This window comes from Vipera ursinii, assembly GCF_947247035.1.
Source record: "Vipera ursinii genome assembly, chromosome: Z".
In the NCBI taxonomy this organism is placed as follows: domain Eukaryota; kingdom Metazoa; phylum Chordata; class Lepidosauria; order Squamata; family Viperidae; genus Vipera; species Vipera ursinii.
In genome coordinates, this window is record NC_139517.1 from 37,361,486 (window position 1) to 37,419,230 (window position 57,745).

General features: G+C 37.6%; 4 protein-coding genes across 4 annotated transcripts; all 4 read left to right on the forward strand.

Moving 5' to 3' along the window:
- Positions 1-5,412: 5,412 nt before the first annotated feature.
- Positions 5,413-13,849, forward strand: LOC310648446 (keratin, type I cytoskeletal 19-like; the record flags this gene model as incomplete). Its single annotated transcript, XM_083376283.1, has 8 exons — positions 5,413-5,994; positions 7,774-7,856; positions 8,263-8,419; positions 9,396-9,560; positions 10,631-10,756; positions 10,909-11,132; positions 11,851-12,080; positions 13,824-13,849. The coding sequence occupies 8 exons, from the start codon at positions 5,413-5,415 to the stop codon at positions 13,847-13,849; spliced, it is 1,593 nt and encodes a 530-aa protein (XP_083232409.1).
- A 5,453-nt stretch (positions 13,850-19,302) lies between these two features.
- On the forward strand, positions 19,303-27,666 carry LOC310648448 (keratin, type I cytoskeletal 19-like; the record flags this gene model as incomplete). The annotated part of the gene is made up of 8 exons (XM_083376285.1): positions 19,303-19,884; positions 21,610-21,692; positions 22,099-22,255; positions 23,225-23,389; positions 24,447-24,572; positions 24,725-24,948; positions 25,667-25,896; positions 27,641-27,666. 8 exons carry the CDS (start codon positions 19,303-19,305, stop codon positions 27,664-27,666), a joined length of 1,593 nt encoding a protein of 530 aa, XP_083232411.1.
- A 5,472-nt stretch (positions 27,667-33,138) lies between these two features.
- Positions 33,139-41,559, forward strand: LOC310648447 (keratin, type I cytoskeletal 19-like; the record flags this gene model as incomplete). The annotated part of the gene is made up of 8 exons (XM_083376284.1): positions 33,139-33,720; positions 35,494-35,576; positions 35,995-36,151; positions 37,133-37,297; positions 38,343-38,468; positions 38,621-38,844; positions 39,563-39,792; positions 41,534-41,559. The coding sequence occupies 8 exons, from the start codon at positions 33,139-33,141 to the stop codon at positions 41,557-41,559; spliced, it is 1,593 nt and encodes a 530-aa protein (XP_083232410.1).
- Positions 41,560-47,005: 5,446 nt separating this feature from the next.
- LOC310650139 (keratin, type I cytoskeletal 19-like) lies at positions 47,006-55,516 on the forward strand (the record flags this gene model as incomplete). Its single annotated transcript, XM_083378975.1, is given in 10 exon segments — positions 47,006-47,587; positions 49,363-49,445; positions 49,852-50,008; positions 50,995-51,159; positions 52,223-52,348; positions 52,501-52,724; positions 53,442-53,548; positions 53,551-53,590; positions 53,592-53,668; positions 55,407-55,516. Coding segments are annotated over 10 exon segments (1,671 nt in total).
- Positions 55,517-57,745: the final 2,229 nt, after the last annotated feature.

Genomic DNA, 57,745 nt, shown 5'->3' on the forward strand with positions numbered 1-57,745 from the left:
TGAATAGCCTTCCAAAAGTTAAATGTCTATGGAGACATCCAGGTCATGGTTGTCTCAAACATATATTTTTTCCAAAAAGCAGCTGAACTATTTTTTTTTCTTGAGTAAGAAGACTTTTCACTTCTCATTCAAGAAGCTTCATCAGTTCTGACTCAATGGTGGGGTCTGGAGGTGGAAAGTTTAGTACCGACAGGATGGAGGGGGGAGTGGAAGGATCAGAGTTCTTTTCACTCATCTGATTGTTAGCAAGAGCCATTGAGACCATCTTATCTGTGCCCCCAGGGTCACCTGAATCAGAGTGGAAATGAATGTGGAATCTTTTGGGAAATGCTGAAAGGACTGTGTTGTAGACAGGAGATAGGTGTTTCTTATCCCTCCCCCTCTGTTGAGGGAGGGCTATTCAGTTTTAACACAGGTTAAAGGTTTCCTTCAAACAAGGAAAACTTAAACATACTGAATGGGAATAGTAATCTCAACTCATAATAGATGTTGGAATTTCCATAATAGGCAGTTGAATCTGATTTCCTGGAACATATGGATTTTCATTGTGTGGTACTGCATGCATGTTTGCTAAGAAATTAAAACTTGGTTCAACTGTCTAGGAAATACTGGAACAGTCAAACTGTCCCTCAGTAGCTTCTACAGGCAAACATCCTATCTTCAAGTAGGAGCTTTCAACATAATACTTAACAGAAAGGATATTAAACTTTGAAACCCTTTCAAATTTCTAAGTCACCATGTAAGGTTAAAAAATGGGAGAGCCAGCTGTAATGAACTCTTGTAATTCTAAGCTCATTAGGCATTCAATAGTGGTACATATCCTTGTCTCCTGCTAAATTTGTAAAGAGACAACAAGGTCAATAAAGGGATAACTACTCCTGGATCAAAGTCCTGTAAATATTAGCTTTGTGCAAAATGGAACTTGTTCCCATGTCTTCTTCTGGGAACATACTGTAATTCCCTAGGGATAAATTTTTTTCATGTGGGCTTTAATCCTACCCACTCCCAGGATAGTGGAGAAAAAGTTGGAATGGATGTATTAATGGTTACTGACAACGAACAGAATTGGATTAGAGTTGGATTTAAAACATGACTGTAAAAGCAGACACATCTGTTCATGTCAACATCTTCTGAAACATCTCCTCTTTCTAATCATTTATGAAGCATGTACAGCCATGTTGCACACAGTGCAATGGAAGGTTGAAAGGGTTGCCTCATTATGAAATGACAAAGCATCAAAAATCACAATAAATCATTGCAAAGTAATGGTCCTTCAAAATGCATCTCCATAAATAAGCAAATGGTCATAAATCCATGTCTTCATTCTTTTAAACAGGTATCCTCAACTTATGACCACAGCTGAGCACAACACTTCTGTTGCTAAGTGAAATATTTATTGAGGAATTTAATTTGCCCCATTTTGCAACTTTTCTTGCCACAGTTGCTCAGTGAATCACTGCAGTTGTTAAGTTAGTGACATGATTGTTAAAGTGAAGCTGGCTTCCCCATTGAGTTTGCTTGTCAGAAGGTCATAGAAGACTATCGTGTGACCCCAGGACAGTGCAACCGTCATAAATATGAGTCAGTTCCCAAGCACCTGAATTTTGATCATGCGACCATAGGGAATGCTGCAACAGTCCTAAGGGTAAAAAATGGTCATAAGTCACTTTTTCAGGACCATTGTAATTTGCAAGTCACTAAATGAACTCTTGTAGGTCTGTATGCAGTTGGCTAAAGCAAACAAAAAAAGGAGAAACCAAAAGAGAAAGGATTTAGAAAACAGTCCCATCTTTGCTAACCTTGTTTAAAGAGTGAGTAAAGGGGAAAATAGAGCTGAAGTAAGCAGTCCCTGGAATATGTGTAGATTATATTAGCAAAACCACATCTGCATAGTTTAGACAGTTTAGGGAAGTCTTATTAAATGAGATGTTTGCTTAGTATGAGATGCTTAGTAAGGAAAGGTGATCGATGAGGAAACTCTGGGTGTGATCATTGTGAGTTGTACACAAGATGAAAATACTTCTTTTATCAGTTGTTTAAATCTTAGCCGTCGCAGCACAGCCCAGGGAACAAAAGAGGGTTGGGACAGATGCTCTGTTTTTTTTTCCCTCCTCTTCCTAAATTAGTTAACAGGCAATAGATTGATGCTGCTGAACCTGATTTAGCTGCTATAATTACAGCAAGCTGCATCTTACCCAGAAATTCTAATTGCAACATTTCAGGAAGGAACAAATCTGGGAAAAAAAAATATCTGACATTAGCCTTTTGATTTTAGAGGTTGGACTGGACCAAACCACATGAATATGTAACAAATAAGAAGGAATGGTTGTGTACATTTCAGTTTTCTTGCTTCTACAAATTTTCCTACTGCGTATTGGATTCATGTTCTTTTCTCCTCAGTTTGCGATGTAAAATAAAACCATGCACGAGCACACAAACACACCCACACCCACACCCCATTTAAATAAAAATCTACTGATTTACTACAACTGTCTAATCCTAACTCCATGCATTTAACTACTGTCATATTATTTTTAAGCATTCAGAGAGTGTCTACTCATGGTCATTCACCACCAAAGTCTTTAAATCATAGTACATTCAAATACATCTTTTAAAATATGTACAAACATTCAGATGTATGCAATAACTTTCAATTATGTCAGCTTATTGGAGTACAATGTAATTGCTTTTTATACTGCTATATAGTAAGCACACTAAGGGAAGATCTGAAAAACTGCTAGGTGCTCTATATCTGGTAGTCATCCAGATTTTTTTGCAACCCAAATGTGTTAATTATGGTAATATGCATGTCCACTTGGACAAGATCCTCTACAGAATGGAGAGATGAATTATGAAAAAGATCTTGGTCTGAACTGGTACATCATAATTAAAGATTAAATAAAACAGAAGTATCTGCTAAACTTGTTGATTTGGACAGCAACATTATCTGCATGAAAACAATAATGAGATAAAGCAAAATATGATAAGCTATGGAATAAAATGGGTAAAAAGATGATCAGTGAATTAAAGATGGCAACCACTGGTGCACCACAGACTTCCCACCCCCTTCCCCACCTCTATGTTCAACACCCGTCAGGCAGGTTATAAAAATGGTTCAGTAATACCAGGTAAATATTTAAAAATTCAGCTAAATACTGAATTAATGAATGATACAAGCGGAAATTTAAATAGAACGTGGTGCCAGCTGTGCACAGGTTCTCAAGGCTGTGTTAAATGGAAAAGAACCACCCAAAGGAACAATATAAATAAAAAATATTACAAAGATATCTAAGGAAGGAATTTAATTAGGCTGGAAATCCATTTATGTTTAGCCTCTTAGTATTCAATGTCTTCTATTGAAAGACATTCTTGACAAGAAATTAGAGTTAAATGTTGTTACCACTACATCACAAAGTATAAACAGTGGGGAAAAAATATCCAGAATCTCGTCCAGAAAAATAAAAATCAGGCTAAAAATCTGAATTTCACTTTTTTATGGCATACTATTGCTCCTCCCATGTGTGAATTTGTCCCTTCTTGCAAATTTTAAAAATAATTCTCTTTATTGATCAAAAATTACTCTACCTTATATTCTACTAGCAGGGCTAGATGAATCAAAAGTTGGAATTAAGATTGCCGGAAGAAACATCAACAACATAAGATATGCAGAAAGTGAAGAAGAACTAAAGAGCCTCTTGTTGCGGGTGAAGAAGGAGACTGCAAAACTTGGGTTGAAACTAAACATTAAGAAAACCAAGATCATGGCATCTGGCCCTCTCAATTCCTGGCAAATAGATGGGGAAGAAATGGAGGTAGTGACAGATTTTATTTTCCTGGGCTCCAAGATCACTGCAGATGGGGACTGTAGCCAAGAAATTAAAAGACGCTTGCTCCTTGGGAGGAAAGCCATGGCAAATCTAGACAGCACACTAAAAAGCAGAGACATCACCCTGTCAACAAAAGTGCGTATAGTCAAGGCTATGGTCTTCCCAGTTGCAATGTATGGCAGTGAAAGCTGGACCATAAGAAAGGCTGAGCGCCAAAGGATTGAAGCCTTTGAACTATGGTGCTGGAGAAGACTCCTGCGAGTTCCTTGGACTGCAAGGCAATCAAACCGGTCAGTCCTAGAGGAGATCAACCTTGACTGCTCTTTAGAAGGCCAGATCCTGAAGCTAGAACTCAAATACTTTGGCCACCTAATGAGAAGGAAGGACTTACTGGAGAAGAGCCTAATGCTGGGAAAGATTGAGGGCAATAGAAGAAGGGGACGACAGAGAATGAGGTGGCTGGATGGAGTCACTGAAGCAGTAGGTGTGAGCTTAAATGGACTCCAGAAGATGGTAAAGGACAGGAAGGCCTGGAGGAACATTGTCCATAGGGTCGCAATGGGTCGGACACGACTTCACAACTAACAACAACAACATATTCTACTATGAAAAGAATCTATGCAATTTATTTAATTTTGTGTATTTTAACTACCATCAAAACAAAACATAAAAACCACAGAGCTATTTATATTAATTAAAAATGTATTAAAGTGTTAATATCATCCTCCCCAGAATATTGTTTGTATTAATTTACAATATCCAAGAACTGTGGTTGCTAAGAGTCAATGGGCAATTAAGAGTTGGTGTCAACTTCTCTCTTGGTCCTTCTCTTTCTAATGATTAATTTCCATTTTAGTGATAAATTATGAAATTATAATAATCTTGACTCAATACTTGGATTTTAAAAGGAACTTTTTGACATTTGTTTTGTAAATTAGGTTGCAAAAGAATTTTGCTAGAGAGAATATAAAGAATATCAGTTCCATAAAATTACAGCGATGATATTGAGCAGTGAGAACTAACAAACCATATTTGTTCCTTATTGGCATATCCTAGAATGTAAAGTGAGGGACAAAATTAGTTACACAACCTTGCCCCATTGATTTCAATGAATCTTCATTAAGCATAAGTAATCTGTTCAAGGATGACCAGTAAAAGACAAATTCACCCTTGTCCTTTTATGTACAGACTTATGAAGGCATTTTCCTTCACTGCCAAAGATGATGATGTGCTGGCAGACAAAAGTTGAGACATACAGGAGAAATTAGCAAAATATAAGGCTGAATATGCAGCTATATCTTTATCATCATTTAAAATTTCTGTGGGAGTGACAAAGCCAGCTACGTATTAGATTCCCTTTGATAACTTTAAAAAAAACCGCTCCCATTGGGAGATAATTTTTGGCATAAACAAAGGGATTGGCAAACACCACGGGAGGGACCAGGAGCAGCCTTTGTGGCAACTCCCTCCACAGGAAATATAAATAAGGACAGCTGAGATGAAGGGTTGCAGTTGGAATCCGAGTACCAGGCTGTGCAGCTAAAGTGGGGCTTTTCTAAGATTTGGATTCTAAATCTAAATCACTATGAGCTGTGGCACTAAGAGTGGTGGAAGCATTGGTGGAGGTGGCAGGATCAGTAGTGGAGGCAGCATCAAGATTACATCCTCAGGGTCCTCAAGGGGACTTTCTGGAAAAAGTTATGGAGGATCCCGGAGTGGATATGGAGGAGGTGGCTTCAGCAGTGGTAGCTGTGGGAGAATTAGTAGAGGGAGAATAAGCTATGGAGGTAGCTGCTATGGTGGTGGCAGCTATGGTGGTGGCAGCTATGGTGGTGGAAGTTATGGTGGCTATGGCGGAAGTGGATATGGTGGTGTTTGCTATGGCGGTGGCAGCTATGGTGGTGGCAGTTATGGCAGTGGCAGCTACCCATTCAGCAGTGGTAGTTTTGGTGGTGGTGATGGAGGACTGTTCTCCAGCAACGAAAAGGCAACCATGCAGAATCTTAATGATCGCCTGGCTAATTATCTGGACCAGGTGAAAAGACTGGAAGATGAAAATTGTCAGCTTGAGATCTGGATCAAAGAATGGTATCAGAAGCATGGTGATATTGGACCAGACAAGGACTATAGTCACTATTACCAAGAAATTGACCAAGCCTACAATGAGGTATGTATACAATCTGTGTTCATAAGATAGATTGCAGCTTTAGTGCCATCTATGTAAAAGATGAAGTGGGAAGGCCCATAAAAATGAAAGAGAATTTGGAAGGAGAAGTGTCAAAAAGAGAGATCACAATCAGTTTTGTAGGAGATGAGATGAGATAGAAATAATCATTTTGTAAATAAGCATAGAGTTTAATCCTATATCAATTGTTTCTTGCACACTAATGTTAAATTAAATTTAATTCTTCATAATCTATAGCTTTTCTAAGTAAATGAGAAATCAAAATCAATAATATTCCTGCTCCTTCCTACATTATAGAAGGAGAAAAAGAGCTAAGTAGGAAAAAGAAAACATCAGTATAAGAATTTGTTATTTTGTGGTGGTGATGGTTATGGCAGCAACCTTTTAAATTATTTATTAGGACTGTGCAGTGGTTCACTGACCTTTGAAATATGAGTTGAGAACTCCTGGAACCAAAGGTGTTTCCAGATGAGAAAGGTTGCCATAGCAGACATTCTTGACAGAGGAGACCTGCACAGCCATGCATGCTTCAAATTACGTTTGCCCTTAGAACCTGGATCACTTCACCAATATTTTTTTATCCCCCAGATAAACTTAGGCTAAATTGGTGACAAAGAAATTTACTGCATTGTGATATTTTAAACAGATGCTATAGAAACTTAGGCTTTAATGCTTCATTCTCTTGTTAGACTGTGATTAATAATGATATGATGACAAAGCATAGTTATTTATTTAAGAGTTATTAATTGTAAATATTCTTAATTCTTTCAATGCATTATTTTATAATTCAGCCTGTATTTAATACAGATCAGTCATATAATGTAAAAAAAAATAACAGGTTGGGGTCAGCAGGGTTTCTAAGAGGTATATTTTAGCAGGGATTTTAGTTTCTTCTTACAGATTTACTGAGAACATCATATATTATGAGACTGAATTATTTAGAAATATCTGTTTAGAGATGAAACTAAAAGGAAGAAATATATTAAAGATCAACAGAAAGGTATTAAGCAAAAGTGGGACCCTAGCAGGCAAGAAAATTTGTAGTGATAATTAGCTATGAAGTACACATATTTGTATTTACTTTAAAATGGGAAATGTTACCTTTACTTTCACTCTCTATGTTTTAGGATTTCTTGATATCCTTTCTAGAAAGATATAAAGAAAATTAGGAGATAGAATATTGGTAGACATCAGTTTGGGAAGTGGATCCAAATCCTTATTTGCCTTAATGAAAGGGGGTGGGCAGCCCAGTGATTCCACGTACCCAGGTGATTCCATGTAGTGCACAGAACTCTCCATCTAGGCATCCGCTCAAGTATGGATGTTCTTTAGTTCAAACCTGGAACACCGAATGGCTATAGGTGTGGTTGGTCAATCAGTGATCCTTTTTTTTCAAGTAAAATGGCTTTCAGTGGGAACTGTCACAAACTCAGCAGCCAGAAAAACTGAATAATGTTGGTGCATAGATGCAGGAGGCCATGTCTTCAAATATAAGCAAAACACAGCAGATACCCATAAAAATCAGGTCTGAAAAATAGAACTAATATCAAACCAAAATATAGTAGGAGAAGAAAGACAGAAGAAGAAGAAAAAAGTGCTACTTTTTCAGATGTCACATTTCTTAAATTGTAATCTTACAGGCAAATCAAAACCAAGTATTTCAACATTAGTTGTATCAAGCAGTCAAAACAATCATGGCAATTTACTTATTACTGTATCATAAACATATCTATTATTTATTTATTTATTTATTTATTTCAGCTTATTGCTGAAACAGATGATTATAACAAAATGCTCCTGAATATTGATAACACCAGGATGACTGCTGAAGATTTTAAGTTGAAGTGAGTATGATTCATTTCTCACCTGCTTCCTTCTAATTTTGTTGAATTCAATGATTTTACCTGAGGAAAGGATACACCACTTTCTTGATTACAAGCTCCTAGTAGCTAGTAATAGTACAATTCAAAGGTGGGAGATTTCACACAATCACATAGTGTGAAATGTGCCTTTTCAGAATTTTTCCAACTTGAAGTACTTTCATCTGGGAGGACACTCTGTTTCGTCCCCTTTCTTCCCTGTTTTTCCATGCATTTACATAAACAGCCAGCTTTCACTAATCTCTGGGCATCTTCACTCTTCATGGTACTTTGAGGGATTGTCGACCATTTTCCTAGAGGATTTGTTTTTGGGACACTTTTTGCAAATGTGGTAATCATGACACTTCCTGTAAACTCTGTTGTGGATTAGATATACTACTGAAGCTAGTCTTCGTCAGAATGTGGAAGCTGACATTAATGGATTGCGCCCGCTCTTGGATCAACTCACTCTTGCCAAGTCAGATCTGGAAATGGAAGTTGAATCCCTCAGAGAAGAGCTGGTATATCTGAGGAAGAATCATGAGGAGGTAAGTGTGTCAGTGAACAGAACTCTAACATTCAGAGCTCTTGACCCTTACTTTTCAGACAATACCCCCCCAAGTTTGTTTGGGAACAAAATTCAAAGCATGAATTTCACTGCTGTTCCTTGAGGTATCTTGGCCCAGAGCCCCAGATAATACTTCTGTAGTAAATAGTCAATGACACAATTCCTAACCACACAGTGCCCAGGAAACAAATGTCTTTCAAGTGGCACCTTGCCATCCATTTTATGAAAATGCAGCAATCTATCTTCTCAACAAATCTCATATTTACACATTTTATAGGCCTACTTCCTCTTTTATTTTTTCATAGGGAAAGAGGGATAAACATATGGGATATAAATAATTGTGATATAAATAAATATTATATACAAACACACACACACACACACAGAGAGAGAGAGAGAGAGAGAGAGAGAGAGACAGACAGACAGACAGACAGACAGACAGACAGACAGACTCTGGTCTTTTGGTTGAGTAGGCAAATTCAGAATTTGGGGAGTAGATTGTGGCTTGAACGTTCACAAAATTGTTGCCATAGTGAGTCTGGGTAACCCAGAAGGACCCACACATGAGAAAATAAAAATATTGGCTACAGCTACCCATAATTATCTTTGCTGGGAATAACCAACCAGTAGTTGGTTTTCTAAGAATACTTTTACATAGTATCCAAAGGCATGTTCAGTCCTTTTGCTTTTCATGTCAAAATTGTAACTTCAAAGAGAGGGAAGGGTTAGATCGAAGAAGTCATGGAACTATAAGAAGTTATATAGATCTGGATTACAAAATAAATGTATGCCAGGCATTGAGCTTTCATAAAAACATTTCATGAGGAGGAAATGTAAAATATTCTTCTACTCTGTTTTGGGTTTTTTTTACATTACAAATCAAGTTATCCTGCCCATAAAATACTTTTTTAAATTTCAGTTTCTTATGATTCATTTCTTCTTCCCCATTGCTACAGACACTGAGAGGACTCCGAGGCCAGAGAGGACATGGTGATGTCAGTGTTGAAGTGAATGCTGCCCCTGGACAAGACTTGAAACAACGTTTAGATCAGCTCCGGTGTGAATATGAAAACATCATTGAACAAAACCGAAAAGAGGTTGAAGCCTGGTATGAAAGCAAGGCAAGTGAAATATATTTGAGCAGTCTGTTCATCTTCCAGTGATCAGAAAATGTAAACACTTTTAATCACCAGCAACATATATAAATATTTTGTGAGGTTTGATGACAAGAGTCTAAGACAGGGGTCTTCAAACTCGGCCCTTTTATGACTCATGGACTTCAGCTCCCAGAATTCCTCAGCCAGGTACGCTGGCTGAGGAATTCTGGGAGCTGAAGTCCATGAGTCATAAAAGGGCCGAGTTTGAAGACCCCTGGTCTAAGAGAAGCCCAAGTTGCAGGTTGCAAGAAGTAACCAAATATCAATTTGTACATCCCCGAGACATCCTAGAAGCAATCTGAATAAAGTTTGGTAAATGGGAGCTGAAAAGCAGGAAATACAGGAGTCAGAGTTCCACAAAAAATGTCTGAAATTGCGGGTGGTGAGGAAGAATTGATTAGCATAATTCTTAACATAAGAACAGCTTCTAAGGAGCAGATCAGCAGTTCATTGACAGTAATAGCGCAATTCTGGGAAAGCCATAAATAAGGAGAAAACAACAACAATAACCTCTTTTCCATCCCTTCCCCCCTACAAAACATGCATTGTTTATAGCAACCAATGCCATTGTGCCATTTTGAAAGGTTGTGCAGTTAGAGAAGGGCTTTAGAGAAAGATAAATGGACTAGCTTGTTAGGATGAATCAGGTATTTTCAGTAGAAGAATCAGTATCCCAACGTGATCTACTCCACTGCCACTCCTCCCAATTTTCCCAAGCCACCTACATCATCAACAACAACAACAACAACAACAACAACAACAACAACAACAATAATAATAATAATAATAATAATAATAATAATAATAATAATAATAATAATAATAATAATGTTGGAAGGGACCTTGGAAGTCATCTAGTCCAACCCCCCCAGCAGGAAACCCTATACAATTTCAGACAAGTGGCTGTCCAGTCTCTTCTTAAAAACTTCCAGTGTTGGAGTATTCACAGCTTCTGGAGGCAGTTGTGCCTCCATGTATATGCAGTTCCATTACTTTCTTTCTTTTTCTTCTTTTTGTTCCTTTGTATATTTTAGATGGAAGAGGTTCGCCAACAAGTGAGTACAAGTGATCAGGAGATAACTTCAAGCAACCATCAACTTTCAGAGCTGAGACGAGAGTACCAAACCCTTGAGATTGAGCTCCAGTCTCAAATTAGCATGGTATGTGACAGCATGTGGAAATGATTATAGTCAGCATGTTATACAAGTGATTGTCTAATAGCCAAATATTTCTATTCTCCTCTTCCTTCTGCTGAAAGAACCTCAGCATTTTCTTGAAGATCATGTCCTATGTGTTGCCTCCCTATTTTCAGGTTCAGTCTCTGCAAACCAATCTGGAGGATACAGAACGTCGGTACAACATGCAGCTGCAACAAATTCAGGCTATGATTGAGCCCGTAGAAGGAGAATTGGGTAGCATCCGATGTGAAATTGAAAGTCAGAATCAAGAATATCAGCTGCTCCTTGGCATCAAAACTCGTCTGGAACAGGAAATCTGTCAATACCGCCGATTGCTTGAGGAAGGACAGCAAGAAATGTATGTTGACTAGGAGATGTAGAAAATGTGAATTGATTTCTTTCCAAATAGGAGTTAAGAGCCTGGGCTCTTGAACAAAGCATGTTGATAATCATTTATCATTAAATCACAAGCATCTCCTGAAAGATTCTAGCCCTTTTAGGATGTCATATTATACTTGACAGGTGGGCATTCTGCATAACCTTAACACAAACCTTACTGACATTGCTTCAGTGACATTTTTTATCAGAAGTTACCATTGTCTCTAGAGCATAGTAATACTGCACATTATCAATTCACATGAAAGCCAGGAAGGGTAGATTTGATTTATTCTCAAACTCCAGTCTTATTGGTTTCCCTGTGAACTGAAATTCAGCAGTATTTAATCTTTGAAGATGGGAACTCTACCTGTATAATGCCTAAAGAAGGCCCAAGTATTAAGAAGAGAAAGGGAGACGAATAGGTATGATGAACAATGCTATAATATTGCCTTGAATTGACTTAGACCACTAGTTTATGTAGACAAATATTGACAAAACTGGCTAGGAGCTGCTCTCTTAGAATTCAGGTAGAATTCTTTCCCAGATCAAATCATAGTATATTTTTGAGCACAAAGGAAGCTTGGAAGTTGATGCTAAGTCATAATAGTTACTTTATTTGAGGGATGGGGATTCTTCCCCTGGGTAAGAGTTTCTGTTAGTGGTTGATGGATGGATGGATTATATTTCTCTTCTTCCAGTGGCTCAGGAGGATATGGAGGAGGATATGGAGGTGGTAGAAGAGGTGGTGGAAGCATCAGCGGAGGAGGCGTTTGTGTAGGAGGAGGTGTCAGTGGAGGAAGCATCAGCGGAGGTAGCCTCAGTGGAGGAGGCATCTGTGGAGGCATCGGTGGAGGACATATTGGAGGAGGAAGTTCTTCACGTCCTCAGTCCTATCCTACATCTTCACATTCCCAAGCATGCAAAACAGGTGAGAATTATCATCACCAACATGTTTTTTCCTGTTCTTGTTCTGCTTGCGAAAAAGAATAATATTAATCAGTAAAGATGACTTCAAATGTGGCATATTTCTTTTGATAATGATGGAAATCCTTTTAATGGGAAAAATACACAGAATCTGGTTAACTATGGAAAAATCAGAAATCAGATCTGGAAAACTACCATGCCACATCTGACCATTATCTGTGCAGCTGTTTGGCACCCTAAGGAATTATGTTTCATTTGGGTTTGCCTCTGCGTCTACTATCCTAAACAGAGAGTTCAGTTCCATCTATTTGTTCAGCTAAGGTTGTCCACAAAGTTTGGAACTAGTGGTGGAGGCTATATTTTGCAGAGTTCAGAGTTTCTCAGGTTAGTGGTAAGAACCAGAGCTAAGTTTGAGGCAGGAGTCTATAACAGGCAGAGGACATCATTGTTGGCCTGGCAGAAGAGCAAAAGATAGGGAATATAAAATTTGTACAAATGGCAACCAAACTGGGGGCTTCATATAGGTTGCTGATGGGGGGGGGAAATGAGGCAGGATTTAGCATATCTTTTTATCCTTCTATGTCAAAATCTAAATCCTAAGCACACCTGATTCCAGGCACCAGCTTAGATTCTCAGGACACCATGTAAGAAATCCTTCCATTTTCTTTGTCTCATCTAAACTGGATTATTTAAATGGGGGCTAGCCCAACATAACAGTTACATGTTACCATCCCAGTTTTCTTCTGTAACTTTTGAAATTTTGTAAGGTACTTTATTTCACCTGCAAACATTTTTACAAAGGGTTATCAAGTTTTTTCAACATTTACTTTTAAAGTTTTTTTTTTAACACTCTCCTCCAAAACACACTTTTTGATCCTGGAGTTTTGCTCCTTTTTGGAGAATTACCTTTGATGGATTACTCAAAAGCACAGAAGTCCCATATCAACAGTTCCAATAGTGAGGTGCACCTAAACAAGAGATGGAGCTTTGATCACATGGTTATAGTTGTCATCTCCTCAGGTGCAAAAGGCCATGTCCATATGTGAATGCCCAATTATACTGGTTTATTGCTAAACAGTCTATGTACAGGAACTTCTCAACTAATGGTTAACACCTTCTTGGAGTTAGATAGGGTCAATGGAATTCAAGGTAGGTTGGATTTGGTCCACTTGTGGCTACATAAAGATTCTAGGCTGATCCCTCTTTTAACTCTACCCCAGGTTCTGTCATTCCTTCTCCTACACATCTTAATTTTCTGTCAACCTGTGTGGATGCCCAGGACAGTCTGGGCAAAGATAGATTACCTTTGAGATGAAGCAAAGAACCTGGAATAGTATCATCAGAAAGACGATGATAAATTGAAACAAAATATTGTTTTGTTGATTTAGATTAGTTCTAAAAAAAATTCAGAACACCATAATACACCCTGTCTCCAGAAAGTTACAAGAGGCATTAATTTAAATAAGTTTATAGCATTTGCTAATGTTCAGTATCTGAAATGTTTTTCTTTTTCATAAGTTTTTTTAAATATCTAAAATAATATGCAAACTATAATACTAAAGGGTTTGTTGCTTGTTTATTTCATTCTGTCAAGATAAAGAGAGTCTCTGCAAGGAACATATTTTGTCCTGGTCTTTAGAAAATACATTTGACCACCAAAAACACACGAGTTTTGCCTCTTGGTTCTTATTGCACATATTTGCCACTTACTCCATAGATTCATTTTCCCCTTTGTCTTTTTCTATAGGACTCGGAAGAAAATCTTGCGATTGATACTTCCAAATTCCTCCAAGAATTTCTACGATCAAATAAGATCACATCTGCACAAAATCTCTGCATAAATCCTCACAATAGATAGGTCTCTGCTCTTCCATTTCTATGTCAATGACCATCACAAAAGATTTCCATGTTCTCCTTAATCCTTGTTTCATCCACTCTTTAAAGCACTTTCTTGGAGGACATGCTTTATCTTTCTTCAGTTCATTTCTGTCCTTTGGCTTTTGATACTGATGAAAATTGTCCAATAAAGCTCTGCTGCTGCTTGTTGCAATCAAAAAAATCTGTGTCTCTTGTTATTTTTGCCATGCAAGTATTTAATTAGTGTAACTAATCTATAGATGTGGTCCAGACTTTGCAAATGGCTTGCTAGTCCAATCACAGAGGGAATTAATACTCTTTTTAAAACAACCCAACACACCTTTCAATTAACAATACCAAGCTCTGCTAGAGGCAGTTTTTAGAATTAAGCAACCATTACAAAATGCAAGCTTGTGATACATTGGCAAATTGTGCATCAACTAAGTATGTGTGGTTGGATGCCAGGTGAGTGTTTATGTGTAATTAAGGATTACATATTTTTTTACAATTTCCATTTATATTTGAAGGAACAGATTTTCTTCATTTTGTTAAGTTTATATACTACTCATTATCAAGTGACTCTGAGCTTTTATTATTTTTTACAAAGGAAAAAGTGTTGCTGATTTTCTACCTACAGTAAAAATTATTTTACAAAAATCTGGATTTGTGCCTCCATTTAGGGATAATATAATTCTCAATAAATATATACTTTGGCAACATAAAATGGACCATTAGTCTTGTCCACTGTGATCCTGACTGCTAGTGTCTAAAATACCATCTACATTGCTTACTTCTATATCTGTCCCTTACACATCCATTTCTTTGAGAAGAAATAAATCAAGTCTTACAATCTCATCTCTTGATTGTTGCTGTTGATAGTTTTATTGGTGGCATATTATGTGGAGAGGAAGAGCAACACGATTATGCTTAATAGTAATTAAAATAACCTAGAGGGAGGGAGATAAAAGATCCAGGCACTATTAATATAAAAAAGTGTAATTATTTAATATTATTAAATCCAGTCACGGAGAAGCATATTTTCCCTTCTTGTTTTTAGAATATAAAATGCTTACAAAAAAGGTAAAGATTCATTTTTTAGAACTTCATGGGCAGCCATGTAAGGGTTTTGGCAACAGTTTGCCATTCCTTGCTTTTGGAATGCTGTCTGACACTTGTCTGAGATTTCCTGCACATCTCCCATCCAAATACGATCCACAGGGGGAGGGCGTTCTCTGTGGGTGCGCCTGCCCTATGGAATCAACTGCCAACGGAACTCCGGACTGCCCCCGACCTTCGTTCATTTCGCCAGGACCTAAAAACCTGGCTCTTTGAGCTATCTGGTCTGGACTGAGGGGTTTAATGTTTTTAAATTGTGATTTAATTTTTGTGGCTAGACTTAATTTAATTTAATTTAATTTTATATTGGATTGTTTTTAAATTTTGCCTTGTAAACCGCCCTGAGTCCTTTGGGAATACGGCGGTATATAAACTGAATAAATAAATAAATAAATAAATAAATAAATAAATAAATACATACATACATACATACATACATACAGACATACATACATACTCACTGGGCCTGATCCCACTTAGCCTAGTTTGACATGACATAACTTGTGGGGGGAAGAGAAACAGAACAAAATATAATTGTTGTTGTTGATGATGATGATGATGGTGATGATGCAGACATTGTCCTCATTTTAGGGCCTTCATTTCATTCATGATTTGAGCTATTACTGTAGTCTTTCAGCAACCTGGGAAACTTCCAGAACTACACATAGTGACTGTTCAAAGTTATGACCAACCCTATTCCACTTTAAAATGGTCACAACATACAACCATAATAGCTTTTTTGACTGCTCTCCTGGGGCTGCTGCTGCTTTACATATAGTCATATACACTTCTCTGGCATGGCTGGCTTGAAAATGCCTTCCCATTTCTTAGTTACATTGTCAAGTAAGGAGAAGTCATTTTCTTCTCTTTCTTGAGAATCCAAAAATAAGGTGCAACAGCCACTATTTTTATTTTTTAAAAAATCAGACAATAATAATCTCCCCATTCTTTCTTTTTGAAGGTTTTCTTTATTGCTTTTACCTAAATCAATTTAGGCCACCTGCAGCAATGATCTTAATAATGTTTGCAAAAATAAAATGTTACATGCAGATTGTCCTCAATTTAGGATTTGTTGCTTAGCAACCATTTGAAGTTATGATAGGCCTATCTTAGGGCTACTTATGACCCAGATTCAAAGTTATGATAGTTACCACTCCTTCTGAGGTCATGCCAGTGAAACTTCGGGTGCTCGGAAATACAGCCACTTTTGTGACAATTTGCCGAAAACTGGCACTTATTGTACTTAGTTTTCAACAAACCCGAGCCCGTAGTGAACTGATTCACTTTGAACAACTATGGGATTCGCTTAACAACCATGCAGTTGCTTAATGACCATGATTTGTTTAGCAACCATCACAAAACAGATCATAAAAACATGTCCTCACATAACCAACCCATGTTATGACCATCATGACTTATGACCATGATGGCCAGATTCATTATAATAATAAGCCAAGGACCACCTGTATACCTGCTTCTCTCTGGCATTTTATTTCAGTGCAGATAGATGATGCAGATCTGATGGCAGTACCACTCAGGGCCCAGCTAAAAAGAGGAGGAGTATATAGAATAATAAAAAAATAGCTTGATGAAAATAATCAGAGAAGAGTCTCTTTATGTCCAGAATATCCATCCGTTCAAATGCAGCTCAGAATACTTCCTAATTCACTGAACTGTAAGAAGGAGGAGGAGCTATATGACAATCAAACTTGCAAGTTTATGTTCTTACCGCACATCTCAATAAAAGTAGCTTTAGCCTTCTTGTGTTGATTTCTTGGTTTTTCTTGAGATAAAGCAAAATATGATAAGCTATGGAATAAAATGGGTAAAAAGATGATCAGTGAATTAAAGATGGCAACCACTGGTGCACCACAGACTTCCCACCCCCTTCCTCACCTCTATGTTCAACACCAGTCAGGCAGGTTATAAAAATGGTTCAGTAATACCAGGTAAATATTTAAAAATTCAGCTAAATACTGAATTAATGAATGATACAAGCGGAAATTTAAATAGAACGTGGTGCCAGCTGTGCACAGGTTCTCAAGGCTGTGTTAAATGGAAAAGAACCACCCAAAGGAACAATATAAATAAAAAATATTACAAAGATATCTAAGGAAGGAATTTAATTAGGCTGGAAATCCATTTATTTTTAGCCTCTTAGTATTCAATGTCTTCTATTGAAAGACATTCTTGACAAGAAATTAGAGTTAAATGTTGTTGCCACTACATCACAAAGTATAAACAGTGGGGAAAAATATCCAGAATCTCGTGCAGAAAAATAAAAATCAGGCTAAAAATCTGAATTTCACTTTTTTATGGCATACTATTGCTCCTCCCATGCGTGAATTTGGCCCTTCTTGCAAATTTTAAAAATAATTCTCTTTATTGATCAAAAATTACTCTACCTTATATTCTACTAGCAGGGCTAGATGAATCAAAAGTTAGAATTAAGATTGCCGGAAGAAACATCAACAACCTAAGATATGCAGATGATACCACTCTAATGGCAGAAAGTGAAGAAGAACTAAAGAGCCTCTTGTTGCGGGTGAAGAAGGAGACTGCAAAACTTGGGTTGAAACTAAACATTAAGAAAACTAAGATCATGGCATCTGGCCCTCTCAATTCCTGGCAAATAGATGGGGAAGAAATGGAGGTAGTGACAGATTTTATTTTCCTGGGCTCCAAGATCACTGCAGATGGGGACTGTAGCCAAGAAATTAAAAGACGCTTGCTCCTTGGGAGGAAAGCCATGGCAAATTTAGACAGCACACTAAAAAGCAGAGACATCACCCTGTCAACAAAAGTGCGTATAGTCAAGGCTATGGTCTTCCCGGTTGCAATGTATGGCAGTGAAAGTTGGACCATAAGAAAGGCTGAGCGCCAAAGAATTGAAGCCTTTGAGCTATGGTGCTGGAGAAGACTCCTGCGAGTTCCTTGGACTGCAAGGCAATCAAACCGGTCAGTCCTAGAGGAGATCAACCTTGACTGCTCTTTAGAAGGCCAGATCCTGAAGCTAAAACTCAAATACTTTGGCCACCTAATGAGAAGGAAGGACTCACTGGAGAAGAGCCTAATGCTGGGAAAGATTGAGGGCAATAGAAGAAGGGGACGACAGAGAATGAGGTGGCTGGATGGAGTCACTGAAGCAGTAGGCGTGAGCTTAAATGGACTCCAGAAGATGGTAAAGGACAGGAAGGCCTGGAGGAACATTGTCCATAGGGTCGCAATGGGTCGGACACGACTTCGCAACTAACAACAACAACATATTCTACTATGAAAAGAATCTATGCAATTTATTTAATTTTGTGTATTTTAACTACCATCAAAACAAAACATAAAAACCACAGAGCTATTTATATTAATTAAAAATGTATTAAAGTGTTAATATCATCCTCCCCAGAATATTGTTTGTATTAATTTACAATATCCAAGAACTGTGGTTGCTAAGAGTCAATGGGCAATTAAGAGTTGGTGTCAACTTCTCTCTTGGTCCTTCTCTTTCTAATGATTAATTTCCATTTTAGTGATAAATTATGAAATTATAATAATCTTGACTCAATACTTGGATTTTAAAAGGAACTTTTTGACATTTGTTTTGTAAATTAGGTTGCAAAAGAATTTTGCTAGAGAGAATATAAAGAATATCAGTTCCATAAAATTACAGCGATGATATTGAGCAGTGAGAACTAACAAACCATATTTGTTCCTTATTGGCATATCCTAGAATGTAAAGTGAAGAACAAAATTAGTTACACAACCTTGCCCCATTGATTTCAATGAATCTTCATTAAGCATAAGTAATCTGTTCAAGGATGACCAGTAAAAGACAAATTCACCCTTGTCCTTTTATGTACAGACTTATGAAGGCATTTTCCTTCACTGCCAAAGATGATGATGTGCTGGCAGACAAAAGTTGAGACATACAGGAGAAATTAGCAAAATATAAGGCTGAATATGCAGCTATATCTTTATCATCATTTAAAATTTCTGTGGGAGTGACAAAGCCAGCTACGTATTAGATTCCCTTTGATAACTTTAAAAAAAACCGCTCCCATTGGGAGATAATTTTTGGCATAAACAAAGGGATTGGCAAACACCACGGGAGGGACCAGGAGCAGCCTTTGTGGCAACTCCCTCCACAGGAAATATAAATAAGGACAGCTGAGATGAAGGGTTGCAGTTGGAATCCGAGTACCAGGCTGTGCAGCTAAAGTGGGGCTTTTCTAAGATTTGGATTCTAAATCTAAATCACTATGAGCTGTGGCACTAAGAGTGGTGGAAGCATTGGTGGAGGTGGTAGGATCAGTAGTGGAGGCAGCATCAAGATTACATCCTCAGGGTCCTCAAGGGGACTTTCCGGAAAAAGTTATGGAGGATCCCGGAGTGGATATGGAGGAGGTGGCTTCAGCAGTGGTAGCTGTGGGAGAATTAGTAGAGGGAGAATAAGCTATGGAGGTAGCTGCTATGGTGGTGGCAGCTATGGTGGTGGTAGCTATGGTGGTGGAAGTTATGGTGGCTATGGCGGAAGTGGATATGGTGGTGTTTGCTATGGCGGTGGCAGCTATGGTGGTGGCAGTTATGGCAGTGGCAGCTACCCATTCAGCAGTGGTAGTTTTGGTGGTGGTGATGGAGGACTGTTCTCCAGCAACGAAAAGGCAACCATGCAGAATCTTAATGATCGCCTGGCTAATTATCTGGACCAGGTGAAAAGACTGGAAGATGAAAATTGTCAGCTTGAGATCTGGATCAAAGAATGGTATCAGAAGCATGGTGATATTGGACCAGACAAGGACTATAGTCACTATTACCAAGAAATTGACCAAGCCTACAATGAGGTATGTATACAATCTGTGTTCATAAGATAGATTGCAGCTTTAGTGCCATCTATGTAAAAGATGAAGTGGGAAGGCCCATAAAAATGAAAGAGAATTTGGAAGGAGAAGTGTCAAAAAGAGAGATCACAATCAGTTTTGTAGGAGATGAGATGAGATAGAAATAATCATTTTGTAAATAAGCATAGAGTTTAATCCTATATCAATTGTTTCTTGCACACTAATGTTAAATTAAATTTAATTCTTCATAATCTATAGCTTTTCTAAGTAAATGAGAAATCAAAATCAATAATATTCCTGCTCCTTCCTACATTATAGAAGGAGAAAAAGAGCTAAGTAGGAAAAAGAAAACATCAGTATAAGAATTTGTTATTTTGTGGTGGTGATGGTTATGGCAGCAACCTTTTAAATCATTTATTAGGACTGTGCAGTGGTTCACTGACCTTTGAAATATGAGTTGAGAACTCCTGGAACCAAAGGTGTTTCCAGATGAGAAAGGTTGCCATAGCAGACATTCTTGACAGAGGAGACCTGCACAGCCATGCATGCTTCAAATTACGTTTGCCCTTAGAACCTGGATCACTTCACCAATATTTACTGCATTGTGATATTTTAAACAGATGCTATAGAAACTGAGGCTTTAATGCTTCATTCTCTTGTTAGACTGTGATTAATAATGATATGATGACAAAGCATAGTTATTTATTTAAGAGTTATTAATTGTAAATATTCTTAATTCTTTCAATGCATTATTTTATAATTCAGCCTGTATTTAATATAGATCAGTCATATAATGTAAAAAAAAACAGGTTGGGGTCAGCAGGGTTTCTAAGAGGTATATTTTAGCAGGGATTTTAGTTTCTTCTTACAGATTTACTGAGAACATCATATATTATGAGACTGAATTATTTAGAAATATCTGTTTAGAGATGAAACTAAAAGGAAGAAATATATTAAAGATCAACAGAAAGGTATTAAGCAAAAGTGGGACCCTAGCAGGCAAGAAAATTTGTAGTGATAATTAGCTATGAAGTACACATATTTGTATTTACTTTAAAATGGGAAATGTTACCTTTACTTTCACTCTCTATGTTTTAGGATTTCTTGATATCCTTTCTAGAAAGATATAAAGAAAATTAGGAGATAGAATATTGGTAGACATCAGTTTGGGAAGTGGATCCAAATCCTTATTTGCCTTAATGAAAGGGGGTGGGCAGCCCAGTGATTCCACGTACCCAGGTGATTCCATGTAGTGCACAGAACTCTCCATCTAGGCATCCGCTCAAGTATGGATGTTCTTTAGTTCAAACCTGGAACACCGAATGGCTATAGGTGTGGTTGGTCAATCAGTGATCCTTTTTTTTCAAGTAAAATGGCTTTCAGTGGGAACTGTCACAAACTCAGCAGCCAGAAAAACTGAATAATGTTGGTGCATAGATGCAGGAGGTCATGTCTTCAAATATAAGCAAAACACAGCAGATACCCATAAAAATCAGGTCTGAAAAATAGAACTAATATCAAACCAAAAAATAGTAGGAGAAGAAAGACAGAAGAAGAAGAAAAAAGTGCTACTTTTTCAGATGTCACATTTCTTAAATTGTAATCTTACAGGCAAATCAAAACCAAGTATTTCAACATTAGTTGTATCAAGCAGTCAAAACAATCATGGCAATTTACTTATTACTGTATCATAAACATATCTATTATTTATTTATTTATTTATTTCAGCTTATTGCTGAAACAGATGATTATAACAAAATGCTCCTGAATATTGATAACACCAGGATGACTGCTGAAGATTTTAAGTTGAAGTGAGTATGATTCATTTCTCACCTGCTTCCTTCTAATTTTGTTGAATTCAATGATTTTACCTGAGGAAAGGATACACCACTTTCTTGATTACAAGCTCCTAGTAGCTAGTAATAGTACAATTCAAAGGTGGGAGATTTCACACAATCACATAGTGTGAAATGTGCCTTTTCAGAATTTTTCCAACTTGAAGTACTTTCATCTGGGAGGACACTCTGTTTCGTCCCCTTTCTTCCCTGTTTTTCCATGCATTTACATAAACAGCCAGCTTTCACTAATCTCTGGGCATCTTCACTCTTCATGGTACTTTGAGGGATTGTCGACCATTTTCCTAGAGGATTTGTTTTTGGGACACTTTTTGCAAATGTGGTAATCATGACACTTCCTGTAAACTCTGTTGTGGATTAGATATACTACTGAAGCTAGTCTTCGTCAGAATGTGGAAGCTGACATTAATGGATTGCGCCCGCTCTTGGATCAACTCACTCTTGCCAAGTCAGATCTGGAAATGGAAGTTGAATCCCTCAGAGAAGAGCTGGTATATCTGAGGAAGAATCATGAGGAGGTAAGTGTGTCAGCGAACAGAACTCTAACATTCAGAGCTCTTGACCCTTACTTTTCAGACAACACCCCCCCAAGTTTGTTTGGGAACAAAATTCAAAGCATGAATTTCACTGCTGTTCCTTGAGGTATCTTGGCCCAGAGCTCCAGATAATACTTCTGTAGTAAATAGTCAGTGACACAATTCCTAACCACACAGTGCCCAGGAAACAAATGTCTTTCAAGTGGCACCTTGCCATCCATTTTATGAAAATGCAGCAATCTATCTTCTCAACAAATCTCATATTTACACATTTTATAGGCCTACTTCCTCTTTTATTTTTTCATAGGGAAAGAGGGATAAACATATGGGATATAAATAATTGTGATATAAATAAATATTATATACAAACACACACACACAGAGAGAGAGAGAGAGAGAGAGAGAGAGACAGACAGACAGACAGACAGACAGACAGACAGACAGACTCTGGTCTTTTGGTTGAGTAGGCAAATTCAGAATTTGGGGAGTAGATTGTGGCTTGAACGTTCACAAAATTGTTGCCATAGTGAGTCTGGGTAACCCAGAAGGACCCACACATGAGAAAATAAAAATATTGGCTACAGCTACCCATAATTATCTTTGCTGGGAATAACCAACCAGTAGTTGGTTTTCTAAGAATACTTTTACATAGTATCCAAAGGCATGTTCAGTCCTTTTGCTTTTCATGTCAAAATTGTAACTTCAAAGAGAGGGAAGGGTTAGATCGAAGAAGTCATGGAACTATAAGAAGTTATATAGATCTGGATTACAAAATAAATGTATGCCAGGCATTGAGCTTTCATAAAAACATTTCATGAGGAGGAAATGTAAAATATTCTTCTACTCTGTTTTGGGTTTTTTTTTACATTACAAATCAAGTTATCCTGCCCATAAAATACTTTTTTAAATTTCAGTTTCTTATGATTCATTTCTTCTTCCCCATTGCTACAGACACTGAGAGGACTCCGAGGCCAGAGAGGACATGGTGATGTCAGTGTTGAAGTGAATGCTGCCCCTGGACAAGACTTGAAACAACGTTTAGATCAGCTCCGGTGTGAATATGAAAACATCATTGAACAAAACCGAAAAGAGGTTGAAGCCTGGTATGAAAGCAAGGCAAGTGAAATATATTTGAGCAGTCTGTTCATCTTCCAGTGATCAGAAAATGTAAACACTTTTAATCACCAGCAACATATATAAATATTTTGTGAGGTTTGATGACAAGAGTCTAAGACAGGGGTCTTCAAACTCGTCCCTTTTATGACTCATGGACTTCAGCTCCCAGAATTCCTCAGCCAGGTACGCTGGCTGAGGAATTCTGGGAGCTGAAGTCCATGAGTCATAAAAGGGCCGAGTTTGAAGACCCCTGGTCTAAGAGAAGCCCAAGTTGCAGGTTGCAAGAAGTAACCAAATATCAATTTGTACATCCCCGAGACATCCTAGAAGCAATCTGAATAAAGTTTGGTAAATGGGAGCTGAAAAGCAGGAAATACAGGAGTCAGAGTTCCACAAAAAATGTCTGAAATTGCGGGTGGTGAGGAAGAATTGATTAGCATAATTCTTAACATAAGAACAGCTTCTAAGGAGCAGATCAGCAGTTCATTGACAGTAATAGCGCAATTCTGGGAAAGCCATAAATAAGGAGAAAACAACAACAATAACCTCTTTTCCATCCCTTCCCCCCTACAAAACATGCATTGTTTATAGCAACCAATGCCATTGTGCCATTTTGAAAGGTTGTGCAGTTAGAGAAGGGCTTTAGAGAAAGATAAATGGACTAGCCTGTTAGGATGAATCAGGTATTTTCAGTAGAAGAATCAGTATCCCAACGTGATCTACTCCACTGCCACTCCTCCCAATTTTCCCAAGCCACCTACATCATTAACAACAACAACAACAACAACAACAACAACAACAACAACAATAATAATAATAATAATAATAATAATAATAATAATAATAATAATAATGTTGGAAAGGACTTTGGAAGTCATCTAGTCCAACCCCCCAGCAGGAAACCCTATACAATTTCAGACAAGTGGCTGTCCAGTCTCTTCTTAAAAACTTCCAGTGTTGGAGTATTCACAGCTTCTGGAGGCAGTTGTGCCTCCATGTATATGCAGTTCCATTACTTTCTTTCTTTTTCTTCTTTTTGTTCCTTTGTATATTTTAGATGGAAGAGGTTCGCCAACAAGTGAGTACAAGTGATCAGGAGATAACTTCAAGCAACCATCAACTTTCAGAGCTGAGACGAGAGTACCAAACCCTTGAGATTGAGCTCCAGTCTCAAATTAGCATGGTATGTGACAGCATGTGGAAATGATTATAGTCAGCATGTTATACAAGTGATTGTCTAATAGCTAAATATTTCTATTCTCCTCTTCCTTCTGCTGAAAGAACCTCAGCATTTTCTTGAAGATCATGTCCTATGTGTTGCCTCCCTATTTTCAGGTTCAGTCTCTGCAAACCAATCTGGAGGATACAGAACGTCGGTACAACATGCAGCTGCAACAAATTCAGGCTATGATTGAGCCCGTAGAAGGAGAATTGGGTAGCATCCGATGTGAAATTGAAAGTCAGAATCAAGAATATCAGCTGCTCCTTGGCATCAAAACTCGTCTGGAACAGGAAATCTGTCAATACCGCCGATTGCTTGAGGAAGGACAGCAAGAAATGTATGTTGACTAGGAGATGTAGAAAATGTGAATTGATTTCTTTCCAAATAGGAGTTAAGAGCCTGGGCTCTTGAACAAAGCATGTTGATAATCATTTATCATTAAATCACAAGCATCTCCTGAAAGATTCTAGCCCTTTTAGGATGTCATATTATACTTGACAGGTGGGCATTCTGCATAACCTTAACACAAACCTTACTGACATTGCTTCAGTGACATTTTTTATCAGAAGTTACCATTGTCTCTAGAGCATAGTAATACTGCACATTATCAATTCACATGAAAGCCAGGAAGGGTAGATTTGATTTATTCTCAAACTCCAGTCTTATTGGTTTCCCTGTGAACTGAAATTCAGCAGTATTTAATCTTTGAAGATGGGAACTCTACCTGTATAATGCCTAAAGAAGGCCCAAGTATTAAGAAGAGAAAGGGAGACGAATAGGTATGATGAACAATGCTATAATATTGCCTTGAATTGACTTAGACCACTAGTTCATGTAGACAAATATTGACAAAACTAGCTAGGAGCTGCTCTCTTAGAATTCAGGTAGAATTCTTTCCCAGATCAAATCATAGTATATTTTTGAGCACAAAGGAAGCTTGGAAGTTGATGCTAAGTCATAATAGTTACTTTATTTGAGGGATGGGGATTCTTCCCCTGGGTAAGAGTTTCTGTTAGTGGTTGATGGATGGATGGATTATATTTCTCTTCTTCCAGTGGCTCAGGAGGATATGGAGGAGGATATGGAGGTGGTAGAAGAGGTGGTGGAAGCATCAGCGGAGGAGGCGTTTGTGTAGGAGGAGGTGTCAGTGGAGGAAGCATCAGCGGAGGTAGCCTCAGTGGAGGAGGCATCTGTGGAGGCATCGGTGGAGGACATATTGGAGGAGGAAGTTCTTCACGTCCTCAGTCCTATCCTACATCTTCACATTCCCAAGCATGCAAAACAGGTGAGAATTATCATCACCAACATGTTTTTTCCTGTTCTTGTTCTGCTTGCGAAAAAGAATAATATTAATCAGTAAAGATGACTTCAAATGTGGCATATTTCTTTTGATAATGATGGAAATCCTTTTAATGGGAAAAATACACAGAATCTGGTTAACTATGGAAAAATCAGAAATCAGATCTGGAAAACTACCATGCCACATCTGACCATTATCTGTGCAGCTGTTTGGCACCCTAAGGAATTATGTTTCATTTGGGTTTGCCTCTGCGTCTACTATCCTAAACAGAGAGTTCAGTTCCATCTATTTGTTCAGCTAAGGTTGTCCACAAAGTTTGGAACTAGTGGTGGAGGCTATATTTTGCAGAGTTCAGAGTTTCTCAGGTTAGTGGTAAGAACCAGAGCTAAGTTTGAGGCAGGAGTCTATAACAGGCAGAGGACATCATTGTTGGCCTGGCAGAAGAGCAAAAGATAGGGAATATAAAATTTGTACAAATGGCAACCAAACTGGGGGCTTCATATAGGTTGCTGATGGGGGGGGGGAAATGAGGCAGGATTTAGCATATCTTTTTATCCTTCTATGTCAAAATCTAAATCCTAAGCACACCTGATTCCAGGCACCAGCTTAGATTCTCAGGACACCATGTAAGAAATCCTTCCATTTTCTTTGTCTCATCTAAACTGGATTATTTAAATGGGGGCTAGCCCAACATAACAGTTACATGTTACCATCCCAGTTTTCTTCTGTAACTTTTGAAATTTTGTAAGGTACTTTATTTCACCTGCAAACATTTTCACAAAGGGTTATCAAGTTTTTTCAACATTTACTTTTAAAGTTTTTTTTTTAACACTCTCCTCCAAAACACACTTTTTGATCCTGGAGTTTTGCTCCTTTTTGGAGAATTACCTTTGATGGATTACTCAAAAGCACAGAAGTCCCATATCAACAGTTCCAATAGTGAGGTGCACCTAAACAAGAGATGGAGCTTTGATCACATGGTTATAGTTGTCATCTCCTCAGGTGCAAAAGGCCATGTCCATATGTGAATGCCCAATTATACTGGTTTATTGCTAAACAGTCTATGTACAGGAACTTCTCAACTAATGGTTAACACCTTCTTGGAGTTAGATAGGGTCAATGGAATTCAAGGTAGGTTGGATTTGGTCCACTTGTGGCTACATAAAGATTCTAGGCTGATCCCTCTTTTAACTCTACCCCAGGTTCTGTCATTCCTTCTCCTACACATCTTAATTTTCTGTCAACCTGTGTGGATGCCCAGGACAGTCTGGGCAAAGATAGATTACCTTTGAGATGAAGCAAAGAACCTGGAATAGTATCATCAGAAAGACGATGATAAATTGAAACAAAATATTGTTTTGTTGATTTAGATTAGTTCTAAAAAAAATTCAGAACACCATAATACACCCTGTCTCCAGAAAGGTACAAGAGGCATTAATTTAAATAAATTTATAGCATTTGCTAATGTTCAGTATCTGAAATGTTTTTCTTTTTCATAAGTTTTTTTAAATATCTAAAATAATATGCAAACTATAATACTAAAGGGTTTGTTGCTTGTTTATTTCATTCTGTCAAGATAAAGAGAGTCTCTGCAAGGAACATATTTTGTCCTGGTCTTTAGAAAATACATTTGACCACCAAAAACACACGAGTTTTGCCTCTTGGTTCTTATTGCACATATTTGCCACTTACTCCATAGATTCATTTTCCCCTTTGTCTTTTTCTATAGGACTCGGAAGAAAATCTTGCGATTGATACTTCCAAATTCCTCCAAGAATTTCTACGATCAAATAAGATCACATCTGCACAAATTCTCTGCATAAATCCTCACAATAGATAGGTCTCTGCTCTTCCATTTCTATGTCAATGACCATCACAAAAGATTTCCATGTTCTCCTTAATCCTTGTTTCATCCACTCTTTAAAGCACTTTCTTGGAGGACATGCTTTATCTTTCTTCAGTTCATTTCTGTCCTTTGGCTTTTGATACTGATGAAAATTGTCCAATAAAGCTCTGCTGCTGCTTGTTGCAATCAAAAAAATCTGTGTCTCTTGTTATTTTTGCCATGCAAGTATTTAATTAGTGTAACTAATCTATAGATGTGGTCCAGACTTTGCAAATGGCTTGCTAGTCCAATCACAGAGGGAATTAATACTCTTTTTAAAACAACCCAACACACCTTTCAATTAACAATACCAAGCTCTGCTAGAGGCAGTTTTTAGAATTAAGCAACCATTACAAAATGCAAGCTTGTGATACATTGGCAAATTGTGCATCAACTAAGTATGTGTGGTTGGATGCCAGGTGAGTGTTTATGTGTAATTAAGGATTACATATTTTTTTACAATTTCCATTTATATTTGAAGGAACAGATTTTCTTCATTTTGTTAAGTTTATATACTACTCATTATCAAGTGACTCTGAGCTTTTATTATTTTTTACAAAGGAAAAAGTGTTGCTGATTTTCTACCTACAGTAAAAATTATTTTACAAAAATCTGGATTTGTGCCTCCATTTAGGGATAATATAATTCTCAATAAATATATACTTTGGCAACATAAAATGGACCATTAGTCTTGTCCACTGTGATCCTGACTGCTAGTGTCTAAAATAGCATCTACATTGCTTACTTCTATATCTGTCCCTTACACATCCATTTCTTTGAGAAGAAATAAATCAAGTCTTACAATCTCATCTCTTGATTGTTGCTGTTGATAGTTTTATTGGTGGCATATTATGTGGAGAGGAAGAGCAACACGATTATGCTTAATAGTAATTAAAATAACCTAGAGGGAGGGAGATAAAAGATCCAGGCACTATTAATATAAAAAAGTGTAATTATTTAATATTATTAAATCCAGTCACGGAGAAGCATATTTTCCCTTCTTGTTTTTAGAATATAAAATGCTTACAAAAAAGGTAAAGATTCATTTTTTAGAACTTCATGGGCAGCCATGTAAGGGTTTTGGCAACAGTTTGCCATTCCTTGCTTTTGGAATGCTGTCTGACACTTGTCTGAGATTTCCTGCACATCTCCCATCCAAATACGATCCACAGGGGGAGGGCGTTCTCTGTGGGTGCGCCTGCCCTATGGAATCAACTGCCAACGGAACTCCGGACTGCCCCCGACCTTCGTTCATTTCGCCAGGACCTAAAAACCTGGCTCTTTGAGCTATCTGGTCTGGACTGAGGGGTTTAATGTTTTTAAATTGTGATTTAATTTTTGTGGCTAGACTTAATTTAATTTAATTTAATTTTATATTGGATTGTTTTTAAATTTTGCCTTGTAAACCGCCCTGAGTCCTTTGGGAATACGGCGGTATATAAACCAAATAAATAAATAAATAAATAAATAAATAAATAAATAAATAAATAAATAAATAAATACATACATACATACATACATACATACATACATACATACATACTCACTGGGCCTGATCCCACTTAGCCTAGTTTGACATGACATAACTTGTGGGGGGAAGAGAAACAGAACAAAATATAATTGTTGTTGTTGATGATGATGATGATGGTGATGATGCAGACATTGTCCTCATTTTAGGGCCTTCATTTCATTCATGATTTGAGCTATTACTGTAGTCTTTCAGCAACCTGGGAAACTTCCAGAACTACACATAGTGACTGTTCAAAGTTATGACCAACCCTATTCCACTTTAAAATGGTCACAACATACAACCATAATAGCTTTTTTGACTGCTCTCCTGGGGCTGCTGCTGCTTTACATATAGTCATATACACTTCTCTGGCATGGCTGGCTTGAAAATGCCTTCCCATTTCTTAGTTACATTGTCAAGTAAGGAGAAGTCATTTTCTTCTCTTTCTTGAGAATCCAAAAATAAGGTGCAACAGCCACTATTTTTATTTTTTAAAAAATCAGACAATAATAATCTCCCCATTCTTTCTTTTTGAAGGTTTTCTTTATTGCTTTTACCTAAATCAATTTAGGCCACCTGCAGCAATGATCTTAATAATGTTTGCAAAAATAAAATGTTACATGCAGATTGTCCTCAATTTAGGATTTGTTGCTTAGCAACCATTTGAAGTTATCATAGGCCTATCTTAGGGCTACTTATGACCCAGATTGAAAGTTATGATAGTTACCACTCCTTCTGAGGTCATGCCAGTGAAACTTCGGGTGCTCGGAAATACGGCCACTTTTGTGACAATTTGCCGAAAACTGGCACTTATTGTACTTAGTTTTCAACAAACCCGAGCCCGTAGTGAACTGATTCACTTTGAACAACTATGGGATTCGCTTAACAACCATGCAGTTGCTTAATGACCATGATTTGTTTAGCAACCATCACAAAACAGATCATAAAAACATGTCCTCACATAACCAACCCATGTTATGACCATCATGACTTATGACCATGATGGCCAGATTCATTATAATAATAAGCCAAGGACCACCTGTATACCTGCTTCTCTCTGGCATTTTATTTCAGTGCAGATAGATGATGCAGATCTGATGGCAGTACCACTCAGGGCCCAGCTAAAAAGAGGAGGAGAATATAGAATAATAAAAAAATAGCTTGATGAAAATAATCAGAGAAGAGTCTCTTTATGTCCAGAATATCCATCCGTTCAAATGCAGCTCAGAATACTTCCTAATTCACTGAACTGTAAGAAGGAAGAGGAGCTATATGACAATCAAACTTGCAAGTTTATGTTCTTACCGCACATCTCAATAAAAGTAGCTTTAGCCTTCTTGTGTTGATTTCTTGGTTTTTCTTGAGATAAAGCAAAATATGATAAGCTATGGAATAAAATGGGTAAAAAGATGATCAGTGAATTAAAGATGGCAACCACTGGTGCACCACAGACTTCCCACCCCCTTCCTCACCTCTATGTTCAACACCAGTCAGGCAGGTTATAAAAATGGTTCAGTAATACCAGGTAAATATTTAAAAATTCAGCTAAATACTGAATTAATGAATGATACAAGCGGAAATTTAAATAGAACGTGGTGCCAGCTGTGCACAGGTTCTCAAGGCTGTGTTAAATGGAAAAGAACCACCCAAAGGAACAATATAAATAAAAAATATTACAAAGATATCTAAGGAAGGAATTTAATTAGGCTGGAAATCCATTTATGTTTAGCCTCTTAGTATTCAATGTCTTCTATTGAAAGACATTCTTGACAAGAAATTAGAGTTAAATGTTGTTGCCACTACATCACAAAGTATAAACAGTGGGGAAAAATATCCAGAATCTCGTGCAGAAAAATAAAAATCAGGCTAAAAATCTGAATTTCACTTTTTTATGGCATACTATTGCTCCTCCCATGCGTGAATTTGGCCCTTCTTGCAAATTTTAAAAATAATTCTCTTTATTGATCAAAAATTACTCTACCTTATATTCTACTAGCAGGGCTAGATGAATCAAAAGTTAGAATTAAGATTGCCGGAAGAAACATCAACAACCTAAGATATGCAGATGATACCACTCTAATGGCAGAAAGTGAAGAAGAACTAAAGAGCCTCTTGTTGCGGGTGAAGAAGGAGACTGCAAAACTTGGGTTGAAACTAAACATTAAGAAAACCAAGATCATGGCATCTGGCCCTCTCAATTCCTGGCAAATAGATGGGGAAGAAATGGAGGTAGTGACAGATTTTATTTTCCTGGGCTCCAAGATCACTGCAGATGGGGACTGTAGCCAAGAAATTAAAAGACGCTTGCTCCTTGGGAGGAAAGCCATGGCAAATTTAGACAGCACACTAAAAAGCAGAGACATCACCCTGTCAACAAAAGTGCGTATAGTCAAGGCTATGGTCTTCCCAGTTGCAATGTATGGCAGTGAAAGTTGGACCATAAGAAAGGCTGAGCGCCAAAGAATTGAAGCCTTTGAGCTATGGTGCTGGAGAAGACTCCTGCGAGTTCCTTGGACTGCAAGGCAATCAAACCGGTCAGTCCTAGAGGAGATCAACCTTGACTGCTCTTTAGAAGGCCAGATCCTGAAGCTAAAACTCAAATACTTTGGCCACCTAATGAGAAGGAAGGACTCACTGGAGAAGAGCCTAATGCTGGGAAAGATTGAGGGCAATAGAAGAAGGGGACGACAGAGAATGAGGTGGCTGGATGGAGTCACTGAAGCAGTAGGCGTGAGCTTAAATGGACTCCAGAAGATGGTAAAGGACAGGAAGGCCTGGAGGAACATTGTCCATAGGGTCGCAATGGGTCGGACACGACTTCGCAACTAACAACAACAACAACATATTCTACTATGAAAAGAATCTATGCAATTTATTTAATTTTGTGTATTTTAACTACCATCAAAACAAAACATAAAAACCACAGAGCTATTTATATTAATTAAAAATGTATTAAAGTGTTAATATCATCCTCCCCAGAATATTGTTTGTATTAATTTACAATATCCAAGAACTGTGGTTGCTAAGAGTCAATGGGCAATTAAGAGTTGGTGTCAACTTCTCTCTTGGTCCTTCTCTTTCTAATGATTAATTTCCATTTTAGTGATAAATTATGAAATTATAATAATCTTGACTCAATACTTGGATTTTAAAAGGAACTTTTTGACATTTGTTTTGTAAATTAGGTTGCAAAAGAATTTTGCTAGAGAGAATATAAAGAATATCAGTTCCATAAAATTACAGCGATGATATTGAGCAGTGAGAACTAACAAACCATATTTGTTCCTTATTGGCATATCCTAGAATGTAAAGTGAAGAACAAAATTAGTTACACAACCTTGCCCCATTGATTTCAATGAATCTTCATTAAGCATAAGTAATCTGTTCAAGGATGACCAGTAAAAGACAAATTCACCCTTGTCCTTTTATGTACAGACTTATGAAGGCATTTTCCTTCACTGCCAAAGATGATGATGTGCTGGCAGACAAAAGTTGAGACATACAGGAGAAATTAGCAAAATATAAGGCTGAATATGCAGCTATATCTTTATCATCATTTAAAATTTCTGTGGGAGTGACAAAGCCAGCTACGTATTAGATTCCCTTTGATAACTTTAAAAAAAACCGCTCCCATTGGGAGATAATTTTTGGCATAAACAAAGGGATTGGCAAACACCACGGGAGGGACCAGGAGCAGCCTTTGTGGCAACTCCCTCCACAGGAAATATAAATAAGGACAGCTGAGATGAAGGGTTGCAGTTGGAATCCGAGTACCAGGCTGTGCAGCTAAAGTGGGGCTTTTCTAAGATTTGGATTCTAAATCTAAATCACTATGAGCTGTGGCACTAAGAGTGGTGGAAGCATTGGTGGAGGTGGTAGGATCAGTAGTGGAGGCAGCATCAAGATTACATCCTCAGGGTCCTCAAGGGGACTTTCTGGAAAAAGTTATGGAGGATCCCGGAGTGGATATGGAGGAGGTGGCTTCAGCAGTGGTAGCTGTGGGAGAATTAGTAGAGGGAGAATAAGCTATGGAGGTAGCTGCTATGGTGGTGGCAGCTATGGTGGTGGCAGCTATGGTGGTGGAAGTTATGGTGGCTATGGCGGAAGTGGATATGGTGGTGTTTGCTATGGCGGTGGCAGCTATGGTGGTGGCAGTTATGGCAGTGGCAGCTACCCATTCAGCAGTGGTAGTTTTGGTGGTGGTGATGGAGGACTGTTCTCCAGCAACGAAAAGGCAACCATGCAGAATCTTAATGATCGCCTGGCTAATTATCTGGACCAGGTGAAAAGACTGGAAGATGAAAATTGTCAGCTTGAGATCTGGATCAAAGAATGGTATCAGAAGCATGGTGATATTGGACCAGACAAGGACTATAGTCACTATTACCAAGAAATTGACCAAGCCTACAATGAGGTATGTATACAATCTGTGTTCATAAGATAGATTGCAGCTTTAGTGCCATCTATGTAAAAGATGAAGTGGGAAGGCCCATAAAAATGAAAGAGAATTTGGAAGGAGAAGTGTCAAAAAGAGAGATCACAATCAGTTTTGTAGGAGATGAGATGAGATAGAAATAATCATTTTGTAAATAAGCATAGAGTTTAATCCTATATCAATTGTTTCTTGCACACTAATGTTAAATTAAATTTAATTCTTCATAATCTATAGCTTTTCTAAGTAAATGAGAAATCAAAATCAATAATATTCCTGCTCCTTCCTACATTATAGAAGGAGAAAAAGAGCTAAGTAGGAAAAAGAAAACATCAGTATAAGAATTTGTTATTTTGTGGTGGTGATGGTTATGGCAGCAACCTTTTAAATCATTTATTAGGACTGTGCAGTGGTTCACTGACCTTTGAAATATGAGTTGAGAACTCCTGGAACCAAAGGTGTTTCCAGATGAGAAAGGTTGCCATAGCAGACATTCTTGACAGAGGAGACCTGCACAGCCATGCATGCTTCAAATTACGTTTGCCCTTAGAACCTGGATCACTTCACCAATATTTTTTTATCCCCCAGATAAACTTAGGCTAAATTGGTGACAAAGAAATTTACTGCATTGTGATATTTTAAACAGATGCTATAGAAACTGAGGCTTTAATGCTTCATTCTCTTGTTAGACTGTGATTAATAATGATATGATGACAAAGCATAGTTATTTATTTAAGAGTTATTAATTGTAAATATTCTTAATTCTTTCAATGCATTATTTTATAATTCAGCCTGTATTTAATATAGATCAGTCATATAATGTAAAAAAAAAACAGGTTGGGGTCAGCAGGGTTTCTAAGAGGTATATTTTAGCAGGGATTTTAGTTTCTTCTTACAGATTTACTGAGAACATCATATATTATGAGACTGAATTATTTAGAAATATCTGTTTAGAGATGAAACTAAAAGGAAGAAATATATTAAAGATCAACAGAAAGGTATTAAGCAAAAGTGGGACCCTAGCAGGCAAGAAAATTTGTAGTGATAATTAGCTATGAAGTACACATATTTGTATTTACTTTAAAATGGGAAATGTTACCTTTACTTTCACTCTCTATGTTTTAGGATTTCTTGATATCCTTTCTAGAAAGATATAAAGAAAATTAGGAGATAGAATATTGGTAGACATCAGTTTGGGAAGTGGATCCAAATCCTTATTTGCCTTAATGAAAGGGGGTGGGCAGCCCAGTGATTCCACGTACCCAGGTGATTCCATGTAGTGCACAGAACTCTCCATCTAGGCATCCGCTCAAGTATGGATGTTCTTTAGTTCAAACCTGGAACACCGAATGGCTATAGGTGTGGTTGGTCAATCAGTGATCCTTTTTTTTCAAGTAAAATGGCTTTCAGTGGGAACTGTCACAAACTCAGCAGCCAGAAAAACTGAATAATGTTGGTGCATAGATGCAGGAGGCCATGTCTTCAAATATAAGCAAAACACAGCAGATACCCATAAAAATCAGGTCTGAAAAATAGAACTAATATCAAACCAAAAAATAGTAGGAGAAGAAAGACAGAAGAAGAAGAAAAAAGTGCTACTTTTTCAGATGTCACATTTCTTAAATTGTAATCTTACAGGCAAATCAAAACCAAGTATTTCAACATTAGTTGTATCAAGCAGTCAAAACAATCATGGCAATTTACTTATTACTGTATCATAAACATATCTATTATTTATTTATTTATTTATTTCAGCTTATTGCTGAAACAGATGATTATAACAAAATGCTCCTGAATATTGATAACACCAGGATGACTGCTGAAGATTTTAAGTTGAAGTGAGTATGATTCATTTCTCACCTGCTTCCTTCTAATTTTGTTGAATTCAATGATTTTACCTGAGGAAAGGATACACCACTTTCTTGATTACAAACTCCTAGTAGCTAGTAATAGTACAATTCAAAGGTGGGAGATTTCACACAATCACATAGTGTGAAATGTGCCTTTTCAGAATTTTTCCAACTTGAAGTACTTTCATCTGGGAGGACACTCTGTTTCGTCCCCTTTCTTCCCTGTTTTTCCATGCATTCCCCCCCCCCCTTACATAAACAGCCAGCTTTCACTAATCTCTGGGCATCTTCACTCTTCATGGTACTTTGAGGGATTGTCAACCATTTTCCTAGAGGATTTGTTTTTGGGACACTTTTTGCAAATGTGGTAATCATGACACTTCCTGTAAACTCTGTTGTGGATTAGATATACTACTGAAGCTAGTCTTCGTCAGAATGTGGAAGCTGACATTAATGGATTGCGCCCGCTCTTGGATCAACTCACTCTTGCCAAGTCAGATCTGGAAATGGAAGTTGAATCCCTCAGAGAAGAGCTGGTATATCTGAGGAAGAATCATGAGGAGGTAAGTGTGTCAGCGAACAGAACTCTAACATTCAGAGCTCTTGACCCTTACTTTTCAGACAACACCCCCCCAAGTTTGTTTGGGAACAAAATTCAAAGCATGAATTTCACTGCTGTTCCTTGAGGTATCTTGGCCCAGAGCTCCAGATAATACTTCTGTAGTAAATAGTCAGTGACACAATTCCTAACCACACAGTGCCCAGGAAACAAATGTCTTTCAAGTGGCACCTTGCCATCCATTTTATGAAAATGCAGCAATCTATCTTCTCAACAAATCTCATATTTACACATTTTATAGGCCTACTTCCTCTTTTATTTTTTCATAGGGAAAGAGGGATAAACATATGGGATATAAATAATTGTGATATAAATAAATATTATATACAAACACACACACACACACACACACACAGAGAGAGAGAGAGAGAGAGAGAGACAGACAGACAGACAGACAGACAGACAGACAGACAGACAGACTCTGGTCTTTTGGTTGAGTAGGCAAATTCAGAATTTGGGGAGTAGATTGTGGCTTGAACGTTCACAAAATTGTTGCCATAGTGAGTCTGGGTAACCCAGAAGGACCCACACATGAGAAAATAAAAATATTGGCTACAGCTACCCATAATTATCTTTGCTGGGAATAACCAACCAGTAGTTGGTTTTCTAAGAATACTTTTACATAGTATCCAAAGGCATGTTCAGTCCTTTTGCTTTTCATGTCAAAATTGTAACTTCAAAGAGAGGGAAGGGTTAGATCGAAGAAGTCATGGAACTATAAGAAGTTATATAGATCTGGATTACAGAATAAATGTATGCCAGGTATTGAGCTTTCATAAAAACATTTCATGAGGAGGAAATGTAAAATATTCTTCTACTCTGTTTTGGGGTTTTTTTTACATTACAAATCAAGTTATCCTGCCCATAAAATCCTTTTTTAAATTTCAGTTTCTTACGATTCATTTCTTCTTCCCCATTGCTACAGACACTGAGAGGACTCCGAGGCCAGAGAGGACATGGTGATGTCAGTGTTGAAGTGAATGCTGCCCCTGGACAAGACTTGAAACAACGTTTAGATCAGCTCCGGTGTGAATATGAAAACATCATTGAACAAAACCGAAAAGAGGTTGAAGCCTGGTATGAAAGCAAGGCAAGTGAAATATATTTGAGCAGTCTGTTCATCTTCCAGTGATCAGAAAATGTAAACACTTTTAATAACCAGCAACATATATGAATATTTTGTGAGGTTTGATGACAAGAGTCTAAGACAGGGGTCTTCAAACTCGGCCCTTTTATGACTCATGGACTTCAGCTCCCAGAATTCCTCAGCCAGGTACGCTGGCTGAGGAATTCTGGGAGCTGAAGTCCATGAGTCATAAAAGGGCCGAGTTTGAAGACCCCTGGTCTAAGAGAAGCCCAAGTTGCAGGTTGCAAGAAGTAACCAAATATCAATTTGTACATCCCCGAGACATCCTAGAAGCAATCTGAATAAAGTTTGGTAAATGGGAGCTGAAAAGCAGGAAATACAGGAGTCAGAGTTCCACAAAAAATGTCTGAAATTGCGGGTGGTGAGGAAGAATTGATTAGCATAATTCTTAACATAAGAACAGCTTCTAAGGAGCAGATCAGCAGTTCATTGACAGTAATAGCGCAATTCTGGGAAAGCCATAAATAAGGAGAAAACAACAACAATAACCTCTTTTCCATCCCTTCCCCCCTACAAAACATGCATTGTTTATAGCAACCAATGCCATTGTGCCATTTTGAAAGGTTGTGCAGTTAGAGAAGGGCTTTAGAGAAAGATAAATGGACTAGCCTGTTAGGATGAATCAGGTATTTTCAGTAGAAGAATCAGTATCCCAACGTGATCTACTCCACTGCCACTCCTCCCAATTTTCCCAAGCCACCTACATCATTAACAACAACAACAACAACAACAACAACAACAATAATAATAATAATAATAATAATAATAATAATAATAATAATAATGTTGGAAAGGACTTTGGAAGTCATCTAGTCCAACCCCCCAGCAGGAAACCCTATACAATTTCAGACAAGTGGCTGTCCAGTCTCTTCTTAAAAACTTCCAGTGTTGGAGTATTCACAGCTTCTGGAGGCAGTTGTGCCTCCATGTATATGCAGTTCCATTACTTTCTTTCTTTTTCTTCTTTTTGTTCCTTTGTATATTTTAGATGGAAGAGGTTCGCCAACAAGTGAGTACAAGTGATCAGGAGATAACTTCAAGCAACCATCAACTTTCAGAGCTGAGACGAGAGTACCAAACCCTTGAGATTGAGCTCCAGTCTCAAATTAGCATGGTATGTGACAGCATGTGGAAATGATTATAGTCAGCATGTTATACAAGTGATTGTCTAATAGCTAAATATTTCTATTCTCCTCTTCCTTCTGCTGAAAGAACCTCAGCATTTTCTTGAAGATCATGTCCTATGTGTTGCCTCCCTATTTTCAGGTTCAGTCTCTGCAAACCAATCTGGAGGATACAGAACGTCGGTACAACATGCAGCTGCAACAAATTCAGGCTATGATTGAGCCCGTAGAAGGAGAATTGGGTAGCATCCGATGTGAAATTGAAAGTCAGAATCAAGAATATCAGCTGCTCCTTGGCATCAAAACTCGTCTGGAACAGGAAATCTGTCAATACCGCCGATTGCTTGAGGAAGGACAGCAAGAAATGTATGTTGACTAGGAGATGTAGAAAATGTGAATTGATTTCTTTCCAAATAGGAGTTAAGAGCCTGGGCTCTTGAACAAAGCATGTTGATAATCATTTATCATTAAATCACAAGCATCTCCTGAAAGATTCTAGCCCTTTTAGGATGTCATATTATACTTGACAGGTGGGCATTCTGCATAACCTTAACACAAACCTTACTGACATTGCTTCAGTGACATTTTTTATCAGAAGTTACCATTGTCTCTAGAGCATAGTAATACTGCACATTATCAATTCACATGAAAGCCAGGAAGGGTAGATTTGATTTATTCTCAAACTCCAGTCTTATTGGTTTCCCTGTGAACTGAAATTCAGCAGTATTTAATCTTTGAAGATGGGAACTCTACCTGTATAATGCCTAAAGAAGGCCCAAGTATTAAGAAGAGAAAGGGAGACGAATAGGTATGATGAACAATGCTATAATATTGCCTTGAATTGACTTAGACCACTAGTTCATGTAGACAAATATTGACAAAACTGGCTAGGAGCTGCTCTCTTAGAATTCAGGTAGAATTCTTTCCCAGATCAAATCATAGTATATTTTTGAGCACAAAGGAAGCTTGGAAGTTGATGCTAAGTCATAATAGTTACTTTATTTGAGGGATGGGGATTCTTCCCCTGGGTAAGAGTTTCTGTTAGTGGTTGATGGATGGATGGATTATATTTCTCTTCTTCCAGTGGCTCAGGAGGATATGGAGGAGGATATGGAGGTGGTAGAAGAGGTGGTGGAAGCATCAGCGGAGGAGGCGTTTGTGTAGGAGGAGGTGTCAGTGGAGGAAGCATCAGCGGAGGTAGCCTCAGTGGAGGAGGCATCTGTGGAGGCATCGGTGGAGGACATATTGGAGGAGGAAGTTCTTCACGTCCTCAGTCCTATCCTACATCTTCACATTCCCAAGCATGCAAAACAGGTGAGAATTATCATCACCAACATGTTTTTTCCTGTTCTTGTTCTGCTTGCGAAAAAGAATAATATTAATCAGTAAAGATGACTTCAAATGTGGCATATTTCTTTTGATAATGATGGAAATCCTTTTAATGGGAAAAATACACAGAATCTGGTTAACTATGGAAAAATCAGAAATCAGATCTGGAAAACTACCATGCCACATCTGACCATTATCTGTGCAGCTGTTTGGCACCCTAAGGAATTATGTTTCATTTGGGTTTGCCTCTGCGTCTACTATCCTAAACAGAGAGTTCAGTTCCATCTATTTGTTCAGCTAAGGTTGTCCACAAAGTTTGGAACTAGTGGTGGAGGCTATATTTTGCAGAGTTCAGAGTTTCTCAGGTTAGTGGTAAGAACCAGAGCTAAGTTTGAGGCAGGAGTCTATAACAGGCAGAGGACATCATTGTTGGCCTGGCAGAAGAGCAAAAGATAGGGAATATAAAATTTGTACAAATGGCAACCAAACTGGGGGCTTCATATAGGTTGCTGATGGGGGGGGAAATGAGGCAGGATTTAGCATATCTTTTTATCCTTCTATGTCAAAATCTAAATCCTAAGCACACCTGATTCCAGGCACCAGCTTAGATTCTCAGGACACCATGTAAGAAATCCTTCCATTTTCTTTGTCTCATCTAAACTGGATTATTTAAATGGGGGCTAGCCCAACATAACAGTTACATGTTACCATCCCAGTTTTCTTCTGTAACTTTTGAAATTTTGTAAGGTACTTTATTTCACCTGCAAACATTTTTACAAAGGGTTATCAAGTTTTTTCAACATTTACTTTTAAAGTTTTTTTTTTTAACACTCTCCTCCAAACACACTTTTTGATCCTGGAGTTTTGCTCCTTTTTGGAGAATTACCTTTGATGGATTACTCAAAAGCACAGAAGTCCCATATCAACAGTTCCAATAGTGAGGTGCACCTAAACAAGAGATGGAGCTTTGATCACATGGTTATAGTTGTCATCTCCTCAGGTGCAAAAGGCCATGTCCATATGTGAATGCCCAATTATACTGGTTTATTGCTAAACAGTCTATGTACAGGAACTTCTCAACTAATGGTTAACACCTTCTTGGAGTTAGATAGGGTCAATGGAATTCAAGGTAGGTTGGATTTGGTCCACTTGTGGCTACATAAAGATTCTAGGCTGATCCCTCTTTTAACTCTACCCCAGGTTCTGTCATTCCTTCTCCTACACATCTTAATTTTCTGTCAACCTGTGCGGATGCCCAGGACAGTCTGGGCAAAGATAGATTACCTTTGAGATGAAGCAAAGAACCTGGAATAGTATCATCAGAAAGACGATGATAAATTGAAACAAAATATTGTTTTGTTGATTTAGATTAGTTCTAAAAAAAATTCAGAACACCATAATACACCCTGTCTCCAGAAAGTTACAAGAGGCATTAATTTAAATAAATTTATAGCATTTGCTAATGTTCAGTATCTGAAATGTTTTTCTTTTTCATAAGTTTTTTAAATATCTAAAATAATATGCAAACTATAATACTAAAGGGTTTGTTGCTTGTTTATTTCATTCTGTCAAGATAAAGAGAGTCTCTGCAAGGAACATATTTTGTCCTGGTCTTTAGAAAATACATTTGACCACCAAAAACACACGAGTTTTGCCTCTTGGTTCTTATTGCACATATTTGCCACTTACTCCATAGATTCATTTTCCCCTTTGTCTTTTTCTATAGGACTCGGAAGAAAATCTTGCGATTGATACTTCCAAATTCCTCCAAGAATTTCTACGATCAAATAAGATCACATCTGCACAAAATCTCTGCATAAATCCTCACAATAGATAGGTCTCTGCTCTTCCATTTCTATGTCAATGACCATCACAAAAGATTTCCATGTTCTCCTTAATCCTTGTTTCATCCACTCTTTAAAGCACTTTCTTGGAGGACATGCTTTATCTTTCTTCAGTTCATTTCTGTCCTTTGGCTTTTGATACTGATGAAAATTGTCCAATAAAGCTCTGCTGCTGCTTGTTGCAATCAAAAAAATCTGTGTCTCTTGTTATTTTTGCCATGCAAGTATTTAATTAGTGTAACTAATCTATAGATGTGGTCCAGACTTTGCAAATGGCTTGCTAGTCCAATCACAGAGGGAATTAATACTCTTTTTAAAACAACCCAACACACCTTTCAATTAACAATACCAAGCTCTGCTAGAGGCAGTTTTTAGAATTAAGCAACCATTACAAAATGCAAGCTTGTGATACATTGGCAAATTGTGCATCAACTAAGTATGTGTGGTTGGATGCCAGGTGAGTGTTTATGTGTAATTAAGGATTACATATTTTTTTACAATTTCCATTTATATTTGAAGGAACAGATTTTCTTCATTTTGTTAAGTTTATATACTACTCATTATCAAGTGACTCTGAGCTTTTATTATTTTTTACAAAGGAAAAAGTGTTGCTGATTTTCTACCTACAGTAAAAATTATTTTACAAAAATCTGGATTTGTGCCTCCATTTAGGGATAATATAATTCTCAATAAATATATACTTTGGCAACATAAAATGGACCATTAGTCTTGTCCACTGTGATCCTGACTGCTAGTGTCTAAAATACCATCTACATTGCTTACTTCTATATCTGTCCCTTACACATCCATTTCTTTGAGAAGAAATAAATCAAGTCTTACAATCTCATCTCTTGATTGTTGCTGTTGATAGTTTTATTGGTGGCATATTATGTGGAGAGGAAGAGCAACACGATTATGCTTAATAGTAATTAAAATAACCTAGAGGGAGGGAGATAAAAGATCCAGGCACTATTAATATAAAAAAGTGTAATTATTTAATATTATTAAATCCAGTCACGGAGAAGCATATTTTCCCTTCTTGTTTTTAGAATATAAAATGCTTACAAAAAAGGTAAAGATTCATTTTTTAGAACTTCATGGGCAGCCATGTAAGGGTTTTGGCAACAGTTTGCCATTCCTTGCTTTTGGAATGCTGTCTGACACTTGTCTGAGATTTCCTGCACATCTCCCATCCAAATACGATCCACAGGGGGAGGGCGTTCTCTGTGGGTGCGCCTGCCCTATGGAATCAACTGCCAACGGAACTCCGGACTGCCCCCGACCTTCGTTCATTTCGCCAGGACCTAAAAACCTGGCTCTTTGAGCTATCTGGTCTGGACTGAGGGGTTTAATGTTTTTAAATTGTGATTTAATTTTTGTGGCTAGACTTAATTTAATTTAATTTAATTTTATATTGGATTGTTTTTAAATTTTGCCTTGTAAACCGCCCTGAGTCCTTTGGGAATACGGCGGTATATAAACCAAATAAATAAATAAATAAATAAATAAATAAATAAATACATACATACATACATACATACATACATACATACATACATACTCACTGGGCCTGATCCCACTTAGCCTAGTTTGACATGACATAACTTGTGGGGGGAAGAGAAACAGAACAAAATATAATTGTTGTTGTTGATGATGATGATGGTGATGATGCAGACATTGTCCTCATTTTAGGGCCTTCATTTCATTCATGATTTGAGCTATTACTGTAGTCTTTCAGCAACCTGGGAAACTTCCAGAACTACACATAGTGACTGTTCAAAGTTATGACCAACCCTATTCCACTTTAAAATGGTCACAACATACAACCATAATAGCTTTTTTGACTGCTCTCCTGGGGCTGCTGCTGCTTTACATATAGTCATATACACTTCTCTGGCATGGCTGGCTTGAAAATGCCTTCCCATTTCTTAGTTACATTGTCAAGTAAGGAGAAGTCATTTTCTTCTCTTTCTTGAGAATCCAAAAATAAGGTGCAACAGCCACTATTTTTATTTTTTAAAAAATCAGACAATAATAATCTCCCCATTCTTTCTTTTTGAAGGTTTTCTTTATTGCTTTTACCTAAATCAATTTAGGCCACCTGCAGCAATGATCTTAATAATGTTTGCAAAAATAAAATGTTACATGCAGATTGTCCTCAATTTAGGATTTGTTGCTTAGCAACCATTTGAAGTTATGATAGGCCTATCTTAGGGCTACTTATGACCCAGATTCAAAGTTATGATAGTTACCACTCCTTCTGAGGTCATGCCAGTGAAATTTCGGGTGCTCGGAAATACGGCCACTTTTGTGACAATTTGCCGAAAACTGGCACTTATTGTACTTAGTTTTCAACAAACCCGAGCCCGTAGTGAACTGATTCACTTTGAACAACTATGGGATTCGCTTAACAACCATGCAGTTGCTTAATGACCATGATTTGTTTAGCAACCATCACAAAACAGATCATATAAACATGTCCTCACATAACCAACCCATGTTATGACCATCATGACTTATGACCATGATGGCCAGATTCATTATAATAATAAGCCAAGGACCACCTGTATACCTGCTTCTCTCTGGCATTTTATTTCAGTGCAGATAGATGATGCAGATCTGATGGCAGTACCACTCAGGGCCCAGCTAAAAAGAGGAGGAGAATATAGAATAATAAAAAAATAGCTTGATGAAAATAATCAGAGAAGAGTCTCTTTATGTCCAGAATATCCATCCGTTCAAATGCAGCTCAGAATACTTCCTAATTCACTGAACTGTAAGAAGGAAGAGGAGCTATATGACAATCAAACTTGCAAGTTTATGTTCTTACCGCACATCTCAATAAAAGTAGCTTTAGCCTTCTTGTGTTGATTTCTTGGTTTTTCTTGAGATAAAGCAAAATATGATAAGCTATGGAATAAAATGGGTAAAAAGATGATCAGTGAATTAAAGATGGCAACCACTGGTGCACCACAGACTTCCCACCCCCTTCCTCACCTCTATGTTCAACACCAGTCAGGCAGGTTATAAAAATGGTTCAGTAATACCAGGTAAATATTTAAAAATTCAGCTAAATACTGAATTAATGAATGATACAAGCGGAAATTTAAATAGAACGTGGTGCCAGCTGTGCACAGGTTCTCAAGGCTGTGTTAAATGGAAAAGAACCACCCAAAGGAACAATATAAATAAAAAATATTACAAAGATATCTAAGGAAGGAATTTAATTAGGCTGGAAATCCATTTATGTTTAGCCTCTTAGTATTCAATGTCTTCTATTGAAAGACATTCTTGACAAGAAATTAGAGTTAAATGTTGTTGCCACTACATCACAAAGTATAAACAGTGGGGAAAAATATCCAGAATCTCGTGCAGAAAAATAAAAATCAGGCTAAAAATCTGAATTTCACTTTTTTATGGCATACTATTGCTCCTCCCATGCGTGAATTTGGCCCTTCTTGCAAATTTTAAAAATAATTCTCTTTATTGATCAAAAATTACTCTACCTTATATTCTACTAGCAGGGCTAGATGAATCAAAAGTTAGAATTAAGATTGCCGGAAGAAACATCAACAACCTAAGATATGCAGATGATACCACTCTAATGGCAGAAAGTGAAGAAGAACTAAAGAGCCTCTTGTTGTGGGTGAAGAAGGAGACTGCAAAACTTGGGTTGAAACTAAACATTAAGAAAACCAAGATCATGGCATCTGGCCCTCTCAATTCCTGGCAAATAGATGGGGAAGAAATGGAGGTAGTGACAGATTTTATTTTCCTGGGCTCCAAGATCACTGCAGATGGGGACTGTAGCCAAGAAATTAAAAGACGCTTGCTCCTTGGGAGGAAAGCCATGGCAAATTTAGACAGCACACTAAAAAGCAGAGACATCACCCTGTCAACAAAAGTGCGTATAGTCAAGGCTATGGTCTTCCCAGTTGCAATGTATGGCAGTGAAAGTTGGACCATAAGAAAGGCTGAGCGCCAAAGAATTGAAGCCTTTGAGCTATGGTGCTGGAGAAGACTCCTGCGAGTTCCTTGGACTGCAAGGCAATCAAACCGGTCAGTCCTAGAGGAGATCAACCTTGACTGCTCTTTAGAAGGCCAGATCCTGAAGCTAAAACTCAAATACTTTGGCCACCTAATGAGAAGGAAGGACTCACTGGAGAAGAGCCTAATGCTGGGAAAGATTGAGGGCAATAGAAGAAGGGGACGACAGAGAATGAGGTGGCTGGATGGAGTCACTGAAGCAGTAGGCGTGAGCTTAAATGGACTCCAGAAGATGGTAAAGGACAGGAAGGCCTGGAGGAACATTGTCCATAGGGTCGCAATGGGTCGGACACGACTTCGCAACTAACAACAACAACATATTCTACTATGAAAAGAATCTATGCAATTTATTTAATTTTGTGTATTTTAACTACCATCAAAACAAAACATAAAAACCACAGAGCTATTTATATTAATTAAAAATGTATTAAAGTGTTAATATCATCCTCCCCAGAATATTGTTTGTATTAATTTACAATATCCAAGAACTGTGGTTGCTAAGAGTCAATGGGCAATTAAGAGTTGGTGTCAACTTCTCTCTTGGTCCTTCTCTTTCTAATGATTAATTTCCATTTTAGTGATAAATTATGAAATTATAATAATCTTGACTCAATACTTGGATTTTAAAAGGAACTTTTTGACATTTGTTTTGTAAATTAGGTTGCAAAAGAATTTTGCTAGAGAGAATATAAAGAATATCAGTTCCATAAAATTACAGCGATGATATTGAGCAGTGAGAACTAACAAACCATATTTGTTCCTTATTGGCATATCCTAGAATGTAAAGTGAAGAACAAAATTAGTTACACAACCTTGCCCCATTGATTTCAATGAATCTTCATTAAGCATAAGTAATCTGTTCAAGGATGACCAGTAAAAGACAAATTCACCCTTGTCCTTTTATGTACAGACTTATGAAGGCATTTTCCTTCACTGCCAAAGATGATGATGTGCTGGCAGACAAAAGTTGAGACATACAGGAGAAATTAGCAAAATATAAGGCTGAATATGCAGCTATATCTTTATCATCATTTAAAATTTCTGTGGGAGTGACAAAGCCAGCTACGTATTAGATTCCCTTTGATAACTTTAAAAAAAACCGCTCCCATTGGGAGATAATTTTTGGCATAAACAAAGGGATTGGCAAACACCACGGGAGGGACCAGGAGCAGCCTTTGTGGCAACTCCCTCCACAGGAAATATAAATAAGGACAGCTGAGATGAAGGGTTGCAGTTGGAATCCGAGTACCAGGCTGTGCAGCTAAAGTGGGGCTTTTCTAAGATTTGGATTCTAAATCTAAATCACTATGAGCTGTGGCACTAAGAGTGGTGGAAGCATTGGTGGAGGTGGTAGGATCAGTAGTGGAGGCAGCATCAAGATTACATCCTCAGGGTCCTCAAGGGGACTTTCTGGAAAAAGTTATGGAGGATCCCGGAGTGGATATGGAGGAGGTGGCTTCAGCAGTGGTAGCTGTGGGAGAATTAGTAGAGGGAGAATAAGCTATGGAGGTAGCTGCTATGGTGGTGGCAGCTATGGTGGTGGCAGCTATGGTGGTGGAAGTTATGGTGGCTATGGCGGAAGTGGATATGGTGGTGTTTGCTATGGCGGTGGCAGCTATGGTGGTGGCAGTTATGGCAGTGGCAGCTACCCATTCAGCAGTGGTAGTTTTGGTGGTGGTGATGGAGGACTGTTCTCCAGCAACGAAAAGGCAACCATGCAGAATCTTAATGATCGCCTGGCTAATTATCTGGACCAGGTGAAAAGACTGGAAGATGAAAATTGTCAGCTTGAGATCTGGATCAAAGAATGGTATCAGAAGCATGGTGATATTGGACCAGACAAGGACTATAGTCACTATTACCAAGAAATTGACCAAGCCTACAATGAGGTATGTATACAATCTGTGTTCATAAGATAGATTGCAGCTTTAGTGCCATCTATGTAAAAGATGAAGTGGGAAGGCCCATAAAAATGAAAGAGAATTTGGAAGGAGAAGTGTCAAAAAGAGAGATCACAATCAGTTTTGTAGGAGATGAGATGAGATAGAAATAATCATTTTGTAAATAAGCATAGAGTTTAATCCTATATCAATTGTTTCTTGCACACTAATGTTAAATTAAATTTAATTCTTCATAATCTATAGCTTTTCTAAGTAAATGAGAAATCAAAATCAATAATATTCCTGCTCCTTCCTACATTATAGAAGGAGAAAAAGAGCTAAGTAGGAAAAAGAAAACATCAGTATAAGAATTTGTTATTTTGTGGTGGTGATGGTTATGGCAGCAACCTTTTAAATCATTTATTAGGACTGTGCAGTGGTTCACTGACCTTTGAAATATGAGTTGAGAACTCCTGGAACCAAAGGTGTTTCCAGATGAGAAAGGTTGCCATAGCAGACATTCTTGACAGAGGAGACCTGCACAGCCATGCATGCTTCAAATTACGTTTGCCCTTAGAACCTGGATCACTTCACCAATATTTTTTTATCCCCCAGATAAACTTAGGCTAAATTGGTGACAAAGAAATTTACTGCATTGTGATATTTTAAACAGATGCTATAGAAACTGAGGCTTTAATGCTTCATTCTCTTGTTAGACTGTGATTAATAATGATATGATGACAAAGCATAGTTATTTATTTAAGAGTTATTAATTGTAAATATTCTTAATTCTTTCAATGCATTATTTTATAATTCAGCCTGTATTTAATATAGATCAGTCATATAATGTAAAAAAAAAAACAGGTTGGGGTCAGCAGGGTTTCTAAGAGGTATATTTTAGCAGGGATTTTAGTTTCTTCTTACAGATTTACTGAGAACATCATATATTATGAGACTGAATTATTTAGAAATATCTGTTTAGAGATGAAACTAAAAGGAAGAAATATATTAAAGATCAACAGAAAGGTATTAAGCAAAAGTGGGACCCTAGCAGGCAAGAAAATTTGTAGTGATAATTAGCTATGAAGTACACATATTTGTATTTACTTTAAAATGGGAAATGTTACCTTTACTTTCACTCTCTATGTTTTAGGATTTCTTGATATCCTTTCTAGAAAGATATAAAGAAAATTAGGAGATAGAATATTGGTAGACATCAGTTTGGGAAGTGGATCCAAATCCTTATTTGCCTTAATGAAAGGGGGTGGGCAGCCCAGTGATTCCACGTACCCAGGTGATTCCATGTAGTGCACAGAACTCTCCATCTAGGCATCCGCTCAAGTATGGATGTTCTTTAGTTCAAACCTGGAACACCGAATGGCTATAGGTGTGGTTGGTCAATCAGTGATCCTTTTTTTTTCAAGTAAAATGGCTTTCAGTGGGAACTGTCACAAACTCAGCAGCCAGAAAAACTGAATAATGTTGGTGCATAGATGCAGGAGGCCATGTCTTCAAATATAAGCAAAACACAGCAGATACCCATAAAAATCAGGTCTGAAAAATAGAACTAATATCAAACCAAAAAATAGTAGGAGAAGAAAGACAGAAGAAGAAGAAAAAAGTGCTACTTTTTCAGATGTCACATTTCTTAAATTGTAATCTTACAGGCAAATCAAAACCAAGTATTTCAACATTAGTTGTATTATGCAGTCAAAACAATCATGGCAATTTACTTATTACTGTATCATAAACATATCTATTATTTATTTATTTATTTATTTCAGCTTATTGCTGAAACAGATGATTATAACAAAATGCTCCTGAATATTGATAACACCAGGATGACTGCTGAAGATTTTAAGTTGAAGTGAGTATGATTCATTTCTCACCTTCTTCCTTCTAATTTTGTTGAATTCAATGATTTTACCTGAGGAAAGGATACACCACTTTCTTGATTACAAACTCCTAGTAGCTAGTAATAGTACAATTCAAAGGTGGGAGATTTCACACAATCACATAGTGTGAAATGTGCCTTTTCAGAATTTTTCCAACTTGAAGTACTTTCATCTGGGAGGACACTCTGTTTCGTCCCCTTTCTTCCCTGGTTTTCCATGCATTTACATAAACAGCCAGCTTTCACTAATCTCTGGGCATCTTCACTCTTCATGGTACTTTGAGGGATTGTCGACCATTTTCCTAGAGGATTTGTTTTTGGGACACTTTTTGCAAATGTGGTAATCATGACACTTCCTGTAAACTCTGTTGTGGATTAGATATACTACTGAAGCTAGTCTTCGTCAGAATGTGGAAGCTGACATTAATGGATTGCGCCCGCTCTTGGATCAACTCACTCTTGCCAAGTCAGATCTGGAAATGGAAGTTGAATCCCTCAGAGAAGAGCTGGTATATCTGAGGAAGAATCATGAGGAGGTAAGTGTGTCAGTGAACAGAACTCTAACATTCAGAGCTCTTGACCCTTACTTTTCAGACAATACCCCCCCAAGTTTGTTTGGGAACAAAATTCAAAGCATGAATTTCACTGCTGTTCCTTGAGGTATCTTGGCCCAGAGCCCCAGATAATACTTCTGTAGTAAATAGTCAATGACACAATTCCTAACCACACAGTGCCCAGGAAACAAATGTCTTTCAAGTGGCACCTTGCCATCCATTTTATGAAAATGCAGCAATCTATCTTCTCAACAAATCTCATATTTACACATTTTATAGGCCTACTTCCTCTTTTATTTTTTCATAGGGAAAGAGGGATAAACATATGGGATATAAATAATTGTGATATAAATAAATATTATATACAAACACACACACACACACACACAGAGAGAGAGAGAGAGAGAGAGAGAGACAGACAGACAGACAGACAGACAGACAGACAGACAGACAGACAGACAGACTCTGGTCTTTTGGTTGAGTAGGCAAATTCAGAATTTGGGGAGTAGATTGTGGCTTGAACGTTCACAAAATTGTTGCCATAGTGAGTCTGGGTAACCCAGAAGGACCCACACATGAGAAAATAAAAATATTGGCTACAGCTACCCATAATTATCTTTGCTGGGAATAACCAACCAGTAGTTGGTTTTCTAAGAATACTTTTACATAGTATCCAAAGGCATGTTCAGTCCTTTTGCTTTTCATGTCAAAATTGTAACTTCAAAGAGAGGGAAGGGTTAGATCGAAGAAGTCATGGAACTATAAGAAGTTATATAGATCTGGATTACAAAATAAATGTATGCCAGGCATTGAGCTTTCATAAAAACATTTCATGAGGAGGAAATGTAAAATATTCTTCTACTCTGTTTTGGGTTTTTTTTACATTACAAATCAAGTTATCCTGCCCATAAAATCCTTTTTTAAATTTCAGTTTCTTATGATTCATTTCTTCTTCCCCATTGCTACAGACACTGAGAGGACTCCGAGGCCAGAGAGGACATGGTGATGTCAGTGTTGAAGTGAATGCTGCCCCTGGACAAGACTTGAAACAACGTTTAGATCAGCTCCGGTGTGAATATGAAAACATCATTGAACAAAACCGAAAAGAGGTTGAAGCCTGGTATGAAAGCAAGGCAAGTGAAATATATTTGAGCAGTCTGTTCATCTTCCAGTGATCAGAAAATGTAAACACTTTTAATCACCAGCAACATATATAAATATTTTGTGAGGTTTGATGACAAGAGTCTAAGACAGGGGTCTTCAAACTCGTCCCTTTTATGACTCATGGACTTCAGCTCCCAGAATTCCTCAGCCAGGTACGCTGGCTGAGGAATTCTGGGAGCTGAAGTCCATGAGTCATAAAAGGGCCGAGTTTGAAGACCCCTGGTCTAAGAGAAGCCCAAGTTGCAGGTTGCAAGAAGTAACCAAATATCAATTTGTACATCCCCGAGACATCCTAGAAGCAATCTGAATAAAGTTTGGTAAATGGGAGCTGAAAAGCAGGAAATACAGGAGTCAGAGTTCCACAAAAAATGTCTGAAATTGCGGGTGGTGAGGAAGAATTGATTAGCATAATTCTTAACATAAGAACAGCTTCTAAGGAGCAGATCAGCAGTTCATTGACAGTAATAGCGCAATTCTGGGAAAGCCATAAATAAGGAGAAAACAACAACAATAACCTCTTTTCCATCCCTTCCCCCCTACAAAACATGCATTGTTTATAGCAACCAATGCCATTGTGCCATTTTGAAAGGTTGTGCAGTTAGAGAAGGGCTTTAGAGAAAGATAAATGGACTAGCCTGTTAGGATGAATCAGGTATTTTCAGTAGAAGAATCAGTATCCCAACGTGATCTACTCCACTGCCACTCCTCCCAATTTTCCCAAGCCACCTACATCATTAATAACAACAACAACAACAACAACAACAACAACAACAACAACAATAATAATAATAATAATAATAATAATAATAATAATAATAATAATAATAATGTTGGAAAGGACTTTGGAAGTCATCTAGTCCAACCCCCCAGCAGGAAACCCTATACAATTTCAGACAAGTGGCTGTCCAGTCTCTTCTTAAAAACTTCCAGTGTTGGAGTATTCACAGCTTCTGGAGGCAGTTGTGCCTCCATGTATATGCAGTTCCATTACTTTCTTTCTTTTTCTTCTTTTTGTTCCTTTGTATATTTTAGATGGAAGAGGTTCGCCAACAAGTGAGTACAAGTGATCAGGAGATAACTTCAAGCAACCATCAACTTTCAGAGCTGAGACGAGAGTACCAAACCCTTGAGATTGAGCTCCAGTCTCAAATTAGCATGGTATGTGACAGCATGTGGAAATGATTATAGTCAGCATGTTATACAAGTGATTGTCTAATAGCTAAATATTTCTATTCTCCTCTTCCTTCTGCTGAAAGAACCTCAGCATTTTCTTGAAGATCATGTCCTATGTGTTGCCTCCCTATTTTCAGGTTCAGTCTCTGCAAACCAATCTGGAGGATACAGAACGTCGGTACAACATGCAGCTGCAACAAATTCAGGCTATGATTGAGCCCGTAGAAGGAGAATTGGGTAGCATCCGATGTGAAATTGAAAGTCAGAATCAAGAATATCAGCTGCTCCTTGGCATCAAAACTCGTCTGGAACAGGAAATCTGTCAATACCGCCGATTGCTTGAGGAAGGACAGCAAGAAATGTATGTTGACTAGGAGATGTAGAAAATGTGAATTGATTTCTTTCCAAATAGGAGTTAAGAGCCTGGGCTCTTGAACAAAGCATGTTGATAATCATTTATCATTAAATCACAAGCATCTCCTGAAAGATTCTAGCCCTTTTAGGATGTCATATTATACTTGACAGGTGGGCATTCTGCATAACCTTAACACAAACCTTACTGACATTGCTTCAGTGACATTTTTTATCAGAAGTTACCATTGTCTCTAGAGCATAGTAATACTGCACATTATCAATTCACATGAAAGCCAGGAAGGGTAGATTTGATTTATTCTCAAACTCCAGTCTTATTGGTTTCCCTGTGAACTGAAATTCAGCAGTATTTAATCTTTGAAGATGGGAACTCTACCTGTATAATGCCTAAAGAAGGCCCAAGTATTAAGAAGAGAAAGGGAGACGAATAGGTATGATGAACAATGCTATAATATTGCCTTGAATTGACTTAGACCACTAGTTCATGTAGACAAATATTGACAAAACTGGCTAGGAGCTGCTCTCTTAGAATTCAGGTAGAATTCTTTCCCAGATCAAATCATAGTATATTTTTGAGCACAAAGGAAGCTTGGAAGTTGATGCTAAGTCATAATAGTTACTTTATTTGAGGGATGGGGATTCTTCCCCTGGGTAAGAGTTTCTGTTAGTGGTTGATGGATGGATGGATATATTTCTCTTCTTCCAGTGGCTCAGGAGGATATGGAGGAGGATATGGAGGTGGTAGAAGAGGTGGTGGAAGCATCAGCGGAGGAGGCGTTTGTGTAGGAGGAGGTGTCAGTGGAGGAAGCATCAGCGAGGTAGCCTCAGTGGAGGAGGCATCTGTGGAGGCATCGTGAGGACATATTGGAGGAGGAAGTTCTTCACGTCCTCAGTCCTATCCTACATCTTCACATTCCCAAGCATGCAAAACAGGTGAGAATTATCATCACCAACATGTTTTTTCCTGTTCTTGTTCTGCTTGCGAAAAAGAATAATATTAATCAGTAAAGATGACTTCAAATGTGGCATATTTCTTTTGATAATGATGGAAATCCTTTTAATGGGAAAAATACACAGAATCTGGTTAACTATGGAAAAATCAGAAATCAGATCTGGAAAACTACCATGCCACATCTGACCATTATCTGTGCAGCTGTTTGGCACCCTAAGGAATTATGTTTCATTTGGGTTTGCCTCTGCGTCTACTATCCTAAACAGAGAGTTCAGTTCCATCTATTTGTTCAGCTAAGGTTGTCCACAAAGTTTGAACTAGTGGTGGAGGCTATCATTTTGCAGAGTTCAGAGTTTCTCAGGTTAGTGGTAAGAACCAGAGCTAAGTTTGAGGCAGGAGTCTATAACAGGCAGAGGACATCATTGTTGGCCTGGCAGAAGAGCAAAAGATAGGGAATATAAAATTTGTACAAATGGCAACCAAACTGGGGGCTTCATATAGGTTGCTGATGGGGGGGGGGAAATGAGGCAGGATTTAGCATATCTTTTTATCCTTCTATGTCAAAATCTAAATCCTAAGCACACCTGATTCCAGGCACCAGCTTAGATTCTCAGGACACCATGTAAGAAATCCTTCCATTTTCTTTGTCTCATCTAAACTGGATTATTTAAATGGGGCTAGCCCAACATAACAGTTACATGTTACCATCCCAGTTTTCTTCTGTAACTTTTGAAATTTTGTAAGGTACTTTATTTCACCTGCAAACATTTTTACAAAGGGTTATCAAGTTTTTTCAACATTTACTTTTAAAGTTTTTTTTAACACTCTCCTCCAAAACACACTTTTTGATCCTGGAGCTTTGCTCCTTTTTGGAGAATTACCTTTGATGATTACTCAAAAGCACAGAAGTCCATATCAACAGTTCCAATAGTGAGGTGCACCTAAACAAGAGATGGAGCTTTGATCACATGTTATAGTTGTCATCTCCTCAGGTGCAAAAGGCCATGTCCATATGTGAATGCCCAATTATACTGGTTTATTGCTAAACAGTCTATGTACAGGAACTTCTCAACTAATGGTTAACACCTTCTTGGAGTTAGATAGGGTCAATGGAATTCAAGGTAGGTTGGATTTGGTCCACTTGTGGCTACATAAAGATTCTAGGCTGATCCCTCTTTTAACTCTACCCCAGGTTCTGTCATTCCTTCTCCTACACATCTTAATTTTCTGTCAACCTGTGCGGATGCCCAGGACAGTCTGGGCAAAGATAGATTACCTTTGAGTTGAAGCAAAGAACCTGGAATAGTATCATCAGAAAGACGATGATAAATTGAAACAAAATATTGTTTTGTTGATTTAGATTAGTTCTAAAAAAAATTCAGAACACCATAATACACCCTGTCTCCAGAAAGTTACAAGAGGCATTAATTTAAATAAATTTATAGCATTTGCTAATGTTCAGTATCTGAAATGTTTTTCTTTTTCATAAGTTTTTTAAATATCTAAAATAATATGCAAACTATAATACTAAAGGGTTTGTTGCTTGTTTATTTCATTCTGTCAAGATAAAGAGAGTCTCTGCAAGGAACATATTTTGTCCTGGTCTTTAGAAAATACATTTGACCACCAAAAAACACACGGGTTTTGCCTCTTGGTTCTTATTGCACATATTTGCCACTTACTCCATAGATTCATTTTCCCCTTTGTCTTTTTCTATAGGACTCGAAGAAAATCTTGCGATTGATACTTCCAAATTCCTCCAAGAATTTCTACGATCAAATAAGATCACATCTGCACAAATTCTCTGCATAAATCCTCACAATAGATAGGTCTCTGCTCTTCCCATTTCTATGTCAATGACCATCACAAAAGATTTCCATGTTCTCCTTAATCCTTGTTTCATCCACTCTTTAAAGCACTTTCTTGGAGGACATGCTTTATCTTTCTTCAGTTCATTTCTGTCCTTTGGCTTTTGATACTGATGAAAATTGTCCAATAAAGCTCTGCTGCTGCTTGTTGCAATCAAAAAAATCTGTGTCTCTTGTTATTTTTGCCATGCAAGTATTTAATTAGTGTAACTAATCTATAGATGTGGTCCAGACTTTGCAAATGGCTTGCTAGTCCAATCACAGAGGGAATTAATACTCTTTTTAAAACAACCAACACACCTTTCAATTAACAATACCAAGCTCTGCTAGAGGCAGTTTTTAGAATTAAGCAACCATTACAAAATGCAAGCTTGTGATACATTGGCAAATTGTGCATCAACTAAGTATGTGTGGTTGGATGCCAGGTGAGTGTTTATGTGTAATTAAGGATTACATATTTTTTTACAATTTCCATTTATATTTGAAGGAACAGATTTTCTTCATTTTGTTAAGTTTATATACTACTCATTATCAAGTGACTCTGAGCTTTTATTATTTTTTACAAAGGAAAAAGTGTTGCTGATTTTCTACCTACAGTAAAAATTATTTTACAAAAATCTGGATTTGTGCCTCCATTTAGGGATAATATAATTCTCAATAAATATATACTTTGGCAACATAAAATGGACCATTAGTCTTGTCCACTGTGATCCTGACTGCTAGTGTCTAAAATAGCATCTACATTGCTTACTTCTATAATCTGTCCCTTACACATCCATTTCTTTGAGAAGAAATAAATCAAGTCTTACAATCTCATCTCTTGATTGTTGCTGTTGATAGTTTTATTGGTGGCATATTATGTGGAGAGGAAGAGCAACACGATTATGCTTAATAGTAATTAAAATAACCTAGAGGAGGGAGATAAAAGATCCAGGCACTATTAATATAAAAAAGTGTAATTATTTAATATTATTAAATCCAGTCACGGAGAAGCATATTTTCCCTTCTTGTTTTTAGAATATAAAATGCTTACAAAAAGGTAAAGATTCATTTTTTAGAACTTCATGGGCAGCCATGTAAGGGTTTTGGCAACAGTTTGCCATTCCTTGCTTTTGGAATGCTGTCTGACACTTGTCTGAGATTTCCTGCACATCTCCCATCCAAATACGATCCACAGGGGGAGGGCGTTCTCTGTGGGTGCGCCTGCCCTATGGAATCAACTGCCAACGGAACTCCGGACTGCCCCCGACCTTCGTTCATTTCGCCAGGACCTAAAAACCTGGCTCTTTGAGCTATCTGGTCTGGACTGAGGGGTTTAATGTTTTTAAATTGTGATTTAATTTTTGTGGCTAGACTTAATTTAATTTATTTTAATTTTATATTGGATTGTTTTTAAATTTTGCCTTGTAAACCGCCCTGAGTCCTTTGGGAATACGGCGGTATATAAACTGAATAAATAAATAAATAAATAAATAAATAAATAAATAAATAAATAAATAAATAAATACATACATACATACATACATACATACATACATACATACCATACATACTCACTGGGCCTGATCCCACTTAGCCTAGTTTGACATGACATAACTTGTGGGGGGAAGAGAAACAGAACAAAATATAATTGTTGTTGATGATGATGATGATGGTGATGATGCAGACATTGTCCTCATTTTAGGGCCTTCATTTCATTCATGATTTGAGCTATTACTGTAGTCTTTCAGCAACCTGGGAAACTTCCAGAACTACACATAGTGACTGTTCAAAGTTATGACCAACCCTATTCCACTTTAAAATGGTCACAACATACAACCATAATAGCTTTTTTGACTGCTCTCCTGGGGCTGCTGCTGCTTTACATATAGTCATATACACTTCTCTGGCATGGCTGGCTTGAAAATGCCTTCCCATTTCTTAGTTACATTGTCAAGTAAGGAGAAGTTATTTTCTTCTCTTTCTTGAGAATCCAAAAATAAGGTGCAACAGCCACTATATTTATTTTTTAAAAAATCAGACAATAATAATCTCCCCATTCTTTCTTTTTGAAAGTTTTCTTTATTGCTTTTACCTAAATCAATTTAGGCCACCTGCAGCAATGATCTTAATAATGTTTGCAAAAATAAAATGTTACATGCAGATTGTCCTCAATTTAGGATTTGTTGCTTAGCAACCATTTGAAGTTAT